Source organism: Nyctibius grandis, chromosome 12 (genome assembly GCF_013368605.1).
Source record: "Nyctibius grandis isolate bNycGra1 chromosome 12, bNycGra1.pri, whole genome shotgun sequence".
Lineage (NCBI taxonomy): Eukaryota > Metazoa > Chordata > Aves > Nyctibiiformes > Nyctibiidae > Nyctibius > Nyctibius grandis.
Window position 1 is genome coordinate 17,708,644 of NC_090669.1, and position 72,089 is coordinate 17,780,732.

Genomic DNA, 72,089 nt, shown 5'->3' on the forward strand with positions numbered 1-72,089 from the left:
TAACACAAACAGTAGTCAGGAAGGTTTTGTTTTTAAAGAACAGAAAAGACATGCCTTGTTTAAGCACCCTGACGACAGAGGGAAAATTCCCATTGACCTCTCAGGGGGTTAAATCAGGTTCTTAAAGATGTTACTACATGCCCCAGGAAACGCTTCAAATCATTTATGATATGATCTTTTCCCAAAGAGAGCTTTAGCAAAAAAAGCTTGTGTGTTGTCTAGGTGGAACTCTGTTACTCTGGCTGTAAATCAAATGTCATCTTCAAAAGTCCTAAGGAGCCTCTCTCAGGCTACACTGAGTTACTGCAGATGCCTCTTTATCCAGAATAAAATCACAGTAACAAGCTTATTCACCATACAAGTCAATACAGTCTTCCAAGAGCAAGACTTCATGTTGATCAGTCTTTCAGACCTTGACATTGTACACCATCCAAATGTGAGCCCTTCCAAGGCCCAAGGGAAACCTTAGACCCACTTAGAAGTAGTAATAAACCACCTATTAAGTATGTGGTGTGGATGAAAAGTGTGATACCAAGTGTCTTTCATACAATTATCTGGATTATGAATCCACAGAGCTGAAAGTTAGTCCAGGCTGTTACCATTCTCTTGGCATGAACAGTCCCATTTCATGGCTCACATACCATCAAGCCAGAACTCAAACAAAATGCTTTCAATTCCAAGTGGATTAATAAACAGGGGGAGGGGGGGTACTTCTAAAACTAGTAGTTTTCTCTCTACCTCTCACATGCATGAGAACAATTCTTTTGCAATAACACATGCTCCTCTCCCTTGTACGCTCTTCTCCTCATTGATCAATAATGAGGAAAAAAAGCAGCACTGCAGGATTTCCACTTTTCAGGAAAAGATGTTCAAATGAATGAATCCCAAAACATCAAGCAGAGACAAAAATAGGTAACACTTTCACAGGGCTGTCATGTTTGTCTGTGGGAGTACTTCTTCAGTGTCCATGGAAGACAGGCTGTTAGATTATTCTAAACCGGTTCCATGATGTACACATAATTAAAAGTCCTGTTGCCTCTAAAGTGGCTGTTGAGAAATTAAAGGTGAGGTCACGGACTTCTTAAATTCCTCAGCAAAATCCTCGCACCCAAAATAACTTCTCAGAAAGCAGCTAACATGATATAGAAGAAGGAAGAGAGGCATTTGGTTTCAAAATGGGGGGAAAGTAGGGAAAGTAAATCAGTTCAGGAACTTTAGTTGGAAACTGCATGTTTTTAAACACTTGGATTTGTTATGAATTTATCCTTAGACATTAATTCCCTGTCTTCCTAGTATTTTCTCTCCTTTTTTTTTTTTTTTTTTAAGCTCTCACTCCAGAAGTAACAGGCACCTAAACGAAAGATAAAAGTAAATTTCAGATTGAGAAACTGTATTAGGATTTATTGTACGGAAGCTGTAGAAATGGAGACGCATTTTCCAGCCTTTTTACTAATTACAACCTTTTATATAAGCACGAATGCCTGGTAAGCCTGGACGTCCATTATTATAAAGCTTCCTCCAACTCATCCAAGGCTATAAACCATGGTTAGCAATTAAAACTCTCACTGAAGTTTCATATTGCTTCCCATATAAGCAGAGGGTAGACGACCTCATTAAGAATGCACATGACCTCTGGCTGAATGTGCTGCGCGGAGCTGCCGCATGCTGCAAAGGAAGACGCAGACACGGTTAGATTTCTGCTTCCGTCCCAATCTTTAAGCGTTGGCTACTGTTGCTTTAAATATTTATAGCGGATGCAGGAAGTGTGGCTTGAATATAATGGAAGGGGAGAGATGGTGAGAAACTCATTCTCTCCAACTTTTGTTTCACTTTAATCCCTGGTTGAAAGAAGTCAAGAATTTTGATACGATATGTTAGCGCTAACAGCGGGGGCTGTAGATTTAGCAGGCTCTGGGCCCCTTAGCATAGGGTTAAATGTCAAAAGCAGAGGAAGAAGCTGTCTGCAGTGAATGCGAATTAAGTTTTCCCTTTCTCAGCAAACCAGAAAAACCATTTGCCACCAGAAAAAAAGCAGAAACTTCTGTAGCACTGTATTGTAATACCTAATGTCTGCTCCAGGACATCACAGTGGATATTCTTCACTGCTATGCCTGCAGGACTACCTACGAATGAAATCCGGTGGTACCGGGCAGACTGTCTTTGTTTCAAGGTATTCGCTTTAAATCTCATCTTGCCTTTCAAAGAGTCCAGCATTTATCCCCCTCCCATTCTGGCTTTGCCACATACAACATAAGTAAAACACTATTAATTATGTTAATCAATTATGATGTATCCTGTTCTTATAATTAATCCCATTCATCACAGTGGAATCTTGCATAATTATGAACGTATGTTAGCAAGTTAAGCTCGCTAGTTTAGAGCCAATAACAATATTAGTCAATAATGATACTTCCTCCTCCTCACAAAGGGAGCATCTTTATCCAGTGAGCTCAAGCTCCTGTTGGCAGAGAAGCCCCCAGCTGTTCTCAGAGAGGGAAGCACAATGTTTGAGCAGGAGAAAGGTACCTCTGATAGCGTGTTACACTGGGCTCAGTCTGACTGCTGAGATGGGCAGATGTTATTACCTGCACTGCCTAGGGTGGGAAACTGAGGCACAAGAAGTTACCTGATAGGAACATATTGACATGAGGGATGGGAATAAAAACAAATCTTTCTGTTCTGGCAATAGCACAAATTCCTACATTTTGAAAAGCAAACATACCCTCACTAGGCTTGACTCCAACAAGGCTGTGTTACATTACGAAGACGACGAAGCTGAGGGAACAGTAAATAAGGGGACTTTGCTGGCTTTTAAAAAAGAAGTGGAGATTTCTTCACCCTAATCTGTCAGTGGATTTGACAGGCTCAAGAACAAGTGGGCATTATTGACAACTCCTTGAGACAAGGACTCAAAATGCCAAGTTTACTTACCCTGACTTTCTGGATCCAAGAGCGAGGGTGTTTGTCTCTGGGAGTTTTGTCAGACCCGCGACACCGAGAGATGTCAGCTACGAAGGGCCAGGACCACAGGGGAAACGCTCCCTTTCTGTGGGCATTGGAGCAGGCCTCATGGCGGTATCTGCTGCTGAACTCTTCCAGATGTCGAAGATGGAGTTCAGGCTTGATTCCACGGCTCACCCTCGCCTTCTGTTCTAAAAGAGGGAAATGGGACTCCCAGGAAGATCCACAACTACAAGATCAAACTGCTTTGGCTGATGACAGAGTGAGGGAGGGTACTGGGGAGGAAAAAGACACAAAATTTACCTGCACAGTAAGTTTTTGTGGTTTTGTCCAGCTGTTGCTTGGGGAATCAAGAATACTGGTACGTCCATGCACATGCTTTGCTCAAAAAGTTGGGAAGGTGGGGAGCATGTGTAACAATATGGGCTGCACACTGTACAGCAGGGAGAGGCAACTTAGTGATAGCCAGTTAAAAATATATTAAAAAAATAAAAAACCAAACCAGAGCCAAATGCTTTGCAGTGCTTTCTACCCTCCATAGCTAGAACTAATTTTCACCTTTCTAACTTTTCCACAAAGAATTTTTTCCTATGTTTTAACTGTGACACTTCTGAATTACCAAAAAAAATATTTTCCTACCTTGTTCTTTTTATTCTTTCTTTCCCCTATCTTTGTGCAAATCTAGACGATTGTTTCAAAAAGCTTGGGGTTTATTTTTCCATTTGATTTCTTTCTTAGGCCACACATAACTTTCTCACAAAACAAGCTTTGGAAAATTACAGGATCAAAAGGAACATTTTTAGTTAAGTCATCCTGTGAGCACTGGAATTTAAGGCAGTTACCTTTTACCCTCCCCTGGGTCTCAAATGTGAGCTCCCAAATGGATTCTCCTGCATATAGTGAGAGCTGAGTGCACCCACACATCTGTTTTCACAAAACTTGAAGGCACTTAACCTTGACACCTATGTCATCTGTCAAATTTTGTGGAACAGGCCCCAAAATAGAAATTGCTGGGAAGGGATGGAAAAGACATGTACACTAGAGAGAGTGGTGAACAAGCCTCTAGGAAAAAACATGATAAAAAGAAAAAATTTAAAATTATAAAAGCATATAGGTGATAAAACAAATGAAAGAAAAACTCGAAATCGTGAAAATTCAAAGTTACATCTCATTTTGGATGAAATTATTTGACTGAATAATTCCAGCCTTATTTTATAGCACTAAACTAAAGGGAAATTATCTGAAACCCTAAGTTTTGCTCAGACCTTCTCCAAATGGCGATTTTTGAGTCAAAAAAGCTGTGCAGTTTACGATGACAAGAAAATAAGTACATGAGGGTATAATCTGCCTTTGTTCTGCATGAGAAATTCCCACGGAAGATGGAGCTGCTGGTTATTTCCATCCTCTAATGAAGATACATAGCAATTCTGTTTGGCCTGAAGTACACTCAAAAGTACAGACACATAGTGTGTTAGAATTGTAAAGGGAACAACTTTTCTAAATACTCCAAAATGATACAGAAAAGAATACTCTGGTCCTCTCTGATCTACCAGTGAGCTGTCACCTTGGTATGGAAAGCCTGCCTCTAAGCCCACCTGGAGACCTCAGGTCCCCTGCAGCCTGCCCACCAGAGTCCTCAGCTCCTCTCAGTCTGGCTCTGGCTGCAAGATGCAGAAAGCATCCAGTGTACCATAAGTTCATTTGTTTTCACCTTTTTGGCCATTTTACTGCATGCAACTGCTTGTACTAAGCATAGAAAAGTTAGAACATCACACAACTGGGTCATGAAGTGCCTGCATTGGATAAATTACTGAGCCTGCCACCTGAACACAAAGCAGAGCTCCAGGGGTCAGAGGTAACAAGATTATAAAGGCTGATGATGTATAAGTACGGAGAATGTCCCTGCAAATGCTTAATGATGTGAGTAACATAACTTACACACAGAAATCCTTTGAGTAGCATAAGAAGTTGCAGCTGGGTCCCTGTCTAGCATTTGCAATTCTTGGGCAGCATGCTGCATTGTTAATTTTAACTGTACTTTTGTGAAGCGATATCCATTGCTGTTCTAGGCCATTTAGCAAAGGGAAATTACATGGTAAATCCAAGCTCTTCAGCACCATTGCTCTGAGGGGTTTCTCATAGATTACAAGGAGAGAACAGATACTTAGCTTATACACGGGGTGCCATGATTAGGCCTTGAAACAGCAAAAAGGTCCAAGGTCCCCAAGTTCCAGGGCAGCACCTGAAGTTGCCTCTGTCTGCTTGCCAAGTGGCTCAGAGAGACCTACATTCCCCCAAACTGCTTCTGGGTTGATGAGGAAGGTGAGATAGAGCCTAGATCTGCTGGAGATGGGGACAGACAGGACAGGACATGGCATGGTCGTGTGTATGCTGCTGTAACACATGATACTGCCCAAAGAAGTGCTGCTGGAAAGGGATTTGTCTCCTTCCTCTTCTTACAGAAAATTCATCTATATTAATTACCAAGGAGACACCGCTCACAGCTCCACTGAAGCGAAGGCCCTCCACAGGCTGCAGAATTTGACTTTCTGAAAAGAAAATACTCGTGACAGCTGTGCCCAGCCAAAGAGCAAGTCCTTTAAACACTGACCAGGTAACAAAACAAAAACGTCGAGCTTAGTTACAAGGAGAACCACTGAGGAAAACAGCAACAATGAAGTTAAACTGGAGATTTTGAAATTTCTCGTTTTGCCTTCTTTGGGGTTCAGGTAAAGAAGGGCAGTAAGCCAGTGCTTCATGAGTTTAGTGCAGCTCAAAACCTTGGGTTCTGTGAGGAGGTGAGTACTTACATGTTCTTCCAGGTGAATATGTATTTAAGCATTTGCATGTTCCATCAAAAATTTCTACATTTTAGGACCTGGCCCAAATTTTTTCATCTTTACATCAGTGAGCATAATTAATACAACTTGCAGCTTCCTCCACTGTCTATACTCTAGTGTGTTCCTCTTTATTTGGCAGGGTTTTCTTTAAACCTCTATGCATAACCCCAGCACAACTAATGCAAGGCCCTTTGTAAAACCTTTGCCATCCAGGGAGCAGTTCTGTTTATCTCCTCACCTCACTGACTGTCCCACATTTTTTATTCTCTCCCTAAATTTCCCTCTGCACTAGTTTATTCTTTGACCTTTGTCACTGCATTAGTTCTGGGGAGATTCACTTTTCAGAATGAAAGAAAAAGAGAGAAAATAATTTACTTGGGGATGATGGCAAACATTTAGCCCTTTTATGTAACTTTCTCTTTTAGTGTAGGGGTTTGGGGGCGAGTTTTTTGTTCAGTTTGGTTTTTATACTAGCCAAAGCCACCTCAGGAAGTCAGTTTTACTCTGAAAACGTCAAAACAAAATTTTGAGCATTTATACAAGCAAGATTTTAATTCAAAAAAAATCTCTAGGCAGAGTTTTTCAACTTTCTTTTTTTTCCCCCGTCTGAAAGTATGAGGCAAATTTTTCTCTTTGGAAAAAACACATTTTTTGGGAAAAAAGGTGAAAAAATTTCTTTAGGAAGGACTTCACTGTGTCCCAAACCTAAATGACTTAAGTGTTACAACACCCTTCCTATACAGCCAGAGTAAACTGCAAAGCTAAAACCGAGGTTGGCAAGAGCAGCAAATAAGGGCTGTAGAAACACACCTCTGCAGTGCAAGGCTTAAAAGACACAGTGTATAGGGTACAGATATCACAGCCCACCAGCTGTGGGAGCACCACCCTTTGGAAACTGGAGCAAGAAAAGGGTTTCTGATGAGGCAGACTCTGGTTAATAATCACCTCTGAGAGGCAACATCCAGAGGAAAATAACAACTGTAAGGAGAGACTGATGGGTGTCCTTCCACGGGGCATTTGACAGAGATAAGCAAATGGATAAGTCTTCCTGCCCTCCCCAGTAAGCAGGCTAGGAAAAGGTCCTGGAGATTAGTGCACAGTGTTTTTTAACTGATAAGCTTTACTTTGGTGGAATATACAACAAGCTCTAGGAAAATGCCTAAAAAGCACTAAAGCTAGAACATGTCAGTTTTGCAACTCTGTCACACATCTCGGAAGAGGTGGCATGTAATTAAAGACAACTGCTCAACTCCAGAGAATGTGAATTTCTAGCTTACTTGGGTACAGAGACCCAGAGGAAAAAAAATTAAGGAAGGTGCTTAAAAATGTGAGTGTGGAACAGAACTCTGCATTTATTATTACTGTTGTCACTCGATCTTCTGTTCTTTGAGCATTTGGGCATGGCAATATTGCTTCCCTGATGGGCAGAACTGCTCATTAATATATGTGATACATCTGCTTCTCTAAGTAAAATCAATCCGGGTTGTGAGTTTGAGCTTGGAGCTATAATGGAGACTGTATCTGACAGTAGTCTAAGCCCAGTCTCTCCATTTCATAAAAAATGAAATGTGTGGTCTCTTTTTCCATTTGTATCCGAGTTTCACAAGTAAACAGCGCTTTTGAACTCAAAATTCAACACCTGATATCCTGGCTTTGCTTTGCAACTGGCATTAGCGAACGTTCATTGATTTTAGCAGTTGGCAACTACCTTTGCTTCACTCGGGACACTTAACTAGTGGCATGGTCTGTTATCCTGCACTGCCAACTGCTACGTGGTATGCTGCTGCTTAACCACACACTCACCAGTATCTCATGGTCTAATGTGCATCCACTTCAAACACAGCAACTGTTTTTCCAGCATAACGTTAGTAAATTTATACTTAAGTTATTCCAGTATCCAGCAAAGTAAAAGATGACGCTTTTCCAGATGCCTTGGTTATTTAGATACCTCAAGTCTGCCAGTGTAAGAATTTACCTGAACAGCATTCACCGGGACAAAAAAAGGAAACATCTTTAGTAACACTGCTGCATCAGTTATCTGGTGCTTGTAAACCTGCCTTCCCGACCTCTTGACAACAAGGGAAATCAGACATTTTCACAGCAGTGGAAGAACTTATACAATTGTGTTTTATGTAGAACTCCTCTTCAGGCCCTAAGGAACTGCTTTTTCATTTTATTGTTGCCCTCTTCTCTTCACCCTGACCTGCCTCTGTATTCCCAAGTTGCTCAGCCTTTATCTCTATGTAAAGAGGGCAGCAGCCTGCTATTCGGTGCATTATTCTGAAGGGGAATTCCTGTCACATGAACAGCCGAACATCGTTACAACCTGACAACGATACCTCCCTGAAATATTATTACTGAGCACTCACTACGTATTAAAATGCACTAAATGATGTGTTATCTACAGAGCAGAGAGAAAACGAATAAAGGTCAATAATTAAATTTTTTAAAGCCTGCAGCCTATAGGTCGCCATTTCTGCGTTAGGGGTTGCAAAATCTTTCAGGAATGTGTTGCTGTTACTCAGATAAAGAACTCTGAATGCATGTAAGTGTAAAGTCACGAGGTCAAACACATTACATGCTGCTCCTGGCACATCAAAAACAAAACAAAGCCACCAGAACTTCGGCATAATACATACACAAGGTTTTGAGTTGATTTCTTTACACCTATTGTCGTAAAAGCAAAAGGACCTGAAAAAGATCAACTTCTGGGAGCAATTTTTGCATGGAAAGTTAGTTTACCTGTCTATTTACCTAAACATCCATGCTTCTGGTGTTTATAATGCAGGTCTACATTACTAGCATTAACAGATTTAAAGATTTTTAAAATTTCACATATTAAATACTTAGCTGGGAATGAAAGTTGATTTCTTCAGAGGGTACTAGTCTGAGGCTGACAAAATAATACTTTATGAAAGGATGTCAAATCAGCAGTCTGGTACAGCTGCTATTTTTTGCCACTGGTTCTTACTCTTGCAGCAGTGCCACATATATTGCTTCCAGAGTTGTTCTATATTTGCAATACAGCCCAAATGTAAAATAAAGCCCGCACCAACCATTCTGCTCACTCTAGTGGGCTCTGGATCACGGAAAACTGTATAGGATCCATCTCTTGACTACAGGATCAAGCTGGATCTAGGGCAAGAGGAAACAGCCTCAAGTTGTGCCAGGGAAGGTTTAGACTGGATATCAGGAAAAATTTCTTCACTGAAAGGGCTGTCACGGATTGGAACAGGCTGCCCAGGGAAGCAGTTGAGTCACCATCCCTGCAGGTATTTAAAAGACACGTAGATGTGGGGCTTAGGGACACGGTATAGTGGTGCACCTCGCATTGCTGGGTTAATGGTTGGACCTGATGATGTTAAAGGTCTTTCCAACCAAAATGATTCTATGATTCACAAGCCCCACTGGATTCACACTTGCGTTCATTTAATTCTGCAGCTTCTGGTCCTAATCCCATACAAGCCACCACACAAGCACGTGGTGGAAACATCATGACCCAGTGTCATAAGTCATTCTTTTTACACAAATAGGATCCTAAATACCAACTGATTGTTAAAAGGGCACTTACCAAGGTTTATTAAGTACATACAACATAAATCCATTTGGCATGTAATTAATTCAAAATTACATGAGCACTAAATGTGCAATTAACTCTGCGAGGAATGTTTAGGCCTTTAGCTGGCATTTACAAAGGAAGCTACAAGTTTATTAGCTAGCAATTTATTGCTAAAATACTGGCAATTCATGAGTACGTTGATTGAAATCTAACTTCCTATCACTATATTGTTATAGGGCAATTAAGGGTCTAAACAACCCTTTCAAGTAAATTAAGAAACAATGGAAGTTTTATGCATTAATAAGAATGCTGTTAACCACACAACTAACAGGTCTTTTATTAAAGCCCAACAAGTGTGCTTTTCCCCAGCTGTGGAGAACCCTTTCAAATGCACTCAAATATTTCAGCAATATGTTTCTAACCTCCAAGGAGATATTACGGATCTGTTGGCAAAATCCCACCACTATTGCTAGACAAATACTGCGTAGGACATTGTAGAGTGGGTTTTAGCCCAAAAGCCACATTTTAGAGACTCTTCTAGTCAAAACCATAACATGAGAAAAGCTCAGCACAGATGCTGAAACAGACTGTAGTAAAACAGAGAAAGGGTGTTAGTGATCCCTTTGCCTAGGAAGTTCTCCTCTTGGGCCCACAACTAGCAAATTATGTTTCCAGCTTAGAAGAGAATGCTTACACACACTGTGATGCATATGCTCTTCTGGCACTACCAACCTGGTGCCCAGACACACAGTACGTATCAGCACTTAACTACCAGATGCCCACACACAGGAGAGTGCAGCAGCACCCTCAGAAGCCTGGGAGCCTGCGCAACTGATGGGTCTTTGGGGTTTTGTTTCTGGCTTTGTTTAAGCATCATCACCACCAACACAACTCCAGCTTGAAAGGGAAACACTAGTTTCCAAATCTGCTAAATCTGGCAAAAGCTTGGATTCAGGCCCAGGCTTCATGGCCTGGAGCTCTTTTCATGATGAACTAAATACTGAAGCCGAGAATCCACAAATTTCTTGAAAATACATACTTAATATGAACTTGGAGACTAACCCCATAGTCCAAGTCTATTACTCAAGTATATATACTCTTCTGGCAGGACATCCAGTTTATGATTACTCTTTTATCTCTGCAAAGCATAATCTGTCCATAGCAATGTCAACAGACAGCCATCTGCAGCACATATTTTGCTTCCACTTATAACCTCCACCCTGTGATTCTTTTCATGTAAACTAATAACCAGCTCCCATGTGCCAGTACTTTATTGCAGTTGGATCACTGCACCCATTCTCTGCCGTAGTCATTGCATAGCCTGGATTTCATATATAGAAGCCAATTCAAGCAAAATGAACAGATGACAACAGAGCAAGCTGCTCCCTTGCACCAGGCCTAGGCACTGTGGTATTTGGCTATCTAGGATTTCAGTAGCATCGAGCTTCTCATTCTTTGGTTTGCTTTTCCCTCAACATGAAATTTTGTGCTATCAGTGCAAATTAATCCCTCTGCATTTTGCAGTAGAGCAAAAGGTTACAAGGAACCACAAAAAGAGGGGAGAGACAAACTGTTCCAGGATTATCTTCTAGAGCTGAGGGTCAGGATCTTTTAGGGGACTGAGACATTAGGGAAAAAAAATAAAATAAAAAAAAAAAATCACTCCGACTGATAAATAAGACAAGTCATATGTCCCTAAGATACAGCCAAGTTCCTTGGCACTGTCCTTTCCCTCACTGAGATCCTCCCAGCCAGATACTCGAGATCACAGCCAGATGCTGTGCAGGTTGCTCCAGAGCACTTCAGCATGCACATCGCTCCACAGACAGGCTCCACCACCTCTGCAGCATGTCTACAATCCTCGGTAGGATATGTTACCCGTAATATAGTGTTTCCCACATATTATGTACTACAATTTTTTGCAGCAACATAAAAACTGAGTTTGAAGAGCCACAGATGCACTGTTTAACTTGATAAATTATATTTCAGGTTGAGCTGTAATAACTTTTTCTGGTTCTGTTGCATGGTCAGGTGCTAACCATCTGATAGTGACCTGGCAGAAGGGTCCATGGATGCAGTGTTTAATATCTGCAGAGGACAGAAATGGAGCTGAAGGCTTTGAGCACAGAGCAAACTGGAACAATTATACTCAAAAATTTAATATGCATCCTCCCCTCCTACTGAAATCCGTGATTAAATCTGACACTGAGGAAAAACAAGGCAAAAGAAAGAAATATGTTTGTTGATTTTGATTAGTTTCTTTACATTTCAGCATTTTGGGGGAGGTTGGTTTGTTTGGTTTTTAAGGAGCTTCACCTTTTGCCTTGCTCAGGGAATTTAGAGTTAAATGTAAGTTACAGAATCCAAGGGCTGCAGCAACTGTTAGTGTTTCTCTTTAGAAAATCTGAATGCAAATGTTACAGGTGACATTACTTTGAAGTTCTATTCTTAGCTCTCCAGTAGATGTTTAATGACATCAGAAAACATTATCCAAGGCAATACAATTAAGCCTAACTCTAAAATCCCTGAACAAAAGGTGTCCAGTGCTGAGCACTCATGCCCAGGACAGAGTAAGCTGTCAGATCCCCACGCTTACCTACATGTTGGTGGGGGCAATTCTGAGCAGACTCAGATTTTAACTTGCTTAAAGTTGACCTCACTGTGGACACTGTGTCTTTCTGGGTGTTCAGTTCACACATGGATTAATCTCTCTCAATTTTTAAAGTAACAAATTAGCAGTTACCAGGCTAACTTCGTAACCAGGCAGACCAGACAATGAGAGTTAGCAGACAGAGGCTGTGCTGGTACCTTGGAAATAACAGGATTATATGCCACACAGTCAGTTTGGACCACAGAGTACTTTCCCTGCCCTGCCTGGGACTCTGAAGAGGAGACTGCGGAGCACACCAGTGGGAGACACAAATTGTGGTACTGTCCTAGCAATTTTGAGTTCCCATTTAAATACCATCTTGCCTGTTTACATTGGATTTTCAGTGTAAAATGACATTCAAGAACATTAGACGTTGGGAGGGAGGTTTAATCTCGGTGTGCTGCTGATATGTTACCCAAGGTCTGCATCATGCTTTGAGTAACTGTACACCAGGACAAATAGTCTCTGCTGAGCTTTTGTTTTACATATTAATGCTGCTAATTTACATGCAATCTTCATTCGATCCTGGCCAGGCCCTATTTTCTCAACCTCCACCTGTTCCTAAGCCACAGGGCATTTGTCTCCAGTCTGGATTGATTGAACAGTGGGGGAAAAGTTGATGGGGTTGTTCCACGGAGATGCCTAACCCCAGTAGATGTTGAAGAGGGGTTTATATGCACAAATATATTCACGAACAACAACAAGAGAGCAGGATTTACCGGTGCCTGCCACTGAGTCCTGAGTTATGACGAGGACTGTGTCAGTTGAGCTATTTTCAATGTTCTTTTGTTTAGGGTTGATTAGGAGTGCAGACTGAACTGTGCAGCTCCCACTGGCAGCCTGATAAATACAGGCACAGCGGCTTTGTTGATTGTCCTCCTCTCCTCTCCCTTTCACTCCCTCTCCTTAAAAATGCATTTCCAAAACTGCTCCATTCATTCTGTAGTCAGGCCACCAAAGGAAATCAGAATTTACTGGAAGGCCTTTAGTTTTTAGAAGGCTATTTAGGGAAAGTAAGAAGAAAAAAATCCCTTGGGAAAATTTCATCTGAAAAAAACCACAGCGTATTTAGAGAAAAAAAAACTCAAATACAAACATTAGGCATGAATATACCAACATGCCACTAAATAAAAATAATTCTTAGAGCTTACCCAGAGCTTTTTGACTCTACAAAGCAAACATTAACCCATTCATTAAAGCTAAAACACAAGCGTTAAGGTCAGCTATGCACTAAGCTGCTGCACTGTAAATCTGAACTAAGTCCACAGACTTAAATCATCATGCTTTGGACTTCCAGCAGCACGTCTGACAGCACAGGCTGGCCAATTGATTAAACGTAAAAGACATTCTAAACTTTCAAAAGCCACCTTCCGTGCACAGGTACACGCCATGGACCACTAGAACTTGGCTACTTGGCTACATACATTTCTTCTGCAGACATTCAGATACCCAGGGCGAGTTTTCTACTACCTTTTTTACTAAATTTTATAGTTAATAATACTTCTGCAATTTGATCACACACAAAAATTCTTAAGTAAATACTGATGCTTTTAGAGTATCCACTCCATCATCCCTGTCCCCCTCAGCAGCTCTTTGGAGCAAGCAATTTCCTTTAAGCTCAAAACTTAGCAGAGCCAGTAAAAGAAAAAATCTCCAAAGCAACTTACTGAACTTCGAAGTTCTGCGGCTCTAAAACAAACACGCCTCTATCTCTTTAAATCGGCTTCCTCATAACCACAAACATGTATGTTTTTCATAAAGCTCTGGAAATTGTACTGGACCCAAGGGAAGGTGCCAAGTGGAAACCCTGCTATCTTGAGATTAGAACTCTACTAGTCCTGAGGTACAATGTGCTGTTTGTAACAATTATAATAATACACCTGTACTACCATTGTCAGTGTGGAGTAGCCACATGGGGTCTCATTAGTATTGTATTAGGACTGCATGGGGAAACGGATAATGGCCCATAATGAAAAATGCCAAATTTTCTATATAATAAAAATGAACTTGATTAATGAAAATCACTTTCAGGGAAAGAGTTACAGCGTTGTTAGAAATAAAAAATGATGTATTAATCCGACACTCTTACAGATGGTCCCAACCTCCTGACAACTGCTATTCATTTGAGATGCTATTAGCATGCATAATTATGCTAATTAAGTTGTAATTAAGCACCAATTCTTCAGAGGGCTTTTTTTGTCTATCATTTAATACAACTCAGCTTCAAAGAGTGCTTAAAGCTTTACACAGTGTTTCACAAGAAAGGGGTTCCCAAGTTTCTTAGTAAAGATTCAGCAGCTGAGCTGTGGAATAGGGCCTGTAATCTTTGTTTTGGTTAAAGGGAAACCAGTAAATTGAAGCAGGGTCTGCCAATTGTTGATAAAATAATTAACACTTTCTGCTAAAATAGCACAGTTCATACTAGGACAATTATGAAAAGGAGAAAAATGGTATAATTATCAATGGAGCCAACACCAGTGGCCTATTATGGCTGCTACCCCCTAATTTGAAAAAAATAATTCTTTGAAAAGTAGATTCCCGTAAATAATAATAATGGTCCTGATTCAGATACTCTTACTCCTATTGTGTACAGTCCCTCATTCCAAGACTACTCCTGCAGGCCTAATTTAAACAACAGGGCAAATTGCATCAGCTCAATTTAAATTGATCTGAAAATCAATTTAATTAAACCAGGGCCAATCTCAGTGTGAACACTCCTGCTTCATTTTAACTTACACCTGTTTCCAATTGATCAAGGATTTGATCCAGTAAAGGAGTTGAGATAAAGCCACTCTTATTTCAGAATTTCCACTGTTTTAATGCAACTTTCCTGTTTAAACTAAGTTAAATCAGATGCAAAAATAATAATCCTTTTTGACAGCTCATTTCTAACATTTTTATTCGAACATTTATTAAAATGAGAAATCCCTTAAAAGCAAGCAGAAACGCAAGCCTCTGTTTGCAATTGCTGGCAAATCCTTTCCTCCTTTTTGGAACAGGACCGGGCAGCATTGTGAAAGCCGTATTCTTACAGCTCCCCAACTCCCTCTTTCTAACACAGTAGGTCTGTACTCCTATCTGGGCAAAACTCTACTGTCACATTAAGCCAAAGGAAGATTTTTATTTTTAACTGATTCAGCTGATTTTTTGTCTTATGAGCAGAGCTGAAATGGCAAACAGCTTCTTTTAAAAAAAAAAAAAAAGACTCATGATAAAATATTAAACTATGTACTGTACGTGCAAGTTGACATTGTGAGTATCCAGGCTTGGCCAGTTTCCTGGGACCCAAACATTTGGCTCTAATCCTCATTTAAACAGCCTACAGGACCAAATAATTTTGCTTTCTCTTTACTACAGACCCCATCCCAAACATTAAATGCATTGCCAATAAAACCTAAGGCAATTGTGGTATTATTTGCCTCACATGGAATACTAAGTGATATATATAAAAGCATATAAATATTTTTTTTAAAGTAAATGGGGAACATGCACTGTAAAATCAAAAGTCTCTGCACTAATCTTCGGATAAACACAACTGGTTGCTGTTAAGAAAATGGCCCAGAGGGGATTATCTAAAATACTGTTATGCTGCTGACAACTTGGCTGTCTCTTTTTTATTATTTTATTATATTCTTACTTAGTGCTCTACTCTATCATCTGCTGTAATTTCAGATTGGTCTTTACTTCTCAGTTAATTTAAGTTCTCAGACACTGGCAGGGTCGTTTGGCTCAGATTTCAATTAAAGAAGTTAAAAAGTAGAAAAGCCCACTTTTTCTGACTGGGATGTTTTTAAGTTTTGGGTCTTCAGGAATGAAAAAGCAAATTGGAGGCAGAGGGTTTGACTTTCTGTCTGAAAACAAACAATGACATTTTAAAAGCAGGCTGGACTGCTTTGAACACAACTGATAAACTCCACTTAGCCAGATGCCAACTGGAAATCCCTTGAACAATGTCTGGAGCCACATTATCAGATTCCTGCATGAACAAGGTCACAGGCAAAATGTGCATGATCTCCATAGCATTTTTCCATTCCCATACATGCAATCTTTGTAGGGTCGTCCACAGACTGAACCTTGTTGCAAGTTGCTTACAAATACAGGCTCACGTGTTAATCTCTAACATCAGACCCTGTGTGCTTACCTTTGTTCAAAGCAAACATGGGTACTTAAAATGGCTATAGGAAAAGCCATTGAAACCGCAGAACATGGGCATGTTGGGCAGTTTAGCCCTAATTATTCAGTATTTCACTAAACAGAACACCTTAAAAAACAACACTGATTCATGCTTTGCCAAATACAAAGATGGGCACAGTGAAGCAATCATCTCAAGTCTGCAACCCTGTATTCCGTATATTCCAAGTACCTCTCATTGTAAGGCATGATTAGAATTTACCATGTGATTACAAAAGCCATTCTCTGGTAGGAAATCCAGCACCAGTACCCTTCAAAGTCTTTTTTCTGCTGGGAGAATATCTCAGGAGCTGTCCCAAAATGCTTTGTTCATCTGTTCATCCATATGGTCATTTTCTGGATTTGCACTGCTGGCACTGACTTCCTATAGGTCACTTGCACAGCGGTGTAATCTATATCAAGGAGGATAAGTAGGATTTCTTATACTTTCCCCATTCCTCTGAAAACCAATGGAATGTAGCAGGAACCCTGTTGTACAAGTGTCCCAATCTCAGATAGTCAGTGCTTCCCCAAAGGGCTGTGTGACCCCAGCTTGCTGCAAAGCCACCTGGCCTTCAGACAACCATGAACAACGTTTCAGGTGAAGACAAACAATTCCCATTGCCCTAGGGAAAACCAGAACTCTGAATTCTCTCCTGCCAGACAACTACAGGGTCACGATTGCCTCCACAGGTATTACAGCAAATCTTAACAATGTGGCTCTTACCAGGGGTTACTGGGCACCACCTCACCTGAAGTTTAAGACCTTTGGCAAGACTCCAGCAGAGTTTATTTCCTCCTTGCACTAAGCACAGACAGCAAACAAACCAGCATTGAGCCTGGCACCACACATCAGACCAGAATTACATGCTAGAACACAAGGTTTAGCAAGTCTGCCTATTGAGCCCTCCGCCAGCGATAAAGGATTAGAGCCATCAATGAAATCTTACTGTGTGCTTGTCTGCACCTTTAGACACATGTATTATTTTCAGCAGTGGGTTAAGTAAATAACTTACATCATCTACAAAAGAAGGACATGCAATGCACACGATATATGCCGAAATGGAATAGAATATAGCAGCAAATGTTTGAAAGCTTTTAATTCAAAATACTTTGTGCATTTGTTTTCTGTCTGCTTTATGCCAGCTGTATTGAAAACTACCCAAACTACAAGAAGCTAGTTCAAAGACAACAAATGCAGGTTGTTCTTTCAATACAGATTGTATTAAAGGAATCATGTGTTCTCTGAACGTCAACCAACCATTGAGTATTGGCAAAAAGCAATTTCTTTAATAGCAAGGTTAACTGAAATACCATTGAAGGCTGATTTCTATTGTACAATCAAAATTAGTAGCTTTATCTGAAAAATCCAATTGGCATAGAAAAAGGCTGCTAGCTGATCATAAAATGATGAGAAGAACGGTGGCTGAATGAGTGAACTCATGGACCGGGAAAAAGAACATACAGGTTATGCTCCGGTTCCATCACTGCACGACTTTGCTTCTCAAAGGCCCTTTTCAACCTATTAAGTATTGTGAGACATTTGGGTGAACTGTTAACATGAAAATTCTCTACTGCAAGAAAATTATAATTAATACTTGAGTCAACCATTAACTTACTAAAAATGTTAGAAAACCATGGGAAATTTTAGATTCCCAAGCACTGGGAAAGCATCTCTGAAATTCAGCAATCTCAGTGAAGAAAATGTAGCAGACTCATAGCTGCATGTAACAACCTCCCTTGTCTTCCTTTCCTTCCTGGTAAGGATGGTCTTTTAGTGTTGTCTGTATGATTCAAACACTATCTATACTCTTCTTACACTATAATAAGTGTTTCCAAAAGCAAGATCTAAAAAGACTTGTATGAATTTGGAGTTTGTAATGAAATCTGAAACGAACAGATATTTTTCTTCCAGGATTTCGCTTACATATATGAAAGCAGAATCTCTAACAGGCACCTGCTCCAAACCCCAAAGTCAATGGCAGTCTTTCCATTGCCCTCACTGGGGTTTAGATCAGGCCTATAGTGTCCATTTGTTCCTGGGTTTAGTCAAGAACAGAAAAGACTCTCGATCCACTGTAGAATTCTGACCTCCAGGCTCAATCAGAAAATTAAGTAGCATACAAAAAATATCAAAATTCAGGTCCAAGTCTAGCTCATATCTCAAAAAGAAGTAAAAATGGGATTCTGTGTGATCTGTTTACCCATCCTCCATGAAAGAATCTTCTCTTGACTGTACTTGATAAAAAAACAAAACCACAATTCAGCTGGCTTTCTTTGAAGAACAAACAGAAAACCATCCAGAGGCTGCTTCCCTCCCTCCCCACTAGCACAAGAAAAACAGTGAGAAATGACCTTTTGTTTTGTAGCAAACTCAAAAAGCATCACAGCCCATATTGCACAGACTGTGACACTTTCAAATCAGGCCTCAGCAGCAGTAAATTCCTATGAAGAAGTCATAAAAGAATGTGAGTTGAGAGGGAAGGTTTGTAAGTGTTCCTTCCACCGAAATTTTGTCCCCATGTAGTAAAAATCTGGAGTGATTAAAAGGGATTCAATTTTAGAAACAAAAGAACAGGATGCTTTTTAGTGACTCATTTTGGGGTTGCCAGACTCCTGCAGAAGACACATGGGATTGTTTTTCAAGAATAAATGCTGATGTCCCTATTGTCAGAATCTATCTTAGTAGTGACATTTGGCTCCTTCTCACGGGAGAGACTTTTTTCCAGTAATGCACCAACTGAGTTTATCATGAAGCACAGAATAGGTGACATTAATATTCACTTCGAGCAAAACAACAGCTCCGATGCTGTTTTGCTTTTCATTCCTACCACTGTTCAATAAGATTAACACTCATCCACTGGAAAGTTCATTCACAGTTAAACCAGAATGAATTTTACTCAGCAGAGCAATATGTCCTGAATACAAATAAAGCCCTTACATTTTTTTATTAATGTTATTTCATGCTCTCAGGATACTGGGACAGTATCACATGAGAAACGGGGAAAGTCCCAGTAAAACTAGAACATATGGTTACTGTAAATAATAGAAATGTACACACTGGAGAAAAAAAAGTTTCCTAGGAATTGCACACAGAAAAATGCTTTTGCCCACACCTTTCTAGGATAGGTTCCCTCGAGGACACTTTCTACAAGGGCAAGCAGTCTGCTCTTAATTTCCAAAGCAATGGTGTTTCTACCACCTTTTCTGATAGACTGGATTTATGAGCTTCCTGCACATGCTCATTCCACTGCTGTTTTCTCTCATCAGTGCCTTACGACTTCAGTAGTCACAAAGTACCTGAACAATCCTGAAAGAAGAAACCAAACACATGCTTTGTTCAGATACTGGCAGGATGGAGCACAGTCGGATTTTTACGGTATCAAATCAATACCTTTAGCGGATCCCTTCAGTTCACTCACTGCTTGGTGAGTTGGGCAGTTGTGCACTGTTCTCCTGACGGACAAGAGTATCATTTTTACAGCTTGCATTCCGAAAGCACTCTCAGCTAGTTTGGGCTCTGAGAATCAGGATTACTAATTCCTGCATTGCTCATTTGCCTTTTTGTCTGACAGTGGGCTAGTTACTTAAAACCTACAACTTCAGTCTGTTCAGCCATACAACAGGGTCACTGAGAACCATAGCAAACGATCACAATTTTTTTAAAATCAAATTTCAATGGTTTTAACAAATACTGACAAATACTGGTATAACCTATATACTGACAAATACTGGTATTTCTTTTCACCAAACAAAATAACATCTTGGGTGTGTCCTGTCTCTCTTTTAAAGGATATTCCTTACATGAGTGCTTTATTTTCTAATTAATTCCTACTGGTAAAGTACATTACACTCCTCAGATAAGGAGTCTCATATAAATTCAAAGAACTAAATATTTGGTTTCCTTTTTTAGAAGATCATTCAAAACATTATAATCCTTAGCCATACAAAGGCATAGAAGTTCTACTAAGTTTCCAAAGCAAAGAGTCATCTAGATTCTGATTTTCTTCAGTTATATTTGCACACCAAATAGGAAAAAGAAACACGATTACACACTGCTGAAGGATCCTGACAAAGAAAGGGAGTCAAGTGAGTGATCCACACAGAAAGCTCCTAACCATGCCTGCCACTTGACCTAGAATTAACAGAACTGCCAAGTTTAAGAGTAAAGTTTCCTCAATGTGAAAAGGGAAAAAAAAAAAAAAAACCCACAATCAAGGGAAAAAAACCCTCTACCCTTCTTTTCTTAGTCACTCCTTCAAGGAAAATCCTGAAGCCAGAATAAAGTTTGCACAGGGTTTTAGTTACAGTTAATGTATAAGCCAACAATGTTTACTCAATATTATATAGGCTTTGCAACACACCATGGCAGTAAATTAGCTTGATATATTAGCTCTGTGCTGAGAAAATGAGACTCTCCAAGATTTGTAAAGCACTGCAAGTATTTCCCCTATGGTACAAAGATGAGTTCAGGTCACAGCAATAAAATCTAGACCAACGTGCTGTGCTGCACACAGAAGGAAAAACAAGCTCTAGGATCCTTGCTGCCCTCACGTACACATGTGGAAAACATCCACTGACCACCACAGTGGCAACACTTGCCAACCATAAGGATAGGCCTTTTTCTTCTTCTTCTTGTTTTAGCCCCTATACCTACCCCAAGACAGTTCTCTATGGAGAAAAACAGCTGCACCCTGCCTGTTCTTTCTCTTGCTTCTGATTTCCCCTAAAGATAATCTGCTTCTGAAATTTAAAAAAAAAAAGAATCAGTCTGTAACGGGAAAGGAGGATTAAGAACAGTAACAGCATTTCAAGCATCTTTTATTTTCTTGGCTACGTCTTTCCATCTCAAGTTGCTTAGAACAGACCTGTTTTCTTGTCATTAATGCTTCCAGTCACATCCGTGCTTAAAGGTAAACAACCAAATGAAGCTGAGAAGTCAGGGTATTTACACAGGTTTCTGGTGTAAACGCAAACATCCTGGCACCTGTCCTATACACCAGCTGCCTGCTACAGGGATACCCTCCAGAAGTGATAAAGCTACGCCACCATTTCCACGTTCTGTTCTTCTGTATACCCGTTTGCAAGATGGGAAAGTAACATTTCCTTGGTGCACAAGAATGTTAAGAAGCTTAAAATAGAAGTACTTGTAAAGTGTTTTGAATTATTGAGTAGAAGGTATTCTATAACAGCCAAGTACTCTTAGCAAAGCTACAATTTAAAGTATGTCCCTATTTGCTGACAAAGACCCTTGTGTTACCTTCCTTTTTCATGCTCATGGTTTGTCATTTAGGCGTAAATTGAGGAATGAAGGAACAGCTAGCTTTCATTTAAAATCCAAGACCTTGGACTGAACAGTCACTTATCGCTACAGTTTAACCAGAAGAAAGAAAACATTATAATCAAACCAAACACCGGTCACGTGAGGCTCACTATTGTACAACGATAACAGAGCAAACAAACAAGACACCTGGAAGGATATACAAGCACTACAGCTTCCAAGAGCTAAACTACCTATTTTGCCATACTGACGTCGTTTCCATTGGTGGACTATCTCCGACACTAGGATAACTACAGACAGAATAAAACTATTTGACTGCTGGCTTGAGGATTTTTAATTACTTCTCTAAATCAGATGGCATAAATCCACACTAGACTATGGGGTAGGTGAATTCCACATTTGACAGCTGATGAGTGTTTTATTACATTCTGAAGTATTATATATATTATCTCACAAGCCTAGTGTCCTGAGGGAAAAAAGTGTGTGCCATACAGGTATTTAAGACTACCATTCAAACATACAACCTTTACAACGGCACGGCTATCTTCAGCAAAATCATACAAAGCTTTGATTGTGTCGTATTGAAAGCTAACGTTAGCAAGGTTGTAACAGCTCCCATTTGACTACAGAACTCAAAATGCGTATCTGTTGAACAAACAAATGCTGCTGGATTCTTCTATGCTCATGTAGCATAAACTTACTAAATACTAGCATAGTATTATCCAGGTACAGAAATTTCACTGAACTTTGGTTACTGATTTAAACAGGTGGTGAACTAATGTCAAAAAGATCTAACCTTTTTGCTCATACTTTAAATCACAATTTTAACATGACTCTTTACATTTGACTTAAACTCAGCCACTCTCCACCTTCTGCTCTATATACTTTATTCGTTTACTGAAAAATATCTTAGTACAATTTGTTGGAAAGTAGATGTTGTAGTGTAAGTAACAGAGCTGGTTAAGTGTGGACATTTTTTTAAATGGCAAAAACAAAACCTGATTTTTTGTATTAAGAAAACTAAAGTGTGGAGCTGAAAACAGAAACAATGGAAAATAAAACATTTGGGTTTGTTTTGTAATTTTCTAGTGAAAAAATATTTATGAAAAATGTCTCCATTGCTGGAAACAAACATTGCTGTCAAATAACTCAACACTCAGTATAACAGCAGGGCATCATGGTCAATTAGAACAAGTTAGCTATGTTGTCCTACACCAATCGGTGCAAGACCAGAGTTTTTTTGGATGAAGCTTTGGTTCCCACTGGTCAGTGGTTGGTAGGGACACTCCTTCCCTCTTCAGATGAATAGTTTTGAAAAAAGAAGGTGAGATGACTATGACTCAGACAGGTCTGAGTATTAGATGTATGTGGATCTTGTTAACGATAGCAAATAAGTCTTGGTGGCTAAAGCTAAAACCATGTGTCATCAGGTCTTACCAGCATATGGAACAGTTTCACCTTGCACTATAATCTGGGACACCTTTCTTTTCATAGTCTGACCCTAAGCAGCACTCTCATTTTGGTACTATTTGTACACCTGTCCTGGCAAAAATTTATTGCCTAGTCATTATTTTAAACCACCAGCACTGCTCAGTGAGAGGGTTAAAACCCACGAGCACAATATAAATAGTACCACTGCTAACAGTCTCCTATCTTTTTCATCAGTAGAGAGGATATCAGATCTATTGTTTAAGGCAAATTGGGGTTATTGAGGAAAAATAAGCCCCTGCCCTAAAACAGGACTTAAATGCCTAAGCAAATAAATTTAGAGCTCAAGAAAGAGACAGAGAGGGGTGACTAGAACATTAGCTAAACATCCCAGAAGTGGTCACCTGAAACTGCATTGGAGGGTGTATTTTTTTCCTGACAAGGCTTACCATGACAGCACTAAGGTAGTAGGTGCCAAATGTATTCCCTTAAAGATCATGCATGGACAGCTTCTATTTGCTTGGGTGTTATAAGCTGATCTTAAACCAAGCCTTCCTCACAAATCACAGGGTAGAGCAGAGGTAAGCAAACTTACCTTCTCCATTCAAAGTTGCTGAGAAAATCTCACCAAATACTAGTACAAAGCCAAAAACGCATTCAAAAAAATAAGAAGTCATGAACTATAATCCCTCCAAATAAATTTGCAACTAGGAAAAAACAGTATGTGGGGAGAAAAAAAAAAACAACACACCAAATCCACAAAATCCAAACCGAAGTAGTTACCTTTTTCTTGCACTTCTGGGGTGTTTAGTATTTTAGTTCAGTTGATCACACCATGTTACACGGTCCATAGAACTTGTTTCTGCAAAGAAATTAATATGTTTTTCAGTTTACCACGCCCCGGTTCCTCAAAAATATATGCAAAGGACAGTTTTGTACAAAACTGCTCACTGGCATGGGAGAGGAACAAGTCTCCTCAAATGTTGCAGTTGCCATTCACTTTTGGAATTAATACAGATGGAATGAGAACAGTAAATTCCCACCTGTGTTTTCGCTCTTGCTTTAAAGGGCACCACACATGCCCACACAGGAGATGTGTGATATATTCTGCTTTCCCATTTGAAATTACCACACTAACTTCTTCGTATAGGCAAACCCACAGAATGACCTCCTGAGTGATATGGATAGATGCTCTGAGTAGGCTAGGTCAAATTCTGCACTTCTTGCAATTAATGGCAAAACTGGTAGACGTCAATGACTGTCCAACAGTCCTTGTTTTGCTAATTACAGGATTCATCTCCATAGGATCAAAAAAAAAAAAAATGCTCTGCTCCCATTGAAATGGATGGGATTGGAAAACATTCAACATAGTCTGGACATTCTGGCCCTTCCCAAATTACCACTGTCCTCAGCTCCTTTTTTTCTTGACATATAGCAATCCACACACACATCTAACTAGTAACCTTAGAGATTTCTTAATATGTACTTAGGAATAAACGGATCTTTACTCATTAAATGCTAGGATACAGGACTAGTACATTTACTGTTTGTTTTTTCCCTAAGCTATAAACAACCACAGGGGAAGCTTTTCTTTAACTTGTATGCCGGTGGGCTGGTTAGCTGCTCCCAGGTTAGCACTCCAGATCCTGTGCTCACATCTGCTCTCTGCAGTCTTGATGAAACCTGAAAGCCAGTCCAGACCCAGAAGAGGAAATCTGATTGCCCCTTTTATGGCTTTCACGGGCAGCTACCACGGCAAGCCTAAGTCAAGCGATGCACATTTTAACACCTAGCTCACTGCAGCTTCGGAGAAAGTAAGATGATGTACATCTCCATTCACTGCAGCACAGCTGTACGTACTTCTTATTTCACATTTATATTGCAGTAGTGTCCAGAGACCTCCGAGAGGCCTCTCTCCAGCTCTGAAACTAGTCCCAAGTATTTTAGGCAGACGTTATTGGAAATAGGTTTTCCATTTGCTTAACAGTCTCTTCTGTTACTTTGAAGTGTTCATAAAAGCTGAGATTTACAGAATATTGATATTATCAATGCAATCATATAATCATTCGCTGGTTCTAAACTACATTTTTCCTTGACTATATAAATAACAATAATAATTTATCAAATGACTGTTGCTTCCATGCTTACAACTAATTTTAAATATAGAATTCAGGGAAAGCTTCAGTTATAATTTTAGAACCTATTTTTATCTGCTTTACGTACTTTTTTAATATACACTTTAAGTCATGCTACCAAAGAGTATATTTGAGAAGGCAGATACTGCAAGGGCAAAGGCCACTGAAAAAAAGGACATTAAGTTTAACGTGCTTTTGAGGGGACCTGCTTAATTAAAAATGGCTTTTGTTACATGAGATTGCATAAAATATCATTTCAATGGAGTACTTGGAGAAACTTTCCCTGACTGTGACAGTGCTGCCAAAATCTAATTAGAGATTCATCTAGTCATATATATCAATGTTATTGTCTGTCAGGCAGCCACAATGTATCATGCTTAAGTGGATTTTTAACTGTCTAAATCAGTCTGTCTAAACAACATAAAATAGGAAACAAATCAAAAGACCAGTTAAAACCATGAAAGTGACACGTATTTATTATAAAGTACCATTTGTTGTATTAATCGGTTTAATGGCAGGGAGATGGAGCCAGGTGTGTCAGAGCAGTGATTTTCTGCACAAGAAGATGATGTTAGCGCTAATATAAGAGACAACTCTCTCCAACCTTTGTAACTAATAGGACTCAATAGGCTTTGCTGTGTTTCATCAACATCCCAGCATGGTTTTAAGGGGCAGTAGCTGTCACAGTACCGAGCCCTCGATGTGCTACAAAACACAGTCTTAGAAATCCTCACATATGCATTACAGTGCCAGCCAGACTTCACCTCAGCCACGAGAGAAGCCACTTTCCCCAGGACGCTGTGTGCCAGGTCTCTTCAAGAACCACGGCATAGTTGCGTGCACACCCTGCGAACATCACAGCTAGTCCAGGACATTTTACAAACAGTGCCTTTATCTTAAACCCTTTTATTCTTGAGTTTCCAACCTTTAATTATTTCCTTTTTAAAGTTATGCTTTCATCACCCCCTCAGCTGTTCAAAAATACAATCATGTTCTTCTGCGGCCTTCAAGTCACCTCTAGGGGAGACCCTCCGTCACTTCTTCCCCAGGAGAGATGAAACTGTGAAGGAGCTGATAGAGACCAGAGATGAACCTCCTAAACACTGCTCCTTGGCTCCACAGATATGAGACAAGAATAAACAGCACCACCTCACCCCTGGGAAGCAAGAAGAGGAGCCCAGGTCAGTGCAGGTACCTTCCAGTACAAGCCAGAAGGCAAGGTCTTGTGCTGCTCAGCTCCTCTCCATCCACTCCCTGAAGTTTCTGCGTCTGTGGATTTTTTTTTTTTTCCTCAGATCACCGTTTTTTTCCCCACTATCTTTGTGCCCCTTTATTTGTTTTGTTCATCCATGAGGTTGGGGACCACTTTTACATCATGCTTGCACGGCGCTATACACGAAGCAGATTTAATCTCTGCCTGTAACTCCCATGCAGCAATACATCAGGACATTATGATAATTTTCCACCAAATGTATGCTGTTGACAGAACTACTTTTTTCTTCTCTTTATAAATAACAATTAGAAACTGAAAAGTTTGAGTATTGAAAGCTTTTAACAAAGTGATGCTTATATACCCATGAGGCAGACAAGTATTCACTGACCAGAACTGTTGCTACTCTAAGGGATGATTTATGTTGAATATAGACCCACAAATACCATTGACTAGATGTAAAGACCATCTGCAGGAAAAGCCCACGATCAACCTACCACCTAGACTCTGAGGCTGCCAGTCATTGGCACAGTGTTTCACTCAAACAGTCACAGCAAGGAAGGATTTTGGTTCCTGAAACTGAAAACTTAAGTGGTTATCATGGCTGGATAGCCTGTATTTTAAAGGAACACATTTATTCTTATGCAATGACATGTCATGAATTTTGCATGAGGCATAGCACTTGGTGTCAGAAATTATATCAGCTCCAGCTAGGGGGACAATGATACATATGTTTGTACAAAACACATGATATGTTTTATTTAAAGTGTGCCATAAATATTTTTGCCCTGAAGCAGGGTTTAAAATGAGCTCCGTAAGGTGTCATAACAAAATGTATGTTCAGAAAGTAGAAAGAGGCGCATCTATTCCTAAATGTCTAACTTCATCTGAAAAAAACTGCTGGATATTCACTGATAAAGCTGCCACTCCATTCTGAGATGGCTGATACTAACAGTAAAACATACAAGGCCACGTTTGCTGTCATGGCTCACAATTTATGCATCAAACCTTTCCTCTCTCAAGAGCCTGAAGAAAATAGTGCACTGAGAAAAAGAGCAAATCACACCACAGATTACAAATGCATGACATTCAACACTTTCCAGCGTGAGAAAAATAAAACCAGTAGCCTGGTCTACAAGCAAAGAGGGTCTTAGCAGCAGCAACGGCGAACAGGTTGGCAGGTCCCACCACCTACCCACACAGGTAGCCCTTGCTGTTTGTCAGGGTTGCTCTGTCTGGGCCAGACCCAGATGTAGCTAACCAGTGTCTCAAAAGGAATGGTCCTCATAGCAACGCTTCTCTCCTCTGCTTACTGCTGCCTCCCAGTACCTGTTGCCACTTTTTTTATGTCCTTAGTTAAGTAGATCACGGAGGATGTGGATCCTGGAATTGTTCTCAATTACTGAGCACAGAATATGAGGCCGGCTTATGGATTTGTACCATTACTGTAAATTTGTCCAGCAGAAATGATTATAAAGAGTAATTCAACCACTGAGACATCACACCTACTTAAGGTATTCAGCTATCTCTAGGTAGATCACTGGTTGAGCAAAGAGACTACGCTGTTTTCTTCAGCTCTGGGGCGAGATCCGAGTTTGTATGGATGTACATGCACAAAAATACACATACAGTGAGCAAAGCAGGAAACAAAGCCAAAATAGCTCAAGGCAGCCTGCCATTTGAGTTGCACTCCATTTAACACTAAGTCACTCTTAATAAATCAGAATTGTCTGTCTCCTTTCTCCAAGAAATAGTTTTTAAACGATTCCAAAATCCTAATCCAGTAACTAACCCTGCTACAGCAAACTGCACAAGGCAGATAGTCTGTGCGCTTCCTAGTCACCGCAAAAAATTAAAGTTAACACTGAATGTGGAAAAGCAAAATAACTCCACAATAGGATGTGACAGGGATAATATTTGGGAAATATTACCGTGTTCACAGTTGTAAATGAGGCCACACTTAAAACTGTGGCCAACCATTTCTTTCTAGGTGTCCATTTTCCAACATACAGGTTCAAGTTTCACAAACTGAGTAAAATCAGCAAGAGCCACAGGCCTCGTGCCGCTGATCTCAATCTCTTCTATCAGTGAGGGAGGTCTAGGTGTCATTTAAGATTTAGAGCTACCAAAACAGCACTAGAAATCAATGATGAATTCTAAAAAGCTATGTATGGGCTTGCATTTTCCATTAATGAAAAGGCTTAGAAAAGCTCTCATTTTATACCTGTCCCCAGCCAATACGTGTTTGGCTGAGCTATAATTATCCGGTTAGATAGGCATTAGACATAGAAGCATTTTGTTCACAGTGATTTGGAATTGCCCAAAAGCCATCATCAGGAGTGAAAATTATTGCTGGTAGATGGGAGGTTAAGTTCAGACCTGCTATCCTGAACATATGAGCATACAAAACACCACTGATGTCAGAAGCGGCTGCGATTTGCATTAAAGGAAATTACAAATTAAAAAAAAGAAAGAAAAAAACTTCAAGAACTAGTACAAAATATCAGACTGAAAAAAGAACCATAAACAGGAACTAGAGGGGCTGAATCAGTCTTCCATTCTCAACCTTGCCCACAGGGAGAAAATCATGGGAACACACCACAGGGTACAATAGATAAGTCCTGTTTGATAGAAGAAGAATTCCATTTTTAAAGCATAGGAGGTGGTAGAAAGAAGGAACCCTCCTCCGTTTTGACATGCAGCATTCCCATTGATTCTGAACCATCTTCTATTAAATCGATGGCAGTCTTCTCATTGACCTCGATAGAGGTTGGACTGGACCCACAGGGGAATCAATCCCATAGGTAGTAAAACAAATGAAGGCGATGGATTTCTTCATGAGCTAGTCACCAATAGAATTAAGCCAGTCAAATAGAATCAGATAATGATTTAAAATTCAAAATAAAGTCGTCTTTCTCCCCAGCGCACCCTTGTCTGCCTCAGACATATAGACATTCAGGCTCTGAGCCAGCCTCATTCAGTGCAAGAAATCTAAATACTACAAACCCTGTATTTTTGTGTTAGCTAACCTAACAACACTTGGGCTAGGTGGTGACTAACTGAATAAAATAAATATTCACAACATTGGGAACTGGAGCTCAGACAGGTCTTTAAAAAACCCAACTTGTATTTGTATTTTTGATGTGCAACCTAATTAGACCAGAGCATCTTTAATTAAGTGTGTCAGCCCCAGTGGAAGCCACAGAGTTCAATGCTAATAAAGCTGATAAGGTTTTTATTTTTCAGACTTAGTTTATTTAATGCCTCATCCATGTTAAGCCAATCTGTAACATATGGGCAGTTCTCCCACTATGGATTTATCATTTGGGTATTTCTTTTTGTGAATTAATGCAATCAAACTCCTGCCAGTGTTAATTATTTTTCTCAGAGAGCAAATCCCAGAACTGAAAACACACACACCTGTTATTCACTGTATAAGCCATAGCATAACAACCAAAAAATAATTCAAAAAATGCTTGGAGAACTCAGAATGTTTCTGAGTTGTATAAAAAAAAATTGGAAAAACCTCAAGAATGCAGTATTTATATTTCTGGCCGTTTAAGACAATCAGCAGAGATGCAACAAAACCCAACTCTATATCCACACAGAAAGGAACAATTATTTCAGTCTTTAAAGATCTCTCAATTACTACCTCAACTTAAAAGCAGAGAGTAGGAGGAAAGCTAATTAATTATTGGAACAAGTTTTAAAGTAATGTGGCAAATTATTTATGTTTTAGAATAGTAAAACCAAAACCTTCTTTTGAAAAGGTGTACTTCAGTTCAATCACAAGCAACAGGACTTTAAAAGGAATCACTAGTGAAACTGTATAGTGTATGTTATGCATCAGAGTAGGCAGTCCTTGGTGCCTTTAAACCTATGGAAGGATCTTCCAGCCATGCACCCCTGGGCAATGTAATGGTGGTCTTGGATACTCACCCAGAGTCAGCAGCTCTTTGAAATCTCAATCTCTCTCTCCTGTCTAAGCCGTAAGACGGGGAACATTAAGTACTAAATCTGAAACATGATTTCACTGTGTTTGGACTTCAACAAAGCCACTGATCATTTTCATGGCTCATTTGTGCAGATTAATTGGTTAATATCTATGCAATGTTTTGGAGGTGGAAAGTACTAAACCATTGCTCTCAGTCCTGATAATCCTCTGTTGCCGTCTCATCCTCCCAGCTCTGGGCTCTCCATCACTATTTTAAATCTCTTTTGTTCCACACCTCCTCCCCTGGCAAGCAAGCTAATTACTATCATACATAACAAAGGAAACATCCCTTTATGGGGGAGATGAACTAATAGGAATTTTCATTTCTAATTTTTGGCATTCCTTGAATACCAGAGCTACAGAACACTGACTGCAGAATTGTTCTCTGTGTTCTCCATGCATATTAGTAGTGCTGTTAGTAGACACACAACTGTTCACTGCAATACTTGCAAAACTTCCTTGAGTCCTACTTCTTGCACAGCTCCTGTATATCATGTGTCAAACAATGCCAACTCTATCTTCCCATATTCCCTGCACTGAGCAGGAGCTATTCTGCATGGAAAGCCATTTCTGAACTTGCCTGTAGACTCTCCAATTCTTATTTAAATTTCTTCTGAAGGCTCAATTCTTCTGTGAGGCATGCAGGAAGCCACCAAAACCAGAAGAACCTATTTCTTCATGATCACTGCATGCTGTTGCTGAGGAAATTCAATACCTTTCTGCCTTCCTGGCCACTTCTCTATCCATACTTTCACCTTTTTCTTCCCAGCTACCCATTCATATGTGCTTAACTTCATCTGCACATCCCGTTTGTCATATAAGGTCGTGACTGAACCTTAAGTTCCTCATAGCAAGGACCTTGTTCTCACAGGTGTTGAGAGAGCATCCCTTACGCCCTCCTAGAGCTGTAAAACAATCTCTCTCCTATACATGGCTACTGTGAACTCCACAAGTCCATGATCTGCCTGATCCCAAGGTTTAGCCAAATCATACAGGATTTTATTTCCCTTCTCCACCTTTTCAAGCATCTACTGCAAGCACCAAATAGGTTGTATTGACCCACAGCATGGCAGCAATTTATTTAGGTTTGCTGCTGTTAACAAGAGCTCTCTATTTTCCCCTTTCACACTATGACAGCCTGTCAATAATGCAAGTAGTTCAAAAATCTATTTAAACCCAGATCTGTCCATTGATATTTATAAACCCCAGTGCAACCTCCAAAATTACTTCTGTCGCTGTGAGAAGCACAGCATCCTTGTATTTAATTTTTTTTTTACTTATTCAGTTGCTGGGCATCAGAGCACTTGGCATCTGCTTTCTTTACTTAAATGGCAGAGATTCCCAAAGAAGGAGAAAAAATGTCTTGTTGTCAGTCCTAAACAGGATCTCACCTCAGATGTAGATTCCATCTTTCTAAGTGCATACAAGTGCAAACTGCTGTTATGAGTGACAGAGCTGTATAAACTTGCTATCCTCTGAACCGAGGATTCTCTACAAGGAAAGAACTGGGCTAACACAGGTTATTTGCTGATACTGTTTTAACAGCAGGGATATTACTACACCTCTTATGATTTATCTCAGGGATTCTAAAGCAAAGCAGCTGAAAAAATAAGTGCAAATACAAGGTTAGAAAAACAGAATGAGGAGAGCACAACCGCTGTCTTAAACTGTGGTTTAACTGTTTCCATGACCTTTGCAATCTCCCTTTGGAGTCCTGCTTTTTACAGTCCAAAGATACAGGGAAAATAGAAACTATTTTATTTTGCTCTGCTGTTTTTACCCCTGAGAATGTCATTTTAGAAGTCATCTTTAGAAGTCTTGATTAGCTACACAGTAACAGTAAAAGCTGATACCTATACCTTTATATATTTATAGAGGCTGGCATAAGTTAATATTAAAGTATTGTATACACTTATGCTATAAACACCTTTTCTAAAACTAATTTCAGGAATTAGGGTAAGTTCCACTGAAGGACAGCAAGGGCTACAGTCCTGAATTCACACATTTGAAAAGTGTTCCCTCAGAGCTTCTGAAAATCACTGAACATGAAAACTCCAATGTGTATTAGGATCTGTCCCTTCTGAACAGGTCACGTGCACAAGGAAAAAAAGCCAAGATAAACACAGTCCCAAAACATCCACAACTGCACAGAGCAAAACGGGGGAGCCTGTCAAACCACACAGCAGATTTCAAGCTGTCTGTGGAAACCCTGAAACGGCACACGTCTAGAGGAAAATGCAAAACCGCTCTCAATCTCATCACTCTCCTGTGAACAGGGGTCCAGACAGCTGTTTAACAGCATATTGGGCTTCCTCCTATGGCCTTGCTGCCCAATATGCTTCTGAGCATTGGAATACTTTTTTGCTGCTGCTGTTCATAAACGAACGGCTGCCATTCACCATATGGGCTGAGCCAGCACAGTCCCTCAAAGCCTGAAAAAAGTCCTATTTTGTATGGCATATAAATAAGCGTCTTTGAGTACTGAGGTCTCCTGGGCTCGGTCAGACCCTGTCTCCTGCTTGATCTCAGGGCAGGAGATTCTGAGATTTCATTTCTTGGCACCGTACCATAGCTTGAGCCAGACAAAGCTTACCTCTACCTACATTACACTCTGACAGTTATGCATCCATTAACCAAACAAATTAGGATGTGGCTGTTCATATTATTTGTTTACTTGTCTAAGAGTGGCCTGTGGTTATTTGTTTTCCAGCACACTACAAGTTCCCCCTCTATATACGCACCACCCTATTCATGACCGGGCTATGTATTAGGTTTCCTGCATTTTCACACTGACAGCACATTTCTTGCCAGTGAAGAATCATATTAGTTCGAAGATACCATCCATTGAATATTAGTGCTTCCATTAGCGTGGACAGTTCAAACTGGGCAGACATCCATAATTGAATGGACTTCATATAGCAAGTCAAAAACTGTTAGTACAACAGCATAAACCCCAGGCTATTTCTTTGAAGACTCACCACTGGGAGATACTGAAACCAAGGCAATTGCTCCACAAGATTAGTAGCCATCTCCACACACAGTAGCAGCAGCAAGAAGTGGGTTGCACACCCACCTTTACCTTAACTTGTCTGAGACCAATACTCTGCAAAGTTTTCCTGAGCCAAAGAGCCATCCTCCTGTTTCATCAAAATCTCCTACTTTTCCTTCAGAAAGTCTTCACTATCTAAGCACCTCCAGGGCTTCTTGCTTTTGATCCCAATGGTCTGTATCTGTAGCCAGATACATATTCTATATCTGGCTAATATAGAATATAAAACTCCTCAGGGAAGAATCTTTTGCATTATGATACATTTTTTGCTTGCTTGTTTGTTTAAAAAAGGAACTAAACTTCCACACAGCCTAATAACTCATAAAAATAAATAAATCAAAACCAGAATCCCATGCAGAGTTTTCCTCCCAGATGAGAGGTACAATAGTCAATCACCAAAACTGAGTAGGGATAACGTTTATTATTTCACCAGAATCAGTATCTCCATTGATTTTACCCAAAAACTGCTTCTGTTTAATAGATTGACAGAGCAGTATAGCACCGTAACACAGATGCATTCACACTACTCTACGTGCAGTCCTCAGTCAAGACAGGCTGATTCACACCCCTTAAATCGGAACGAGAGCTGCTGCAAGGCATCAGAGGCTTTGCCTCGATACACAAGGCAGGCTGTGAGCCATCACCATGGAGGGAAGGCATAGCCATGGGAAAAGGTGCTGGGACCACGACCCTGGTGTGTTCTGACCTGCAGTGTGGTCTTAGGAAACTCGCACCAGTTTCTGTTCTTGTGTTCCTCCTTGCAATGCTTTGTCTGCATCTTGCTACAGATGGAAGCCAAAATGATGGGGCTCCAGGCACTGCTGGCTGCTGTTGGAGCAGAAGCGTTACCGAAACTACAACTGCCTCCAATCACTCATTTGGTTTGCTAGATTGTTTCTTCTGCTTTCTCACATTTTCCCAATTTTAGCAGGGCTTCTTACACACTAAGGAAGTTACTAGCTAACTGTTTCTAAAAAGCTCAAGGACATTTAGCTAAATGAAGAGAGAACAGAGCAGTAATTTCTAACCTTTATCTGGGATGATTCACACACTGCAGCCCAATTCTTTTGTTACTTTCCTAAATTAGTAATTCAGAGAGGTGGGTTGGTCACCATTCTATCCCCCTTACTGCTACTGGAAAATCATCCAAACATAGCAAGAGGGAATTACTGATAGACTATGACACAAAGGTGTAATTTCACGAATTGTCATTGACTTACCCCATTTATCACACCCACTTTTCCCTTTCAAAAACTCTCCTATAAATCTCCTTGTGCTACTTGTGTGAAGCTGCACTGAATTAACATGACCACATCCCTTCCACTTCATGCCTTTCCACTGCTGCTCTGGTCTTACCCTCTGCCCTGACTGTCCACCCAAATCTAGTGTCACTTTGACCTCTAGTACTGAATTGTTCCATTTAAATCCCAGAAGGGAAGAATTATCAAGCTGTAATGACCAGTTTACAGTCCACGTCTCAATGTGATTTTAGCACAGAAACTTCCCCCTGTAATGGTCCTGATACGTGGCTTAATAATACACTTGCCCATTCTGTGCCTGTGCTTCCACTGATCTGCTTTCTCTCTCTAAGCAAAGCACTCATCTGTGTCACAGTTTTCCCTGGGTTAGAGACAACCAGATTTACCTTTTTTGAAAGGCATTTTTAGACCCTTGGGAAAAAGCTTTAGGTGAGATATGAGTGTTAGAGAAAGACCTGCCGCATAAATTTAAAAATTAAATAAACATGAGTTGTCATTTAAAAACAAACAAAAAACAAACCAAGACAGTTCAAGTTCTGAGTTTAAGCTCTAAGACAGGACAAAAAAGACCAAATACCTGATAATGAGAAAAGGAAAATTATAGTATTTTCAATAGTGATAGAATGATAGCAGAGCATGTCACAAGCTAAAGAAGGTCAGGAGAGAAAAGAAACAGTTGTGATCTATAATCAAATTACAGGAGTTGGGATGCATAATGTACAAATACATGTAATATACTGTGTGCATTCACAGAGCATAGTTGTTTTGTTTGGGGTTTTTTTTTATTTAAATTACCTTACAATAAGGCAATAGTCCTCTCACCCATCTATAGAGAAGGTTCATAAGGCTAATGTGAGTGATCAGTTATGAGACCACTGGCCTCAACTTTAAATGAATGCGACTTAGATAATGATTTCTCTCCAGCTTCAAAGTCAAGACTCTTCAAAACAGCCAGCAGAAACAGTACAATAGATCTGTTTTGAAGACAGAAAACAAGAATCACTCTTCATGCACTTTTTTTTGCAGTCTCCCAGCTGCCAGACCCATTCATATGAACAATGTTTGAAGTAAACTACCAGCCCCAGATCAAGTACACTCGATGTCAAAAGTGACTGGCTGAGGCAGACAAGTAACGCTTGGTGCCTGAACTCCAGAGTCACAGCAGGGTTTAAAAAAAGATGAACTGGAATGGTGGTGGATGAAAAAAACATGAGCCTTCCTTCCTGAAACCATCAAATGTCTCTGGAATCCTTGGAATCAATATTTCTTCATAGATGTGTGAAGATGGACAACTAAAACCTGTCCCCAGCAAATAAAAGTCCTTTTCTGGTCCTAGCCAGGTCTTGGTATTCTGTATTTAATTTACAAGAACTCTAAGAGTTTTACGGGATTTTCTGTGGATCGAACAAGTCAGCATGAACACAAGACCACAGAAACTGAAGCGCAGGTTAGGAGGAAAGTACTTTGGATTGATTACACAATGGTCAAGGAAGCTTTTTTACATATTTACAATCCCTTTCCATGATGCTGAACAGCAAGACCATGAATGTTCCTGATACAGGGCAATACTTGAATTTCAACCTGAGTACTTTCCAGAGAAGGGAGATTACTCTGAAGTGTCAGGTCCCTTCCCTTTAGGTAGTAGCCCTGCATGGGAATCCTGCCCAAGAATGTTAGACATTAGAACAAGAAATTACAAGCACTTTGTCTTCTGAGTGACTTATTATGTTCCATGGAAGTAGTGAAATGCTCATGTTCTCTGTCCCAGACACTCTAGAGCAGGATGTTTTATTGAAGTGCTATGGTGTTTTCTTTCTGTGATTTATAACCTTACATATTCCCACATGTACTGAAAGACACTCAAAATACACAGGCGGTCTCCCGTTTAATAAAAAACAGATCCTATTTCAGCTAACTGTATTACCTGAACAATCTCCATCTTAAGAACAACAATGAAATCACAGGGAAAGACAAAAGGTAACCCCTTGCAACCAGAGAATTAGATGACCAACTCAAGTGTTTTTTCAGATCTCACCACAATCTTGCAACAGTTTAGACTCAATTAGATAAATATCAATGAAGCTTTGATTTAAGCTCATCTGTGACCCAAGATTAGACCACCAGATAAACATTAAACCAAAGGATACCCTTTCCTCGTGTAGCTCAAAAATATAAAACCAAATAACAACGAAAAAATAAAAAGGCAAGAACTAGTGGGAGAGTGCCTAGATAGAAAAGGAATGCAATGGGTTACAAAAGGAAAAAAAGCATTCCCTTAAATGTCTTTGACTGTTAGTGTTGTTAAATGCTTGAAATATTTTAACCCAAAGAAAGTCTACCTGAAAAGGTATAGTATGAATACTACTCTTGTTTTTACAATTGCAAATGAAAAAAAAAAAAAGGAAAAAAAAAGAAATAATAGAAGACATGAAAACAGAAGTATAAAGCCTCTTTGCCTTTTAGAGTTGTGTTATTTTAGGCCACTTATTGTGTCTTCCCCTACAGGGAACACTGTTTTAGAGGACCACAATACACTATATTGCATAATTCTGAGGTAAAGTTTATTGTGGAATTAAGTATCTTCTAGTGAAAAGCTCTTCAAAAAAATTACAGGAGAGGCTTCTCTTCTTACTCAGTTTGATAATGGGCAACATGAGTTGCTATCGGATAGTTATTAGTAAGCATATTTTCGAAGGGTTTTTCTAAGTTTGTGTCACAGAATATTTAAAGAAAATGAGACATTAATGTAACTCTCTTGGCCTTGTAAGCAACATAGCCCACACCAACATGAGCTCATACTCAACTCTACACCAACCCTGTGCAGAGCCTCCCAAGTTAATCATCTCCACCAGAGAAAGGAGCCCTGCAAATACACTATTTATTGTGAGCTGAAAGACAAGCACAGATAAACATAGAAGCTGTGCCCAAGCCCCTAAACACACCTCAGCCATATTCTACCAAGGAATTACAACAAAGCAATTTCTGCCAGAGGTTCTTGGTGTTGCCCTTGTTTGTGGGTCGGAGCTTTTGTTGTTGTTGTTGTTGTTTTAGTCCCTCCCTTTCTGATAGGAATCCAGACAACGCAACTGTCCTATCTAACCACCCCGGTATTTCTATCACTTCATCACCCAATGATCTCAGCACCTTCAACTCCAACTTTATTCTCATTGCTCCCAAGTAGCAAAGGAATATCACAATGCTATCCCACAGCTGGGAAACAGACTGAAGGGTTGAATTAATTGCCCTTGGTCACAGACAATTGCTACGAAAGAGCTGAAAATTGAATGCTGAACCACAAGAACATGATTCACTATCACTAATAGTTTCTGCTTGGTAAATCAGCAAGGTGCTGAGCATCTTCTGAGACTCAGTGACAGTGACCACTTTCCAGCTAGACTTAGAATGCATGAAACTCATAGCTTATAAACTACACAACATTTAATTCATTATTTTACAACATTTTTATGTGGTAAAGTAAAAAAGTATTTCCACTTACTTTTCCATAAGACTATAACTAGCTGCAATTTCATATGCTATAGAAAAGACTCATGCCTATGATATCCTTTAGTTATACATGTCCCATCTCATATACATTCAACAAAAGAAACTTCAATGTCACTGAGGGTTTTTGTGCTTTGCTTTTTTTTTTAAAATTAAAACAACAGGAATAGGCGCATTCAAATTTCTTCTTAGCACACAGAGGTTTATGTTCAGAAATCCCATTAGAATCAATGCATAAATCAAGGTACAAATATGTTCCCACGGGGCTGACAGTAAATGACAAAAATAGAGACTGTTTAGGTTTTAAAACTCTTCCAGCAGCTCAGCACCAAGGGGCACATTTCAAAGCTAACTGTACATGAATTTTCTAATTAAGTTCAGTTCACAGCCCTTCTACTAAAGTCACATGGGGCTTCAAATGAGAAGGAGATGTAACAGTGATATGACTTCAGAGTCCATCAGTTACACCCATCAGAGGAGGGGTGCACGCACTGAAAATCAGCATCTTCAATGGCTGTTTACTGCTCATGCCTTAGGAGCAACATCTAGAATGAAACAATAACTGAGAGCCAGGAAATCCATATTTTGCTAATTTCCCTGTCTGTTTGGCTATCCTGGACATCTCCCAGTGCCATTAACTGGCTTTACTAAAGAGTTCAGATGCCACCTTTCCCTAAGATGTTCAGAGAGCAGAATTCCTGAAGATTTCACTGGCTAGGTGTTGTTACTCGCACACGATGCACAAGTGTACTGAATGGACATACTCCAACACTGTCCTACACAGCTAAGGATAATCCTCATTTATCCTTCCCCTACAAACCTGATCGGACCATTTTATTTCAGAAGAAAACACAGACACTCTCCATTACACCAGTTTCAGAAGCTAGGGAATTCATGGGTGTCAGCAGAATTCCAGCTGTTTAACACTTGTGGACAGAATAAGACAATGAACCCTCTAAGGTGCCCAGCGCATTGCATGATCACTTCTGAGCATAAAATTCTAGGGAGCATTAAAAAAAAAAAAATCTCAATTACAGTAAGCCACACAGAAAATGTATTTCATTTACAGAAGACTTTCTACAAGGGTGAATTTTAACCGTGTTCCCCGGGATTTGCATTAGCCCCACCGAGTGTGGATTTACACAGTGGATACATTTGTTCTCTCTTGCAAATGCTTGCCAGCGAGGAAAATTGCACCAACTCTCGTAAGTCACACAGTTCGTCCTAATCTATGTTTTATTCTTTCACGTATACCTCAATTTGAGGGGAAAAGAAATAGATATCAGATGTGACATGTGTATGTTTTTTCCCCCTGATATCTGATTGTTCATTTTGCCTTGGAAGGGCTGGAGCACCTTTCAAAAGTTTTAGCCCTCTGTTTCTGAGGAACTTATCCTTGTGGCATGTCTGTCAGTTTTCACAGTGCTCAAGCAAGTCTTTGCAATTTTCACATAATGGCAGTTGTTGACAGGTTGTTAGGGCTGACAGTGAATATGTTTGAAAAACTGTCAAGCTGGTGAAAAAAAATTAGAGGGAGAGAGAGAGAGCCTCCTTACATTTGTAACAGCATGTTAAACTGTAAATGCATTCTCAAAATGCATAGGCCTACTTCCAGTCATGTTACTTGCTCTACGATGACAGCATATGTGAATATATGATCCTTAAAAATTAACGTCAGGTTGTCACTTTATAGGTCATGGTCACGTTACTAAAAAACTCTGTTTACCTTATAGAATTAATTTTAAACCTTTAATGCTCAATAATAGCTGTTTCAAGCACAGAAATTGCTAGAAATATGGTGCTACTGCTGCTAGCTTTTAATTAGCTTAACACTGGTTTTGCCAGAGGTATTAGTGGCCCCTGAGAGCCCAGAGAAATGCATATAATCTGGCTTCTGTCCAAATGCCTTTTCCAGCACTGTACAGAGGTGGTGCGGAAGGTGGTCTTCCAAAGCCCCTCAGCTGAAGAAAGGTGAGTGACCAACATCAGCTGTGGCCAAGGCCCAGCCTTGAATGCTCTTCCACAGACACCAGTATCAGGTTCATTTGAGAGCCTCTTTACTCAAAATTGTGAGAATGTCTTGAGAAATGGATCAGTATGGTTGGTAACATCTTTGTTCACATTGCACAGTAGTGTACTCCAAAATGGTCCCTTGAACAAAGTGGGCCAAAATGTAGAGATGCACCATTGATGTGACAGAAGAGAAATAATTTTGTTTCATTATTCTAAGACAGATTCTGCTCATTTTGGTGATCCTGGGATAGCATAGTCAGTATCTGATATTAAGAACGAATTTCTTCTCTTACATGTTTGCATTATGCAACAACTCAGCAAGACTAATTCTTCTTCTTTGACAAACAAGTTTTAGAATTCAACTTACTTCTTTGAAAAATGAACTTACTGCAATCTGTCATCCAAACTCTCCTTCACATAATAGATTTCTTACAATAATTTTTATTCATATTTTAAAGACTTGTTCTTGCAGTCTTTTTAGAGCACTGCTTTGGTTAGCATTTCAAGGGAAAGACCGTGGATTCCCGAGCGTCCACAGTGCGAGGCAGGTCTACTTTGTCTAACATTGGAACAGACTAAAATAACTGGGAGAAATAAAGGGCAGGTTAGCATAATCACAGCCATGAAATTATTATAACCACGATAAACTAGTATGTACAATATTCACAACAAGAAAACTGTTCTAAAATTTCTCAAGTAGGAATTTGATAAGGTCAACTATGTACAAGCAGTGTTCCAGTAGATAACAGTTAAGTTTACAATAAGATGTCCAGCAGAAAAATAGAGCTGTTTAAAAGAGGGAAAGAACAGGGGTGGATAAATCAGTGAAGGAAGAGAATTGCAAAGGTGATGTGGAAAAACTCATGGATGATGTATCTCCCAGGTTACATGCAGCACAAGAAAGTAAATATGCTGGGACTGGGAAAGATACTAAAAAAAGAAAGATAAAATAATATAGAAGGTAACCAAAACAGAATACTAAAAAGAAGAAGATTAAAATGAATCATGTAAGAAAGTCTAGATAACATGACCAGGAAATATCAAACTCTCTACTATCGAGAGGAAGGAGGGTCCATGAGATTGAGTATGGGTTGGCATCCCAGATTGAGCGCAAAACTTGATGTGTCACAGAAGACTTCTTCCAGCTCCTGCTGAAGTCAAGAGAAGAACTCCCATTTATTTGAAGAGAAGCAGGATTAGGTCCTAATCCTTCTGCCTCACTATCCAGTAAAGTGAGGATAATAATTGTATTGACAGGTAATTCTGTCTCACAGGAGTATTCTGAGGATTACGTAGCGTCTGCACAGTGCTGTGAAATGCTAAATGCTAAATATGATTATACAGGGATTTCCATCCAAAGATCTCAAAGCACTTTCCAAACATTAATAATTGAAGCTTTATAATACCCTTAGGACTGCACACGTAAAGAAGGCAAACAAGATTCAGGGCTCAGCAAAGCAGGCAAGGATTATTAGACTTATTTTATAGTGGCTAAACTGCACCACGGTGAGATTAAGTGACTTGCCCAAAGTAACAGAACAAATCAGTGACACTTCAGAAAATGGACCTAGAAGGCCAGACTCCTTCACACTTTGTACAGGAGAGGAAAGATGGATGTGAATGAGTGGGTCAGTCAGCTTTTAGGAGTTGGATGGATCAGGCCACATCAGAGAAGTGGAATACTCAGAGAAGACTCAAGAGAGCACAAGAAAAACAAACAAACATACACACCCCACTTTTTTGAAGAGTGGCAGGGTTTATTTTCAGGTACACAAGCAAGAACCAGTAGAAGACAATGTCTTAAAGCAGCAAAAAGTACAGTTTATTGGTAGGAGGTATAGCCACTACTAAGAACAACATCAATTCTTTGCCTCACAGATTCAACAAAGAAGATAGAGAACACATGTCAGGACTCAGATTAATTTCCCAGGGGAAGAACAAACACAAAAGGAAATTAAAATCATGTTAGAACAAGGAATCAAGAAATCAGGATGACTAAAGACTGGGTAAGACTTACAGATGGAATAGACTCCTCTCAATTTCTGGAATAAAAGGCTAAGTATTTACAGAATCCTTCAAAATCATTTTGTTATCAGACAGTTACACAACCTAATCTGACACTGAAATGGACTTGAAACTCAAGATGGTTAGGATAGTTTCAGGAAATCACAGCAGTCTTGACACAAGAACAAACATAAACGTAATCAAAGATGCTTCAGAGAACATTGAAGAATTCAGCTTTGTACATACTGACAAAAGAAACATTTTGTCTATCAAATATGACTGAATATCAGAAATACGACTCTGGAGGTGAATTTGCTTTGATTGTGTTACAGGGTTTGAATGGGGCAAATCAACCACATTACAAAGTAGTGATAGTCTAGCACATTAAAAGTGACCTTCATCTGACAGCCAGCAAGACTTTCGAGCAAAGGACTCTGGTACAGTGCTGCAATATTCAGATGAGGCATCGCAGCAGATGCTGAACACGAAAGTTCATTGTCAGGAGCAGCATTTGGAGACGAAATGATTTCTCTCACAGTGTGTGTATGTACAAGTCTCTCGCAGGCTTCTGAGCTAGAGGGAATGCAAGACCAGGTTCGAAGGAAGCAGTAAGTGGAGCACACTGTCAGTAGTTACCTCAACATTGAGAATTCTCATTTCATGGCAAAAGTGAAAAGAAAGAATGTTTTCACCTCCTTGTTGCAACACAGAGAAAAAGCGTTTTGCACAGAGGAAATGAGCACAAGTCCAAAAAAATCTATCTGGTTTAGCTACTATAAAGGCTTAAAGGAAATATTATAAATCTATACAAGCACAGATTGTTTTTATAAAAAAAAGAGGAAATTAAGAAAAAACACATTACCATAAACTCAGGAGGAATACAGAAGTGTTACAGTTACACACAAAATCATGGAAAAAATGTTTTAAGTATTTATGCTGGTCTGAAAAAATGATACTGAAATAAAACTGCTAACTTAAAAGTGGGACTCCAGAAGTATTCTTAGCTTAACTTCATTTGTTTTTAGATTTTGGCACAGAAAAAAGCATTTCCTTGATAATTTCATTGTAGAAAACAAGCCTTAAAATAAATGCAGGAGAGCAGCACCTGAAAAATGTAAAGTGTTGTCTTTTACTTTGATTCCAGTCTCTCTTCTGTACCAGCTTCTCACTTCTGCTTTTGTTACATCTTTTTGTTCTATGCCATGCCATGTAATGCTGGGCACTTACCTTGAAAAGATAATATCTAGTCATTACTTAAAGAGTGCTATGAATATACATGGTTAATACTGACCAAAAGGATAAACTCCGGAACAGTATTTTCTCCTCTTTAATGGCATTAAATTAGAGCTAAGCAATAGGATTTGATACAGACAGGAGCCTCATGGCCAGCTTTGTTACAAATACACTATAAGCATTTTTAGTTAAAAGTGATTGGCAATACAGATGATTTAGCGTTTTCCTGCTTAAAAATCTTTTAGGCTCATTGTGAAAGATACCAGAGATCTGCAGAAAACATTTTGAAAGTACTCTGAAAACAGTCTCAGATGTTTGAAGATCTGAATTAGTTTCCCTTTAAGTCAGTGTGAATGTTTCCATTCATTTTCAAGGAATCATTGTGAAAGACACAGATACAAATGAAGTTTATATAGAGAAATCCTTTTAATCCTGATTTCTTAAGTTTCCACACCTTCAACTGAATTAATTGGAGTTTTGCCACTGACTTCACCAGCAACAGGATCAGGATCTATATTTTCTGATATAAAATGATAAACTATAACTCAGTTCTTTTGTTTCCTAAATAAACACCTCCATCATCCAGATGCTTTTTTGAACGCAGCCTATTCGGTAAGAAGCTGATGATCTCTTTGACATACAAAGGCTGTTCTTCCTCTAAATAGGCTGCTGTAAATTCAGTTTTGATAAAATCTGACTCCCTGCAAGTGAAGAAACATACCAGGTATCAAACCTTCATTCTTCTTACTGACATGTGAGATTTGACAGATTAAGGTATTTTCCAGCATCAAGACCATGGAATTTTATCCATTATCCTTTCCTATATGCCATGCAAATAACATGTACTATTCTTTTCGTACATTAAAGCACAATGAACAAAACAACCAAAGGAGAATAAATAAGAAGAGTCCCCAATTTATAATGGATTTCAGTCTTTGGGACCAAATTACACAGGATTGGACTTCAGTATTTGAAAATTATAGATTTTCTGTACTTTTCACAATACTTTGGAAATTAAATTATTTAAGCTACAAACGGTATTAACCTCATATTGAGGAAACCAGCATAAACCTAGAATATCTGACTTCAGATTTGATAATTCCTATTTAGAGTAGAAGAAAGAAATTGGCTCAGTTAAACATAAATACTTGTATTATGAAGTGACTAACAAAAGCAGTGTGTTCACCTTCCTAATACATTTGTTGCTTGATATTTCTGCAGTACATGTCATGTTTGCCATCACTAATTAGTTTAAGTCCCAAAAAGCAGCACAAACATTGTGTTCCATACACAGATCCCTAGCACTGATAACCTAAGACAATAACATTAGGAAAATTTCTAAAAATTATAGAAAATAAGCAGCTTGTTTTCCTTTCTAAAATAAGCAAATTTTTTTGCTATTCATTGCCATTAACAAGGAGCTTGTGATCTAATAACTGTCACAATCAGTTTCATTTAATTAAAATAATAAATATTATACAGTAATGCAGATTGACATTTATATCTTCATTTACGTGAAGTTGGATTTATGGTCAATGCTTTGTTTGATGGAGGCCACAAATAATGGCTATTAAACTGCCACAGGATGGACACAAGATCACATTAATGAAATTAGACAAGGCAAGGCACTGATATATGGAGCCCCCCTGCTAGAAAAATAAAGTCAGTCATGTCCAAAGCAGATGTTTTCTTTGGCCACAGTTTAAGTTTGCTAAATTTTTAGTGGGCAGTTTAACTTCATATACACAGAGGTGGAAAGGAACAGAACTCCCATAACTATGCCTTTCGAGATGTATTGCAATTAATGCAGCACATGAGCTCTGCTTCCCTTGTCAAACACATTCATGCAAGAATGATTCTTAAGTGTAAAGAAGTGTTTAATATAGTACTAAATATTAAATTTGAGTTAAGAAGCCTGAAATAAGGTTTTTGTGCTTATTGGGGGAACAAATACCTCCTCTCTCTCTTTTGATAATTAAACATACATCCAGGAAGTTAACTACAGATACATTCAATTTCTTCTTGATTTTTTTTTTTTTCTTTCTTTTAAAAAAAATATACATGAAGAGTTTCAGAATATCAGTGTAAAGTTATTACAGGGCAAGCAGAAGGGATCAGAGGGAAAAGACATTTCCACAAGGGAAGACTCTCCTCTTACCTCTGCAGCTGCACCCTTACCAGTTTTTCTATAGCCCATCCTGGAACACGATGCACTGGGTGATAGTTCATTGCTTCTCACTCTGAAGTTTTCCATGAAAGATAGTACTGCAGTATCTATCCTCAGAGTGCTTGCTTAACAAATCAGGCTAGTCCATAGCTCTGCTGCAGTGAATAAATAATCTCAAGTAGCAGAACATTGTGAAAAATGAAACAAACTTGCCTTGTGGGCAAATTATCTAACTGGATGCCGTGTGTGAAGTTCAGATAAACACTCAGTTACATGGAACAGCATCTCAAAGTTTGATATTTATCTTTGTGGATTTATTTTCACCTCAGGATCTTCATGTGCCATGCTAATATGATGCCACACAGGTTCAGGAGGAAAAAAAAAGTAAATCAGGCATCAACATTTTGGGAGGCAACACAGACAACAAAAAGACCTGAAACAATGAAAATCATTATATTTTCTGCTTCTGAACTAGACAAATGGCTTTTAAAGCTATGCCTTCTAAAGAATGGCTTGGTTTGGTCATTTATGCTAAAACTTAAGCATTACAAGCCTAAGGGTCTGGTCAAAATAACAATACCTTCATTAATCAATTTATAACAGCTGAGATCCTATTTCTGGCTCTAGAAAGGAATGCAATATAGTCAGCTGAAATTTGGCCTCACATTCCTCAGGCTCAAGTGAAAATGATACTGCAAATAATTTAGACATCTCTGGACAATTATTCAATAAGTTGTCCAGCTTCTTGATCTATTTATCACAGGGTATGAAGCTGATTTAAACAACAACTTTACCTGCCTCATTCCAAAATAATTTCTGCATTCTGTTTCAAATTCTCTCCTGAACAAAATTAATTTCCTTATACAGATAAATCTATGCTTAGGTTTCTTGAGAAACCAGATGCAGATAAATCCAAGGCCTTGGGCACTTCTAATTCCACACCACAAAAATCATGCAGTGATGAGATATTGTTGGCTCAACTTAGGACTTTTAGCCATTGTTGGATGCTATACCAGGTCTGAAGAAGACGCAATCCCTTCCCAAGAGTCCTGCCGGGTGGGCTAAATATACAGACTACCCTATTCCCCTTGTCCTGCACAATTTGTTCTACCCTTCAGAGCCATAGTGCTCTGCAGAGTGATGCACACCTGGGCAATACTACAGCCCCGCTTCTCCTCACTCCCTTCTTGGTGCAGGCAGTCACAAAGCAATCTCTGCCTCCACCCAGAAGACCATAGACAGGTCTTGGGTCAACCTTCACAGGCATACGATGTGAAATCATCAAGGTGGCCCAAAATAACCAACTGGCTCCCTTGTTCATGATCTCGCCCCTTAGGTCTGTCCTTGGAGCCCAAGGAATTCAGATCTATGCCACTCTAACTGCAACACCCAACTGCCTGTGATCCCAGGGAGACCATCTTGTGAAAGAGCGCAACAAATAAACCAAGCATTTTATAGGGGTATTTCCCTTTTGCTCTGTACCTGCCTTTATCCCTCTGGAGAGGGACTGAGGAATGCTGTAAGTGCAGAACACGCCTGGTTTTATGTGAGGTACATGATGTACAGCAAGGGGTGAGGTGGCCGTCTGCACGCACGTGCTCACGCACACCACAGCCAGCCCAGACCTCCCTGCAGCGGGCTGCCCGGCTCGGTGGGGAGGAGCACGCAGCACACCGTGCCATCAGCGCACTTTCAGTGCCTCACTACAAAGCGCCACACAAAGGTTTCGCCTCCGCTTCAAAACTGTGCTTGAGAGCAAACAGGTGTGATAGGAGTTAGCAAAAAGTTCATTAGTTGGATTAATTTGTTTCAATTTATTTTATTTTCAAATGTGTTTATTCAGCATTAGGTCAAAGGACAGACTCCAGTCTCTGAGGCACACCCCAGCTTGTTGTCTCTGCGAAGAGCACCCACTTCAATGGGAACTGCTACCTGGCTCCCTGCATCAGCGTCCCAAGATTTCTGAGGACGAGTATTACCCCACCGGGGACCAGGTGCACCTCACGCTTTACTCAGACCAAACCTCTATGCAGTATCCACTTCTCTGACAGCAGATGCAGCATCTTTTCCCTGTTACCAGTACTTTCTAGGATTGTCTCCCACATCCTACTCCTCCACACCGCAAGGCTGAATTGAACAATTTTCATTGACATGCACTTCTGCATTACACACATTGCACTCAAATCCTAGAAACACAGGGCAAATATGAAAGCAGAAAAGGCCTGGGATGTACATTTGAAAGCAAGAGAAGAGCAGCTGGTAAACCAAAACCACACTGGTCTTAATGACTGAAGGACTGAGCCCTTCATTTTGGTCAGCTTTCTAGGTGAGTTAAGATGTGCTCTCCGCTACATCTTTCACATTACAGGTAACCTTTGTTAAAAGGAAACAAGTTTCCTTTGGTGCACAACCTCATATCACATTTCAACAGTAAGCAATGTGTAATCATCAAGTGTAAAGCAGACATCTCACAATATACTGCTATTTTATGCATACACAGGATTTTGATTAAATTAAAAAACAGCATACCAGCTTCAGCAAGAGAAGAGTCCCAGACACCTGCAAATGCTGTTCTTTTGTTCTCACACATCTCTTGCATGACATTCTGCTAAGCCAACCAACCCTTCAGGAAAGGGTTTCACAACGTTAAGTGTTTTATCAGCTCATGCAGATGAGTCATTAAAAATCGAAGGTTTGTTGTCAGAAAGCCAAGCATCACTCATTCCTTTACAGATAGTGACTTCTGGAAAAAATAATAAAATCTTTGTCTGCATCGGGTTTCTGTATCTGTGACCTTGGTCATAAATATGGATATACAAAGCCAAATTACAGTCCTGCTGAAAACAAAAGAAGTTTTGCCATTGTAGTGCTGAGAACACCAAGTTTCAGCTCAGTCATATTACAAATCAGGCTACCGAAAAGACAGGGTTCCTTTAAACAAACCCAATTGCCTTTACAAGCTACACTGCTTTCCACTTTCCTCGTTTACCATGCGAAAGTTAGGGCAACATTCCTCCTGTCAGACTGCTCGGTATAAATAATAGATATGTCATTTTTTAACTGTCAACAAAGTATCTGTAAGAGGTGCACTTGGTTCTTTTGGATATCTACAGCAAACTGTTTATTTGGCATTACACAGAGCTCATATTTTCCAACTAGCAAAGAAATTACTAAAAAAGACATACATGTTAAACCATAAAAATAATTTTACTCACACCTTATTATCCTTATGTAATATTTAATTATCTCCTCTCCTACTCCCTTGCTTCAGTGACAATTTGCTCAATGATGTGTCACGCAGATGCACAAAACAAAACAAATAAGGTCAAATCTGTGCAGTAATACACTGGTGTTTATTTACCAAGGGCCAAAGCCTCAGCGGCTGCAAATGATACGGCTCCTGTGCAGGCAGCTGAGCTCTGCTGACTTACACCAGCTGTGGACTGAAACACAACTGCTGAGAAACAGATTACATTTCTGTAATCTCAAATGTAAACCAGGCAATATTTCAGATACGAAAAGAAAAGACCTTACAGGAGAGCTGAAACTGTATTGATAGGGTGACAAATACTCCCATACACAGCAGAGGACAAGTTTTCAGGCAGTGTAAATGGCCACACTTCCCCTGGAGCTCAGCTCAGGACCACCCAGTGTTTCTGTTGCTGTGGTCTCCGTTACTTCCTTCGCAACAATCGGTCTCACTTCTCCTATCTTCCCTTTAGTAGTACATCCAGATAGTGCTTCAGCATCGCTCTTCTGTCAGCAGCACGTCTGATGCTTTTGGCAGACTCACCCCCTCCGCTCCACCCTCCGCTGCCATTCCCTTTCCACCACCACACACTGGAAGTGACCATCCTCAGTTGTGCCAATCTAACCATTTCCATGGCCACACTCCAAATCAGGTATGTGGAATGATACTCTTCAAGAATAAACTAAAATCACTCTTGGAGACTTAGGAGCTCGACCATACAAAAAGCTGAACAGGAAAGGCAGAGCAGGCAGTGGGAACAGGAGTCACAGTGATGGTGGGAAAGGAGGAGCCTCTCAAATCAGTTCTGACACAACAGCATTATTGAAATGTCAGCAGTAAGTCATCTTATTTCTTTGGGTTATGGCTGGGCCTCAAATTTTTGAGGTTTCCATCATAGTTTATTCCAAGAGCTACCCAATATTGAAAGGGCAAGCACTTCCTTCTCAGGTGAGGATTCATCATAGTGGACACTTTCAACATTTAAAGCTTTACTGCATGTACACAGATACAGAAGTAATCAGCAGTTACGTGCCAGAGTATAACAATTTGACAGTGGCCAAAGAGCAGCTGGGGCCAGAGCAGGGATCAGAACACCTGTGTTCCTAACTAGATGACAGCAAACATGCTAAAAAGTATCACAGCTGCCTGTGCAATGGCCAGCACTTACCCCTCGTGCTCTGGAAGGAGCTCACTTGTGTGTGCTCAGGCCACCACATTGCTCTCTTAGTTTGGAAGGATCTTCTGATTTCCCTCCAGTGTTACTGCCAACAGGAGCAACGGTGGGCACAGCACAGTGATTTAGGAGTTACATGCCTCGGTTCTGAGCAAGGCAAGAGGTGCCTTTAAAAAAAACAGCCACCCACTTCCCACGCATTAGAGTTTTCATTCTTGATAACACCACTAGAGATGAAAAACTGATAGGAGACATTGAGGAAAATTAGGTTAGGAAAAAAATGGAAAAAAAAAAGGAAGGAATAGACAGCCCTAAGAGTGAGGATATCATTAGTATAATTTGACAGACCATTAAAAAATGGTCAGTATCCACTTTAAATATATGAACAAATTAACAGAATACACCATGTTCAGCTACATGCTAAGAAGCATTAATGAGAACGAGAATAGCTTGCAGTTCAGTTTACTTAGCTCTTTAAATAAACATGGGCTATTGGAAATGTTATACAACAACGCAAGGACCGTAAGTGTAGCTCCAACTCCTGTCATTCCTGTAGATGAGTTACAGATCTACCAGAACTTGTCTGCTCCATGCTTGCAGCCACTGCTAAACTTAAATTAGTAACTATGTAGGCCTCTTCCAAGGCATATCAGAGACCAGCTGTGCAAGGACCTGTCACCTTCTTGTCAGTGAAAGTTTTCTGTCCAAAGAACTTTCGTCATCCCTCATTCCTCAAGTAGCTGGATGTCACTTGAAGAGACAGCTGAAGTCACTTGCAATGAATGGTCTCAAATCAGAGCTCACTGCCCTTGTCACAGAAAGTCTCACCCCGCAGCTAAAACTGTCACTGATCATGTTTAGATATGTACGCTGAGGTATCAGATTAGAAAAGAGTATGCACGAGATGGGAGTTTAAAAGAGGCCAAGTTGCAAGGAAAATCTTAATAGGGAGAATCGAGGGCTTGAAGGGTTAGTCCTTTTCCAAACCCAATTTATATTTCCCATCAGATCCAATAAAAAATATCTAGCTTCTAAAAACGGCATGTTTCCAACCAACATATTCAAGAAGAAGCTAAAACTTTCAGTGCTTTGGCCAGACAGCATGTAGATTACTAGGATATTATGGCATCTCTGCAGCAAGTTACTTCATTAATAGGAGAATACCCAAAAGGCATATTCCGACCTCAAGACTAATGCTCAAAATGGTAGGTACACATGCTATAGTTAAAGAAAGAAAAAAAACATATTAAGTTGGTATATTCTTAAGAAACTCTTGAGAATATGATAATATTTGCTGTTTGTTTCTGAATCTCTCGCTTGTACTAGCAATAGGAGCATTGCCTACTGGTTATGGCAAGAGATGGGGCAGTCTGGACTCCAACAGTTGCTTTCCCATCTCAGGTGCTGACTTCTAGAGGACTCATTTAGACTCTCACTAACTTCTAGGAAATCCAGCTTAACCGTTGGCAAACTTAGCTACGTGAGCTTGCCAAAGAGCAGTTGAGGACGCATTTCTAAGACTGACCTCTACACTAAAAATAGCAAAACACAAGTTGGGTTGCAGCTGTTAGTAGAAAGACAAAGGACACTGAAACATCCAGAAGGTGCTCATTACGTTCTACATCATTTCATTTTACGCTTTTCTTAGATACTACTGTAACAATACATCACAGGAGCTAGATCCTGGGGAACACTCTGCAGATTTGCACATGCTACACTGCAACCTCTGGTGCTCCTCAGGGCCAGCCCCAGAGCAGTGCAGGAGCAGCAGCAGATCTATGAGATGACATTTCCAGTCCAGTGGCTCCAGAACAAGGGTTTCTCTGCTAGGCATCCCCTCAGAAGGTGAATTTTAGTGGGACAGTTAGCTGAAGACATGGGGACTGGCTTAGTCAACAGGTCCAGAAGACATTCAAAAGAGAATGCAGGAGTGCTCTCTCCTCTGTACACAGCACCTCCTGAGAAGCTGGAGATAGCCAAGTAACTCTTAACAAATCTCAAATTCTGCTGCAGCCCAGGAATTGAGAAGACATACTTGAGCTTTCAACTCATACCTGCCCAGTTCTCTCCTTCAAGACTGTGAAGCTTTGAAGGACTTGAATACAATATTTGGGCTCATCTCTGTCTTAGAAGTAAAATTAGCCAGTACCTTATTTTTCCATATATAAAAGAAAATGTAATCTTCAGTCAGAAGCACCATAAGCTTCTTTCCTTTTACCCTTGCACTCTTGGCTTGAAAGCAAATTAATTTCTTCCAACTACTTATTTGTAAAGAGTATTTGCTTTGTTTCTGCTTGAAAACATGGCCAGAGAAATTTTACTCCAAATTTTATGTGCCAAAACTCTCTCCACAAATGAAGCTTGATAAAGTGAAGGGAATTAATTCCAACTTTTTTTGAAGTATATTTGTTTTGTTCTTGCCTGAAAACACAGCAGAGAAATTTTATTCTTAAAAAATATCCAAGACTTCTGTTCAGAATAGAAACCCAGTTTTAGCCCAGGAAGTTTTATTCCTCACCTTCCAGGCTCCCCAAAAATCACAAGCATGTACGAAACAGAAACACAATCCAAACCGAGACTGTAATCAGCATTTACAGTTTTTGCTACTGAGGCATCCTTGAAATACAAACTGCACACTGAGAACCAGCAGGAGCTACCACAGTCCACGCTGAAGTCCCAGTGGGATACTGTGACCGATCAATGCATCCCTACCATGGAAGGTGGCTCAGAGAAGACAGGAAAGGGCAATGTGCTCATGAAGCTCAGAACAGAACATCAGAAGTGACAACAGCTACCTTAAAGGAAGTGGAACTTATCTCAACACAAAGGGAATCAGAGGGTTGCCTTTGTTTTAGACAAAGACTGTGTCAGTTGAGTGGGTCAACTGGTAAATGGACTTCCTTAAAATTATCGATAGAGAGTACCTTCCTGAACCAACGAGGCTAGCGCAGAGGAGTATATGTGGCTCAGCTCAGCTCACAAAACTGAACAACAAAAGTGAACTTTGAAGAAAGAAAGAGGCTTGAGCTGGCTTCAACCCACATATTCCTTCCCAGAGACCAGGGACACCCAGCATCATGACAGTGAGCACGTAGAGAGCAAAGCAAATCACGTTTGTATTGTGATCCAGCTGTAGGGTGCAATCACTATATTGTGTTTGAGTTGTGATTTCAGATTATTGCTGTATCGCTCCACTCAATCAAAATCCCATGCAACACCAAATACCTACCAATAAGGACATTTTATATTAAAAACTAAACCCTCCTCATGTGGAATATCTAAAAACCTGTCCAGAGAGTATTGACCCCAAACAGGAGCTCCTGGATGCTCAGCCCTTTTGAAAATTAGCCCACTGCTTTAGAAATCTAAACACAGGCTAAGGATCCTAACTGTAGGCTCCTATTTTTGAAAGTCCTCGGTCTTTAATTTTCATAGCATGGTAAACAAAGCATCTTTTTTCTTCCCCACTAGAAAGTACTCCGGGTTCAGAAGTTTATTGGAAACTTAGCTGACATCCAAATCAACACAGACTGCAAAAACAACAGGGCTGACAAGACAGAACACTTTCAAAACATCACACTGATCATTACAACAGCAGAGCAAAACATTAATATCATAAGCTTTTGCAGTCAAGGACTCTGCTCTAGCTGGGTATAGCTCTTTAAGCAACAGAAACCTGGGAAAACAGACTTTGAAGATAAATAGATGGATTTGCTTTCCAGCAAACAAATACAAGATCAACAAAATTGAACATGATGACTATTCCATAGGCAACAATGATGCTGCCATGCAGATTTTCAGAAATGTCACTATAGCAAATAAGCCTCTGTTTTGCTCTTGGGAGGAACAGAAAGTGAGAGTAGATAGCAAAGGATGTTTTGGCAAAAAAATAATAGATGAAAGAAAGAAACTCTCACCATCATTAAGTTCAACTTTCAGTTGACTCAGTCTAAGGTCTGGAGTGGGGGGCGGGTTGTAGCTTTAACAAATCAATATATTTTTTAAAAGATCTTCAAACAGAGAAACCATTATTTTAGCACTGTGGAAGAGAGAAACAAAACCTCAAAAATAGTAATTCAGCTTAATAGAGGAGGGTCCTATTTACAAAAGATGTTTAGGAGTAAAACCAGCCCTGTTCCCCCTCAATTCAAACCCATTACTGGATGAAAGCCTCATTTGTCTGATGCAGACTGAAATAAATGGCAGTTTTTTACACCATTAAAACTGGAGATACATTTTTTGAACACTGAAAGGTCTTTCTTTTCAAGTTCCACATGTGAAGTAACTCCCTATAAATATGAACTTCATACATTTTAGTGACATGAGTGCATGTAGTGCTTTCACAAACAGATCTACTAATGATGTCCATGGGAGTTACATGTGTAGAGAATCAATACTGTTGACACTGAATTAATGGTGTGCAGATATACCATGTTTGATACGTGAATACAAGAAATAATAATTTGGCAGTTTGGTCTTCAAAGTTGATAACTTTTACTGGAGGTGCTGGGTCCTTCACTATTTACATTATTTCATTATCATATTCTTTTTTGAAGCAACGACATTGACCTGGCAAACACCTTTTCCTTGCCAAAGTATGTATATTCACAATAGGGAAACTAAAAAGCATCAGTCCCCTAATGTCTACACAAGAGTTTGGCAGTAAAGCATACCTTTATTATCATGTCACACACTGTGCTGTTATAGTTAAATATCTGTCAGTATTTCCATTATAACCCTGACTGTAGAAGTGTGTTTTGAGTGAGACTTAAAGGTTGAAGGCCCTGATTCTCCTCTCACTTGAAGTGAAATAAGTCAGGAGTTAGTGCACATATGGCATGCGTGAGAAGGGGGAAGGACTCAAGGTTCTGGGAAAAAAAAGGATGCTTTGCATACATGGGGCTCAATTTGCAGACATCCACATGTACAAGGGTGAGCCCATTTCAGGCCCGTTCAGCTCACACATTCCTTGCAAAAGCATCTGCATGACTTCTATGCATAATCTTCTGCACATTTAACAAATATGAATATGCTGTGCTAACTCTAGGCTTACCTGCCGCTAAAATAAAGTATAATAATATTGATAGGAGTGAGACTATCGTTTAATTACACAGGTCAAGTTTGAAAATTGTGTTTTCAATAAAAGGCAAATCTGGTCCAGGGAAACAAACACAGGACCATAAAGATAGGAATTTCCAGATCTTTATCCCATTGCTGCCAATGATTTGATGAGTCACTTTATGAGAGTTCTCTTACGGTTTAGATTACCACACGTTCACCAACTTTTAACTGAGGATACCAGCACTTGCTTACTTTTCATATTGGGGTGTTATGAAGATCCAGTAACACTTCCACATGTTAAGCATTAAAGAAGTGCTAAGTGGTTATAGTGTCTCATTTAATACTCCCTTTTCTGGAAGCTAGGATAGAGTTACAATTTTCATCCTAAGCTTATCTCATATTGCTCGTCTTGGTAGAGGAAAGGCCTTTCCTTAGCTACGTATCACACAGCATATATTTCAAAACCAGAACTGGTGAGTTTCAGGCCAAAAAAGAACAGCTTTAGACAGCCATGACATGCATTCTGGTGAACTTTAAAGAACAAAACCAACCCCACGTACCAGTGGTTTTTTTCTTATCTTATTAAAATTCATTCTTTTTTTCCCCCCCACATATTTTTCCATTTTTGCTGCCTTAGTTACCCTGTCCATCTCCATCCCTCACCAGACTCACTGGCTCACCAAGGTCACACTGCTGTGTATGACATCACACATCACAATCCCCATGGTGACCGCCGTGTTGTCACAAACAGTATCACAGAAGGAGGGGGGAATAGAGTTAGTTAGAACAGAGTATTTACACACAAATATCTTGGCAATCAAAAAGACTGGGAAAGGAAATGCACAAAAAAGCGTATGACAGCTTAATGAGGTTTTGGTAACATGCTGTAGTTTTCCAACTGTGTTCAAGTGTGATCTTGGTTCTTAAAATCTGATTTTCCTTACTTTTATGGACTTAAAAGAACTACATCCATTTTGCTCAGCACAGCAATCTGAAAGTTCATGTCTGATTTTATTATTTAATGTGTAGGAAGAATTGCATTTCAACGCCTGCTGAAGAAACTGCCTTTTATAAAGACAGTCTACAGAGATATGTTTGGAATTTTAAATCCTGGTGTTTTGCTTTTTCTTTAATCTTTTATTAATGGTTTGTGTTCCCATTACTCCAAACGGAGCATTAGGTTGCTGGTGAAAAGCACCAATCAAATGTGTACAGCAACTGGAACTTACTTGAAAATAAAGGAGGGTTAGCTGATCAAAATCAGTATTTCTTAGATTTAAGCCTGTGATGGACACCTTGTATTGAATGAAAAAAAAATAAGAAAAAGGAGAATCATTTTGACAGCAGCAGGTCATGAAGCAGCAAGAGAGACTGCAAACCAGCTCCCATTTTGCTTTAATTCTGACTGATCAATCTCAAGAGATTACGACAGAACCAAATTCAAATGTCATTTACTTTTTTTGTAACAGAGATGGGCATAAATTAATTCTGCCAGCTGACCTGACCACAGCTCCTCCTCAGGTACCTCCTTGCAGCTCACTCCTGCAAAGGATTTATGTAATTTGATTGAGTCAGGAGGGACAATGGCCATGATTTGCTTATTTGAACTCAGCCTATGAGAAAAAGGAAACCAAAACTTTTTCTATCAATACTGACAGTTAAACCTCTATTTTCTGTCCTTCCTCTGGAAACCTAGGCAATTGCTTGCCATTGGTTTATAACTCTATGTCCAAAGATTATAGAAAAAAAAAAAAACTAAAATAGACCTGTGTGGCAGAAAAAGGCTACTTTCACATACCCACCTTCCCTTCCCCAAGCACAAATGCAGCCCTGGTTAATTGGGTTGCACAGTAACCAAGTTCCTCACTATACACAAAGTCCCAGGATAAGAGGCGGCAACTCATTTGCTGTTTCCCAAGAGAAGACAGCACAGAGCAGAGATGACGGTAGGGTAACTTCCCTCTGCAATATGCCCTCATATTTTAGTGAAGATGCAGGTCTACCCTATAGTGGTGTTTAGTAGGGCTTTCCAGAACCCTGTATATTCAACTGCTACTACCACTATTAGAGCACACTATCCTTCCTTCTCCAAAGATTTATTACTATTAAACCATCTTATGCATTTCTAATAAAGCATTATTAAAAGCAGATATGCTCAAAATATTCTTTTTTTCTCGTTTGGTAGTAGGATCAGCTCTCTGTTCTGCAAGTCCTTTCTGCCCATACAGATCGGCTCATTTTTCAGTGGTTTAAAACTGAAGCACAAAGTGCTGTAACTGCACCCAGAATATAGGAAACATGATACAGGAGCCACAAGAAGTACAGCAAGTTCCAGCTCTTATACCCATTTTCTCTGTTGAGGTTACCTGCTCACTTCTTAACCTCCCTTTGCTGAACAGTCGCTGCTGTTTTGCCTTTGAATCTTCCCAGGATTCAAAAAACTTTGTAAGGGTTCAGTCCCAAGGTCCAGACTTTGCTTACTTACACGCATCCTAAAGTGCCACATAATCTTGTGAGCACACTTTCCTGTTGATCGTGAAAAATACCCAAGTATGTCCTTTTAGATCCCCATACATATAACACAGACATTGGTTTAAAGTGATATTAAACATCCCAAGTATCAATTTAAAAACAAACTCAGCAGAAAGTTTTGTGTTCTGTAATTACCAGTACACTTCAAAGGCTGTGGGACACTACTTTGCAAGCATATGTCACATTGAAAGCAAACTATTTTGATGTTGTGAAACAGATTTTATTCTGCATTCACCTACATAGCACTGCACAGGAAAATCTACACGTTGCAGACCCAGAGCTCAGAAATTACACAGTCTACATCCTCACAGGTGCAGAAAGCACTTCCAGTGGAAATATATCGGTCCCTCAGGCAAAAAAAGAAGGATTTTTAGGAACAGAGACACAAGATGACACAAGTCAGCTGGTTTAACGGAGGGTGGCAGAATTCTGGGCAGGGGAAGAAAAGGTCAGAGGGGCAACGGAGGAACTCAGGAGCCCAACAGACAAACAGGGACATACTGCGAGTTTTTCCCCTGGGGAATTAGGACCAAGACTCTCTGACAACCTATATGCTGCATCAAGTGATATTGTTCTGTGAAAATAATGAATTTTTTTTTTAAACTTCCACTAAAATCATTAGCTGCTCAGTTGAACAGACAATGAGAGAGAGTAATTTATCCAAAGAAAGGGTGAATATTTTTTTCCTTTTCTTTTTTTCTTCATTTTGGGTAAATCACCTGAAACCCATTTCTTTTTTCTGTATATAAAGTCCTTTCCCTCACCCACAAAATGTAATTCTGCAAATACTTTTTTTTTTTTTTAATTTGAAGCTCACTGGTTGAGCAGTTCATTTTAAAATACCCATCTGAAATTTTTACACCCAGATGTTGAGACAGGTTGGTGTGACAGCCACTTCCCTTGTTCTGAGTGGATGATCAAATATACAGACTCAGACTTCCACTGTAACTCTTTAGGAACAGTAATTGGAAATATCACCCACTAATCGTCAGATATCTCCTCTTAAAAATCCCTTGCATCTATGAACTTCCCAAAACTGATAACTTTTGTGAGAGTATTCCAACAAAGCAAAGTAACCACACACAGATCTAGGCTAATTCATTTAAAAGACAAACAAGTATTCACTGTAACCTTGTGCAGTATTTCTCCATTGCTTTCTGTCCAGAAATGGATCAAAAACTCCTGGTATGAAGCTCTCCATTAGGACTGCCTTTAAAATCACTTTCACACACTCCTGTGAAATGTCACCCTGTGTGGTACAATTTCTTTTTCCAATTGGAAATTGGCTGAATAAAATGAGGTCTTTCAAAACATGTAGGCAAACTGACCCAAATATATTAGAGACAATCAATGAAAGCCATATGCAGCTGAAATAACATACTGTATTCTTAAATAATATTTTAGTTCACTTTAAGAACACGATAATGGTTATCAATAATCTTGTCCTCACCTGAAGAAAGGGAACCCATGGAACACCCTAGTGAAAAGAATTGCCCAAGACCAGACACCACCAGCTAATTTTGACCTCCTAAATCCATCACCTCTATGCTCTATCCACTTGCCAACAAAACTTTGTGCAATAACTGATACTGTGCTTCCCATTTAAACAACAAAAACATGTCTGATGTTTCTGAACAGCACTGCAGTTGAACAGTAACTTTTGCTATTGCAAAAGATGGAACACTTTCAGGCTGTCCCGTGGCTTATTGCTTTAACCACCTGCGATATTTCTGCGATTCCAGGCAAGCAGCTTATCTGTAACACACAGGACATGAGCCTCTGTCCACTGAGCCCTTTATTGTCTCACTTGACCGAAGATTACAGACAGGCTTCCCCTCTTCCTTTTTGCTTGGTTAACTACTATTGCTCCTTACTCACAGTTCTCTAATTCTGCTTTATATTGAGCAGTCCTTGAGTGACCTATGCCAAACAAGAGGAGTCACTTCTATGAATTTACAGTTCTGTGAGTTTACAGGTCTAATTACAAAGGAAACACTACCATCTGGTGGTCTGTTTGGAAAAGCTTTTACATTAAAAAAAGAAAAGCCAATATAGTGTTCTTTCTGGCCTAACATCTTACAAAAAATCCAGTTTCTTTTCCTAGGACTAAAGAGAAATATTTGAATCGGAGAAACACACATCCTCTATCCTGTTTCACCCCATTCCTTCCACCACCACCATCATATAAAAGATTTGATTAAATCCTATCCTGAAACACTGGGATAGCCCACACCTTGTACAGTTTCATTCAACAGAGTTTGTAGTTGCATGTCGCACTCACTCCACAATGGAGCAAGTTATAAAGGTGGCAGAAACTTGCCTGATACGACAACCTGTCTTGTCACTCTTTTGCCCCTCGACATCATGAGCAAAGCAAGAATTTGGCAAGGCAGAGGTTTCTCTTTGATGTACAGGGCTGAGCTGGAACGCTCCTCCCAAACCCTCCCAGACGTACAAGACTGCAGGCTGTGCTGCTCCGGTCTGAACTTCACTGGTGCTCTCTACCACGACATTTAGAAAGTATTTAAACAGATTTAATACAAGGGTAATTTCCCATAGGATATATGATCCAGTTCATCCAGCTTTGGCTCTGTTGCCCCATTCACACTACATAGCCCCATTCTGGGGCTGGAAACTTTTTCCACTTCAAGAACCAATCTTTGGTTGCATGAGGTTTTGTAATTTATTTCCTTTTAAAAATTGTATTCTTTCAAGTACACAAGGTATGTAAAATTCAACACCACCTGTCAGTACCCAGGGAACAGCTTTACAAAGACAATCTCCTTAGATAATATAAAACCCTATTGTTTCTTTTCTTTAAGCCATTAACTATTTTCATACCCTTTACATCAGCTGGGAACTATATATCACAGACAAAGACAATCTCATTTGTTTTAATGGCTAAGTAAATTCAAAATGGAAATGACTAGAGCAATTTCTTCTGCTGCTTTTTTAATTTCAGTCCCTTCACTCCCCCCATCCCCCTTCACCACTATCCTCTACCCCTCCAAATAAAATCCTTTCACTCAAGGACTAGACTTCTGGCAAGTCACTGAACTCAATATAAATCAGGTTTAAGCAAATCAAAGATTTGGCCTCAGAAGTTCTTTAACTTCCTAGTACTAGCTTAGGATGCTTTATTACTGGCATTCTTCATTATAAGCCTTCAAAGTTATCTTTCAAACAGTAATATCTTCTGTAACAGCCAACAGATAAAAGAAAAGTGTAACAGAAAAGTAATTGTAGTGGTTGCTGTTAAAGCAATAGCTGTATCAGGTGCTGTGCAGGCAGATACAGGTCAGTCCCTGATGGATGTACCACTTTGCCATTGAACTGGGGCACACTAATCCTTGGCAGGTAATTATCAGTCATCTGCCATTCCTACACTTGAGTTAATCTTAATCTGCATTCTGCAGTGAGTGACTCCAATTGGATTACTATTTGTCTTCAGCTCTTCTACATACCGAAGTACTTTAGAAGACAATCCAAATAGTAGTAGGAAGGAAAACACATTTTTATGTCATTATCTAAAGATTCAAACATTTTGGACACTGATTAATATCATTTTGTTAGGCTTTGTTTCCTTTTACAGAAGCTTCTCAAGGTCTCAGGCACATGATTGCTAATACAGCCAGGCCTCTGGAACAGCAGATAATCACTTCATTCTTTCATTATTTTCAGGGTACTTGGCACACCTTTAATTTACCATGCACAACATTTCGATCCTGCACAAAAACTATTCAGAACACAACAACAGTAGTTTTCAATTTAAAAAGTACATGAGCAGTATATCTCAGAAAACTGCTCTTTCCTTATGATATGAAACACACGTCAACCAGTTCCAGCGAACAAAGCAGTGGTCCACCCCTCCACCTACAAGTCAGACAACTTTAACAGAATTTGATGCAATTTAGATTTTTGTCTGCCCTAAGCCTCTTACCATGAGATGCACAGTTACACAGCACTGGTAATATGGTGCTGCACTGTGTTCCACACAGCATGGACTTAAGTGTACCTGTTCATCTGATTTATAACCAAACACTGGCTGTGTACAGCTTGGTATCAACTAGAAGAACCAGATTAGGCTTTAATCCAATCAGTATATATGCAGAAGCAACCAACATTCATTTGAACCTAACACAACCTGGCATCCTTAATACGTTTCCAGGCAGCAACCAGTACTATTCACTCTGCAAATTGGAAGGAAAAAACAAACAAACAAAAAAAAAAAACAGATTTTTAATCAAAATCATTCTACTTCACTGGAGTTCACAGAGTTTAAGAGTGAAATTCAGGCCCAAAAGCCAAAGACAGGAAAATGAAGTGTTAAATGTCTGGGTAGCACAGGCAGAATGACCACAATACAACTGTGTCACCCCAAAGTACAAGATGGATGTAACTTAGACTTGTTGAGGAAATCTAGCAAAGAATAGTTTTTGAACAGATGTACAACACATACAACAGATAACCGCTAGCATGTTTAACTAAAGCCATGTGTTAAAAACATAAGGGATCAGAATAACTGCAAAAAAAAAGAGAAGCCATTTCTGAACTGCAAAATGGATTTATTTTGATTAAGAAATACAAGAAGGTAATACAGAGAGCAGTGACCAGAGTTTCAGATCCTACAGCAATAGAAAAGGAACTCCTAAGCCCCTTAGGGACATAAGGCTACCCACCCACACACAGCTTATATTTCAGGTCTTCATTTTAAGGCCATGACTTGACCTCTGTTCAGAGACATATTAAGGTCTTGGCACAGTATCAGATGCCTAGAATAGTGAAGTATCGTAAACAGATTTAGTGTATGGAATTTTACACTGGCCAAAATTAATTGGCTAGGAGGTCAAATTACAGCTGTTAATATTTTGCAGTAGGAGCCAAAGCCCTCCGATTACCCTGAAGCCTATTAACTGTTTCCTTCGTTGATTTTTACATCTCTAGTTACATTGTTGGAAAAAAAGTCATAATTCTGAGGTTTTCAAAAGTAACAACAAATATTAAAATGTAGCTCAACGATGTGCAAATCCTGCTTTCAGCCAGCTGAAGGAGTCACTGATAAAGACACGGCTCAAAAGCAAGTGTGAGGAAGCAAGGTCTGGGGTTTATAATACTAACCTATAATCCCAGACAATCTAAGTTAAAGCTGTTCTTGCAGCACCACCAGCTTCTTACATGAATTTAGGCAAGTCTTTCAGGCACTATCAGCACACACTGCTGACAGTAAGGGCCAACATCAAAGGCATCATTGCTCTCACAAGACCAATTACAAACTCCAAAACACAGGTCTGTAGCAGTCCAGCCCGACCCTGGAAGGTCTGAAATACTTCCAGATAGGTCAGCCCCTGCTGTGGCCCACTTGCAGTTCAACCATCCCTAAATACACTTGGTCCTGAACCTCTCCTTCCTCCTCTCCTTCTGCCTGCAAATATATACAAGGGTTGAAAAAATAGTTGCCTGATGACCAATTCCTTGGGCAGCTGAACCCCTCACTATGCACCTGGGATAAATCTTAGAATCACTCTGGAGTAACAAGAGCCACATAAACGTGGTTGGCTTTAGTGTAGGCCCCAAGGTTTAATACAGATGGAGGACTGACTTCATGGCCAACCCTAACGATCATGTAAAGGGATGAGGAAATACTTTCTGGCTCCACCGAAGTCAATGGCAGCAGTCCCATTCTCCGGATTTTTAGCTTACAGTACTACAGCTGTATCACCAGCTCCCTTCCCTAAGTATTGATGTACTATTGCTAGAGTTGGGGTATATTTGAGCCAAATTCCAAAATTTAGACTTGTATGTACAGTGGTGTCAACTGTAAATTTCAAATCAATGATCACCTACCTAAACTTTGTGACCATAATTCATACCCGAGTAAAGAATTGTTGGACCCACTTCAGTAATTGCATCTGTGTCTGGCTTGAGCCCATAACATCAGAGATGCTCAGGTTTATATATCTTGAAAGTCTATGTATTCTAGCAACTCTTAAGTTTCTCAGTTCTGATTTGACTAATATGTTGGTTTAGAGCCTTCAAGTTTCATGAAGTTTACCAGTGAACTCTACTTCAAACCCAGGATGGCTCAGCTGACCTGTATATCTTCTAAATTGTTAGGAAAGTATTTAGTACATGAGCTCTTTTAGGACAGGATACCAAGATGAGTGGGCCATTAACACAAGTTTTTAAATTAGCACTTCCCTTCAGAGACCAGCACCTCAAAGTTCTGTTGTGGTCTCTTGTAGGGAAGTGTGCATCTATTCCTGCCCGTAATTAGAAATTAGGAGCCAAATCCCAAAAGCTATTCAGCAAATCCCCTCCTTTCCTCCCACCTTTGCTAGGCATGCAAATACTTTCAAATATTCTTATAGCTGTGCCTGTAGTCTTTTCAGATTGCACTTAAGACAGAAATAAATCTTATTTTGCAGGAAAACAAACTACTAAATTTTACTCAAAATACAACATAAAAATATTTTTGGCCACACCCGGGATTCCAAAAAAGCTAGAAATACATCTAAAAATAAACCTAGTCCTGAAGTTTAGTTGTTTCTACTCCTTTTCTCAGGTGCTGAGGGAAGCACTGAGTTGGAAGCATTCACAATGCCAGCCACTGCATCTTGGCAAGCACCAATGACTTGAGCTCCCTTCACTTTCATCAGGTCATCACTACTTATAGCTAAGAAGCTGGGCTGTACTAAAAAGCAAACCAACAACAACCTGCCCCAATATCTTACTGCCCTTGATATCTTTATTACTTGGAAAGTCAATAGCAGCATTTTTTCCATGAAGCCAGGTCTTTGAAAGGAGGCTACCTCACTTCATCAGCTACAAGGTAATAAGCAGATTGCATCAGTGTACCACTCCCCTCCAATTCAGCATTGCTTAACCTCATTTCTGCTTCCTAGTTGGCATCACACAATCATCACCTCACAATTATAGAGCAGCCATGTGGTAGCCATAGCATCACTTGCATGAAGAGTATAATTGGGAAAGTGTCTCTATTGCTGGTTGTCTTAGAAGTGAGAATGGATATGTTCTGCATGAAAGAAAAGACAAGTCAGTCGTCTTCCTCTTCTCAATTCATCTTTTCCTCCCACATGCTCTGTTTTTTTTTCTACCAGAAACCAGGCAGAAAGACTGCAGGATGACCAAGGATACAACCAACACTTGGGAAAAAAAAAATAAAAAAAAAATATCAAAAAAGGGGTTTTGAAATCAGGTGTTTCTCAAGCAGCCCTTTCACCAGTCTCAAGGATACTGTTGTCATCTTATCTGCATGTTCCAATTTTAAAGGTTCTGCTTCCTTGTGCAGGTTCATATTTTGCTATAGAGATAAATTTATTCTCATGCTGCCTCAAGTCTTAACTAAGCTGCGGTCCCACTGTGGTAAATATCACACGAACACAGTCATAGTGACTATTCTTTGTATGCCAGTCATCTGATACTTTGACTTGTTTAAATGTGACTATATCGATTTGATTGTGCTCTGTAGAAAGATAGAGGTGTGGATGCCTCAAGGTTTTCTTTCAGTTCTCAATATTGAAGGGGATAGGTCCTAAGAAAGTTAGATCCTAAATGAAGAATTAAAGTCAAAGCCTTTTGTTTTAAGCGGTTTACAAATCTTCATCTGTACATCATTATGCAACATTGCAGATAACGTATTGACAGGCTAGTCCAGGGCCAGAAGGTGGAGTTGCAATGTAGGGGGCCATTACAGAACATCAAAGCACTACACATCCAACTGAACACTAGTTCTTCCCTACTAGAAAAATATACTACAATTTAGTAATCACTAGAAAAGCTGCCACTCTGCTGTATTCATGCCTCTTAGATGCTAGCGTACAGCACCACTGCACAACTGTGTAAGAGCCAAAAGCAGAGAGCGCACTTAAAGCCAGAAAGTAGCCTAAAAAAGGCAAGCAAAACCCATAAATAACTGCAAGTATGTTCAGGTTTTACTTATCTTTTCATTTTTTTTTTCCCCTAACTCAGAGCATTTTAGTAACATCTGCAAGGAACTGTTTAAGTTACACATTCATTTGTAAATGCATATTAAAAATGTGTAAATGCAGTGGTGTTATTTTTTTTATGTAGACCACTGGATAACCACATATATACATACATCTATTGAAACACACAGCCAAGTAAGTCAGCCAGAAAACTATGCACCGAATGGAAAATTTGAAACAAAATCATCCTGTGATTACATCCCAACAGTGTCCCTTTAAGCCAAAATAAACATTTAGCACCAGTCCATCAGTAGTTAGTAGGAGGATATATTTAATCTGACTCCCATATATTGGCACCAGTGTAATTGGGGGTGGGATGTTAAATATGCCATCCTTTCCAAGCAGTGCTGATTTCCCATCCTGGGGAACTGAAAATGAAAGCACATAACATCCCTGAGAAGCCCCAGAGCCCTGCACTCACAAATGAAAAGTGAGTCCTCAGTTAAGACTTGGCAGGAAACTAACTCCCTGACATTCATCAGAGCTGATGCCGCTGGTGCAGTGACTGGATCATTTACATTAATATTTTCAGTGCTCAGCTATCCCAGTGGCCTGACTGCAGAGCTGGAGATCCTTGGTTTAGAATTAAAAAATAAACACAAACACACTCCAAATCCAAAGTATCTAGAAGGACTGAGGTAAGTCCTCAGACTTAGCTACTAAAAAGCTGAGGTAAGGGCTGAGAATTAAAGACAGTGAAAAGAGACTTCAAAAGAAAGTCAATTCTCAGAGAATTTGTTCAGACGAATGAAGACACTCAGTAAAAATTTACTGGAGTTGTTATTACAATGCTCACTTTAGACCAAATAAATTCTGAAAAGGTCTTTTCTAATTTTTGGAAACCCAGGTGAACAGAATTTATGGAATAATATTTTTTGAAGAGGAAAGAGGCTTTTTTTGGTTTGATCAGATTCTATCACCTTCAAAGCTTACTGTAACTGCAGTTTCAAGCATGACCTAGCCTTCCAGTGACAAGACCAGCATAATACCAGCAGCTAAAAATCTGAGAAAAATCTTAAAGGGAATCAATGAAAAAATGTTCATAAATACTGCTTTTGACATAGGAAATGTAAATCTCTGCACCAAGTATTGTACACCTGGCCCATATGTTGCAGTGAGTTTTGGAAATGCTGAGGTCAGAGTTTTTACAGCAGGATGATACAGTTAGTTACTGCCTTGCTGAGAAAAATCAAAGCATACTGCCAGTCAAATCACAATTTTAGGGACTGTTCTGGTAGGGATTGCCACCATGGGAGCTCTGGGATTGGGAATCTAAAATGAGAATTGGAATTGTAGACTTCCTTGAGGAAAATGTGGCATTTATTCAGAAAAACTGAATCAAAATAGAATGGAAGAGAAGATGAGACTGAGCACTATAAAAAACATACAGGAAAACCAGAATCAATGTATACAAATATAAATTATCAGATAACAAAAATCAAGGGGAAAAAATACGACAGATAACATGGCTGACAAAGAGGAATCTTACTAAAAAAAGGCAGGCAGTTAAAAAGTAAAATACAATTCCTGTTGGAGTTAAGTCATGTGCTCATGAATCCCAGAAAACTGAAAGGGAGTAGCTTTATTCAGGATGAGACTGGATTCTTTTAAGAATTCTGCTGAACTGGAGCTTGTAAAGAAGTATAATAAAATAAATCCTTCAAGAAAGTATATGTACAAGGAAGAAAGGTGATATTGTATGTGGGACAGACATCAAAAGAAGTTACATGAGCAAGAAGAGAAATATAACAAGCTCATGAATACAGCAATGGGGGGGGCAGGGGGTGGAGATATGAGGAAGATACAGCAGAAAAGATGTCAAGCACTATGGACTAAGAACAGAATAGTACATACTGAACAAGAAGGGGAAAGGAACAAGCCACTGCAACTACAATTTCTTTGCCAGAAAGAAGAAACTGGGGAGGGAACAACAACACAACACAAAACAGTTTTTCAGCTGGGGTGGGATGGGGGGGGCAGGGGGAAAGGAGTTAGAGACAGGAAGCCAGGAGGTATAGGAAAAGGAAATTTCTTGTAAGCTTACTTTCTTGTTAATGACTTAAACATCTACTTCAAAAAAATTTAAATCTACAGCCAGTTAAATATTCCTTTAAAAGTACAGTCTTGATTCACCATACACTTTTAATGAAAGATATTTTAAATGTTTTGGGTTTTGTTTTTTCTTCTTTAATTTAGATTCAGAGCATTTCAATTCTTCAACTACTATACTTAGCAAAGGTCACAAAATATTTTAAATAAAAAGTAGCATAAAAAGAAGTGTTAGAAATTGAGGGATTTTTTTTTTAAAAAAAAAAGCTCTTGAAGTTTTCCGTCTAATTCTGCCCAAGTTTTATCAGATGCTTAACAGTTTAATCAGACATCTCTATTGTCATATCTTCCAATTATTATTTTACAGAGACTGCTATGATAAGAATCAACTAGATCAGCACATTAGCAAACTGTTTCTTATTAGGGTATTTCCTACACTTAAAATAGTTATTACAATACACATCACAGAACATTTAAGTACCCTAGGCATCAAATTTCTATTATTCTCTGACGGAAATTATCGTAAATGATAAAAATACATTTGCGATTCATTTTGAAATATGTGGGAGGCAGCCCGTATTTGTCTTTAAAAAGACAAAGACCTAAGATACTTCTGTTGTATTGGCTTAACCACTGACATTGCTTCCAATATTTAGCCTATATATATATGACTAACTTGTTTCTTTCATTTGTACTTTCTTTGCTTTTTCCTTTCTTCTTGAATGACCTAAAGTCCCAGAATGCTGAAAAACAGGGTAGCAGTAATGTAGAATGAAGCCTTGTAAAGGGCATCACACTGAATTAATCTGTTTGCATTAAATCCACTGCTCAGCCAGAGTTTACCCATGCAGTCGGGAGCTCCTTCGCCAACCAAGATTTCTACTGGGACAGAACGCATGTTTGCAAGATGTACAGAGGTCCATCAGTCTAAGTCTTCCTCAAACTGACCCTCATATGTAAAGCACTTCCAGAGACCAAAACCCAGAGCACTTGAAAGCTACATTTGCTTCTAACAAGCCCTGCAGGGAATTAAGCAGGTGCAAGAGCCTACTGTCTGAGAAAGAAAAAAAATCTGTTAATATTTAACTCCCAAACAAATGCTGAGATTACTGCGGAAAGGCTTACAATTTACACTGCATTGCATCGAGCAGCTGGTGAAACATTTAAAAGCCTATAAGGTAATATGGTCATTAGGACCATTTAAATTCCTTTGAAGGAATTTAGCAAAAGATTCCTAGGCTGCTTCAAATGAAGTATGCCAAGGCTCTCATTGACAAGGCATAATGGGATAGACAGGAATGTTGTGGTGTTGATAAGAAGACCTTTAAAGCTGAAACTTGCTAAGGATAAGTTTTGACAACCTGGATGACAGCTCTGGAGGGAGAATATATCTGAAGAGGCAAGAGGTTTAGATTCTTATCACCCTTCTGAAGAACAGCAAACATCCAGGTTGTGAACAAATCTGTCCAAAGATGCTCTGAGCTGTAATGTAGTTTCACATGGATAGCAACTGATCTTTACAAGGTGTGAGGGGCAGCAGATACTGCCTGTCAGCGGCAGGGCTACTGGATTACAAGGATGGGAAACCTGTCTTACTATTCTGAAGAGAGATCTATCAAGACCAGCCACCAGCATATGCTACCCTTCTTTTAATCAGTGACAGATCTGGACGCTCATAACCTGAACAGAACTTTCCATCTGCTGTGCTGTTTAACAAGTTTCAGATCGGAAATAGCTAACATTTCAACTTTATCTGATATTCAGTGCCCCACACAACAGCAGAAAGAATTGATCATTCTAGAAGCTGCATATTTTCACCACTCAAAACCAAAATAAAATTGCAGTGCAGGTTATTAATACACTAGGAGAAGCTATAATTAATTAATTAATACTTCTGGGCAGCATAAAGCTAACACGTTTTTCATTCCCTAAATTAGAAAAGAGATCAAAGCAGCAGTCTAACATAGTCCAGTTCTCCATGCTTTTGTTTCCTCTGGTTTAAATGCAACCTCCTCAGTTTCTACTTACACCACCTTCCTCCCCTATCTCTGTACCCTCAAGCTCTGGCATGTCCTGGATCTTTCTCCACTGCAACACCCTAATCTCTTTTACCCAACTTGCCTCCACCACAATATCTCCACATGTTTAGTCTAGTTTTGCTCCATCTTCCAGATGGAGAGGAACAACGCTGGCTGTGACTAGACCAGGCCTATACGTGCAGATTGGCCGAACAGCTCTTCCTCTTGGCTGCCAGGCAAACCAAACAAGAGCAGCCTCTCAGCTACTGCAGGTCTGCCAGCTAGATCAGGGGGGACTACAGCTCCCAACCTGTTGGTAGTCCAGGCTCACTGGAAAAACTCAGTGTGCTTAAGATCATTTGCACTTGTTAATCCGGGGGCCAACTGATACAGAGGAGAGAAATACATAGAGAGTGCTCATGCATAATTCTTTTCTCCTCAAGAAACCAAGATAAATTCAACGATAGTGATTTAGCAACTATTCTGTCAGTTTGCAGCCCCTTTGTCCAACAGTGATAGCACTTTATCAAGAGCTACAGCATTTACTCTCCACTTACATCTACCAAATTTCTTGCTACCTGTTGTGGAAAGCAAATTCAGGAAAGAAAGAAGGAAAGACAAGAAAGCAAGCAAAATCCTCACATCTCAGACATGCACATTCAAAATTTGAATAGAAAAAGTTATTTTCAGACATACTCTAACTCTAAATGCTACAAAACCCAGGAAAACCTTCATTAAAAGAAGTTCAAATTGCATTTTTTGCTACTTTTTTTTTTTTAAACTCATCTTTAAAGTATGAGGATAGAGGAAGGAGGGAGGGACGTACCCAATGTTGCACCAGAACATATCCATAAACACCTACGCAATATCTAAACAGGGAAAGAAAGAAGTGTGATTTAATAAGGACATCACATAAGCAAAATAGTGCAAAGCTGCTGCCATTTTTAGTCAGCTAAAACCAGAAGGTCAGAATAAGTGGGAGACAGGAGGCAAAATAGTCTATTTACTAATGCCATTTGGGAACAACACTGTTGCATGTAATATTAAAAAGGTCTGATTTCCACTAACTCCTCCATAACAAGTGTGCTATCACTGCATTCCCTCCAGCAAGAGGCAGCTTCCAGGGCTTAACACCTCACAAGTAACACCCTGGTCAGTAGAGCTCTCAAACAGAGGACCAGACCCTATCATGAGCTTATTTTATTTCTTCATTTTACCATTCCTACACCAACGGAAAACCCTTGAGTTAATGGTTATGTACTTTGCTATAGTATAAAGTGTTAAAGAAACAGAAATATAGGAATCTCTTGAGCAAGAACATTTAAGTATGTTGAGCTTAATTATACAAGTTATCACCCGGATGGGAATCCTTACCAGTGAAGTGAACGAGGCTGCATACATCAAGCGTTCGCAGACAAGTTTTAGTTTCAGGAATGAGATGAGACCCCAGGACTCAACAAGGACAGCATAAAACTGACTATATATTTTGGCAGAGAACCTATACAAAGAGCTAATCATAAACCATGGTGAAATACATATATATGTAAAGATGGAAGTTCCAAAAAATGCTCTACAGTATTAGAGGTTAATATTTTAATGATATCTCTTTAAATAATACATCATCTTTTGAAGAAGCTAATACTTTATAGATGAGCATCTTTAAACCAAGTGTAATTGAGCTACAGTGTTTCTATAGTGGTGTCCCCTCATCCTGAATCTCTTTTACACTCATTGATTTCTGCCAGATACTCATTGGAAGAATTAATTTATTTATGAACTTGTCATTACAAGTAATTGATTAAGATGTCCTTCCTTAAAGATTTAATTATGCCCAAAGATAAAAGATCTGCTAATTATTGTCTTTTATCTAATTGAAGCTTTGTATTACAAATAAAGTTCAAAGGTTTAAGACAGTTGCCCTTTCAACCACTTGGGCAAAGATGAGAATTTAATTAGAGGGGAGACCATGTTCTCACTAACATCTTCAGACATATTCCAGGAGTCATTCTGGTAACAGAATTGATGACTATTCAATGTGCAGAGACCCCAGAAAATCTTTTAACCTTTTTTTTGCCTTTAACATGTTTTCACAGCATTGCTCTTTGTTTTGGATCCATCAAGTAATTTGACAGTCTGACCCAGCTAGTGAAATATGTTAAATCAAAGATTAAGAGCTTTCACATTTCTTTTTCTTCCAACTTTACTTTCTCTTAGATACTGACAATGAGAATAATTCCTAAGAATGCAGGTTTTCAGGTCTTCAGAAAAAGACAGCAGCAATAACCTCACTTAAGAATTGTTCTTAATTGAGGACTAAAGTAGAAAAACATCAATGTCCAAATATCAACATCTCTTAACAATGAACAATTCAGAAAAAAAAGAATATTACATGGGAAGTTTCTTTCTGTGTCATTAAACAAACATATGAACCAGTTGGCTCATTTCATAATCGCACAAATCTACTGCTTCTGGATATAACTTTCAGTGCCCATCAACTCACATCATCTTTAGCAGGAATTCAGTGAACTTTGCACCCAACAGCCAG